The 72,089-nt window shown below is 35.6% G+C and overlaps 1 protein-coding gene across 1 annotated transcript; it reads right to left on the bottom strand.

Moving 5' to 3' along the window:
• Positions 1-17,176: 17,176 nt before the first annotated feature.
• On the bottom strand, positions 17,177-22,326 carry LOC113321462 (65-kDa microtubule-associated protein 5-like). The gene is made up of 11 exons (XM_026569372.1): positions 22,082-22,326; positions 21,696-21,899; positions 21,357-21,602; positions 21,058-21,273; positions 20,817-20,972; positions 20,554-20,713; positions 19,963-20,114; positions 19,396-19,483; positions 18,664-18,737; positions 18,514-18,588; positions 17,177-17,780 (listed from the first exon to the last, which is right to left on the bottom strand). The coding sequence occupies exons 1-11, from the start codon at positions 22,160-22,162 to the stop codon at positions 17,463-17,465; spliced, it is 1,770 nt and encodes a 589-aa protein (XP_026425157.1). The 5' UTR covers positions 22,163-22,326; the 3' UTR covers positions 17,177-17,462.
• Between the last annotated feature and the right edge of the window lie 49,763 nt (positions 22,327-72,089).

Raw genomic sequence — 72,089 nt, 5'->3', positions numbered from 1 at the left:
CTTCAACACTACTTCTCTTCCGGATATATCTCGCATGTGAACTAGCAGTGAGATAGTTTTGTTGAATGGTTATGCGCAGTAAAAATTAACTTTTCGTTGTTTGGTTCATCATCGGGTGGAATATTCCACAGTATCTGTGCTGAATGGTACAGCGCAGCCAGTCTATGCTAAATAGAAACGTGTGGCTTCTATGCACTAAATGGAAACACGCCACTAGAGTTTGACCTTTCATGTTTTCTCACACTCCCGTTACACCACCTACGGATATGCTTTAAAATTTTGAATTTCGAAATGTTCGACAACTTGTTCCACCGGTTGTTTGTTTCGAAATTTGAAAATTTACCAAACGAATTCTTTCATTACATTGCAAAACAAGGTTACAATATCTTTTGAAGACAATAAAAAGTACATTGAAATTAAAACTCTATTTCTAAACATTTAAAAGTACATTGAAATTAAAATTCTACTTCTAAATTGACTTCTAATTAAAACTATAAATGAACTTCTAAATAATTTAAATTATTACTCATAAATAATTTTAATTTATGGGACAGGATCAAAGTCATTACGAAGCAAAATATCGTTCTTCCATTTTTTGTAGAGGGGTTTCTCCCAATCCTCTACTTCATTCATATTTTGGCGTAGGATCTTCAAGTCAGCTTCTCTTTATTGGGTTTGTGCCAAGATTGTAGTGTTTTCCATGTTCTTTCTAAGGTACTCTTCCTCTGCTTTATACTTGGAAACACTTTGTGCTTGCTCTTTTTCAAGAAGTTCTATGAGCTTATCCATTTTGTTATCTGCTCTCTACGATGCTTTAGCCTAACGAGCCCTTCGTTTGGAAGAATATCTCCCTAATCCTCTAACATCATCTGTTTGGTTAAAATAACGTCTTCTACGCGATATGTTTGAGGTTTCGGAACCAGAGGTAGATGGTGAGAACCCAAACATTGTCATATCCTCCAGATTTTTATCCATACTTACTGGAATGGTAATACCAGCTTCATTGTTTTGACTAGGTTGACTGTCTTGAGTAGGTTGAGTATTCTGAGTTGGTCCATCATTATTATTCACCTCTTGGTTGTAGTCTGGTTGATAGGCCTTCAGGAGCTGGAAAAACGATTCATGTCTCCAAGGTTTCTTAACTTCTGCTTCATAATTCATTCGACCTTCGCGGCACTGGGGAAAAAATGTATCAGTATCTCGCTCTTTGGAAAAAAAATATATCAAAAATATTTCGGGTACTTACATAATCGGCTTCCCCTAATCCCGTAGGTCTGTTCCGGAAGTAGGGTCTGACGTGTGAAATATATCTCTTAACTTCTGCTCTCAACGTGTCACACCTTGATTGCAATGACTTTTTGTCCCTGTTTCCACCACTAGGCCATGTTTTAACGAACTCTTCCAAAATTCTTTACTTTTTTGATCTTTTCCTCTAATCGGATCGTTTCTTGCTATAATCCAAGCGGTAATTAGTGCATCATCCGCTTTTGGTTGAAAGTGTGACATATTTTGTATGAACAAAATTGTAAAAGAAAAAGAAGAAAAATAAAATCAATCAAGAAGAGAATCAATTGATTTTTGTGTGAGGGATGAAGGAGAAGTAGTTCTCCATTTATAGACAAATCTTAATGTTTTCCTTCTTGCATGTTGCGGAAGTAATAATAGTACCAATACTCAAGTACCATAACCATGCCACATAAATCCTTATCTTTGGTTGATCATTCATCAAGAAATTTATAGGTATTACTTAAGAAAGTTGTACCCCAATCATATTCCTCAACTCTATCTAAATCGTTCAACATTAGAACCCAACGTTTATTTACTCTTCCACAAGCGTCCGCAAGAAGAAAATGACCAAAACACCAAAGAAAGAATGTTCATGTCAATAGCTCTGCACATGCCCTATTGTCCTCGTTTTCTCTACTTTTAATGTAGTTTCTCAAGGTAACCAAGGATATTGAATTAGTCTTAGAGTTTCATGTACCATAATTTTTGAAATCTGAGAAATATATATCATCCATAGTAGCATATGTTACTCACTACCCAACTGCGGCATAGCTACTTGACGTTTACTAGGGTCACCAGTGGGAACTCCCGTTAACATGTACCAATCTAAAGGAAGGATGTCAAGCTAAAACTCCTTAAAATGAAAGCACTTAGTTTTTTTCCCACCATGGCTTCAACTAAGTCTTTATCCGCATTGGCGAAATCAAACGCAAAAACGTAAAAAAAACCACAACTATGACAGTATCGTTGTGCTGGCGGATTATTTTTCACTACTATTTTATATAACACTTCAACCTCTTTCAAGATACTTCTAAAGTTTACACTCCGAGTATCACCCACAACATCGTTACATACATGGTTATCTTTATTCTTTGCTGATATTATTTCCAAACCATCTAGAAAATCGTCCATACTCATACTACAATCAATAACGAAAGGAAAAAAATCAATCACGAGACTAAATAAAATTCATACAAATTTACCTACAAATTTCTTTCATTTTCATCACATAATCATACTAATTTCATACAAATTTACCTACAAACTAATCATACAAATTTCCTTCGTTTTCATCACAAATAATCAAATTTTCAAATCTTTTTCATTATAATTAATCAAATTAAGCCCCTAAAATTCTAAAACTCAATCTCAATCATGGATTGTAACGCATATCATCTAAACCATCTAACTCATCTACTATCAATCATCAATTTCATCAAAATATCATCAAATCAAAAATTAAAAAACTTAAAACCTAACGTTTAAATTCTTACCCCAATAGATTTTGTGGACGGAATCGAACCAAACCATCCTCAAATGATCAGAATCTTGATGATGATCAAACCTATGGAGGGATATTACGAAATGAAGAAGAAATCGAGAAGAAACCAAACAAGCAGTTGGGAGAAAGAAATGAATAAGAAGAAGTTGAGTTTTGTTGCTGAAATGAGGATTTTGACTGCGGTTGAATGGTCAGCAGTCGCAGAATCATTACGCGTGGACAACCAATTTGACTGGTCATGTTGTTCCATGCAGCGAAAAGTAGAAAAAAATTCACGTTGAACTATTTAGCGTATCCACGCTGTTTGGTTCTGCGACTAGTATACTAGATAGCACTGTCATAAGACTTAGGGGGTTATTCTAACTGATGTGGACTATCATTCTAGATGCTAGATTGGAAAACCATAAGACTAAGCCTAACTTGGGTCTGCCTTTTTCATATTCTTCCTTTTAACAAGCAAAACCATAGGTATACCAAGTACTAACTGAGGACCTAACCATTGACCACACGCTCACTTGTGATTACTATTGATATATAGTATTATTTTAAGTCATAAAACATAACATCTCTCGATACTCTATGTTATAAACTGTCTTTCTATGTATATCATGTACGTTAAATTCTGCATACCGAATCTCTAAAATTGATTATACATGTACGTACGCCGTTCTGAATGATCCCCGAATCACGAACGTTGACCGGGATATTTTGACCGAATTAATATTTTAAGAATCCGAATAATACTCGTACATTTGTCATTCTGTATGTTTGCCGAATTCCGAATTGTTAACCATGCTGGATATTATCAGTTTTTTTTATAATAATTTCTAAAATTAAACATTCATCAAAGCAACGAGTGATAAAACATCACAAAAATATATATAAAAAAAAGGCTAAGTTATGACCAATTACGACTTCCCAATTATGGATTAAGATGATTAATGAGTGACCCTCAAAGATATTTGTTATGTATATTTAATAGCAATGATTAATTGAATAAAAGATTTTTTTTTATTGTTAAAACTTATGCAATTAAGTTATATCCAATTAGACCACCAAATTGCAAATAGAAGAATACCCAATGAAAAGACGAGGGTACCCAAATACACCACAATCTTTTAAATATCAACCTATAAATCTGGTTTCTTAAGTGATCATTTATGGACTGGGTCGAGAGAATACAACTTAAGTCTTATACCTTGTGTGATCGTTTATGGACGAGGTTGAAACAATACGACAACAAGATATTTACTTGACAATAGTTATGGTAATAATCGACTGACTATTAGGATCAAAGTCAAGTAATTTGGATTAACGTACGTGTGTAATTTACTTAAATATAATAACAATTATAATTCGGAAAACAAAGTAAATGACACATCAAGATTTTGTTAACGAGGAAACCGTAAATGCAGAAAAACTCCGGGACCTAGTCCAGTTTTGAATACTCTCAGAATTAAGCCGCTATAAAAAATCTAATACCAACTTCGTATAGTTGAGACCAAGTAGACTACCCCTATCTACTTAGTTTCATCAGTATCCCTGCGCCTTCGACTTCTAGAGTCACGCACGTGAATCACCAATCCTTTTGATCGTATTCCAAACAGTAAAGGATAAATTTGTTTGGTAACTACTCTGTTCAATCTTGCTAATAAGATATTATTTGAGTTGTTATCAAACGCTCTTCCGTTTAAACTAATAAACTCCTTTGTCTGGTTAAATCAATCTAAACTTTGTGAAATAACCAAATTCTGTTGGAACAATTGCCGTTTTCACACCTGCAAAACAGAGATTAAGACACAAAACAAAGTGACGGTTGAGTCATGACCAAGTCGCTCTCTTTAGGACGTTTCGTGGCTCTGCCTTGAATTTTGTGCAAGCAGTTCTTTTCCGTCACAACGCCCTCAGGATAAAACAGCCGAGAAAAAATCTCTTTCGATCTCTCAAGCACACAATGAGAAATCGATCACTTTTATTCTCTCTATTCTTGCTCAGTATTTTTGGTCTCTTGATTCTCAGAAAAACAATAGTGTAAAAACTTGTTTTTTTTCTTTCTGTTCTCAAAACTGTTTTTATAACCAGGCAGTCAATGCAGATTAATGGAGAATAAATTGGATTAATTGCTACGATTAAAATTCCATTCGAAACAGTCAAAAAACGGGCAAATAAATCATGCCATAATTAGCACAATTAAAACATAATTAAGTGCAGTAAAAAAACGGTTTGAAAAAATCTTTTAAAAACAGCAAAAATATTTTCCAAATTCAAGAGACCTCCCAAGACCCCCAAGGCCCCGCTCCCGGACTAATGTTATATATATATATATATATATATAATATATATGCACAATCAGTAGGGGAGGGGATTCGATCCTGAGACTTAACCCTCCAGGCCCAAAATGCTTAACCACTGGGCCAAGCTCGAATTGTTGATATAAATGTATAAAATAATTATTTTAAAACATATATCCCAACAATCCCCCACTTATATTTTTAAAACCATTGAGCAAGATTCGTATAGTTATGTGCATAAGCAAAGGTATGTTTCGATTTTGAACCTTTACATGGTATTAAATTCTTAAATTCTCTGAACTCTGTCACATAGTGAACACATGTATTTGAACTCTATGGAGGGAACAAATTACTTAACACACACACAACTATACTAATAGTAAAGTCTTAAATGCCAGCACATTACGGCCCTGTGCTTATCCCAGTTTCAATGAATGTTCTAGAGAACTGCCCATGTTCTTATAGAAAGTGGCCACACTTTCTCATTCACATAGGTGAGTCTATCAAAGGTACTCCTGTAGCTTGGTACCCCATTCTATACAGAGCTATAAACTTCACTAAGAGTTAAAAAAAAAAACTCAACCTTAACCCGCTTCAGGATATTATGCCATGGGAAAGGTGCATGATTCTATCTCCATATCATTTGTGAATCGTTATTCCCTTTGAACCTATTTATAGGTGGGTATCCATCACAAAATGACTGAACTTCTAGTGGGAAAAAGTTCAATGCCTTTAGAGGTATATAATACCTTTTCCCTAGCTAATCCTTTCGTCAAAGAATCAGCTAAGTTCTTTTCCTACCTAACATGATCCACACGTACAACACTAGTTGTGAGAAACTCTCTAACTGTGTTGTGCTTTCGACGCATTTGTCGATTCTTACTGGTTATAAAAACAGTTCTGTACTTTTGCAATAGCCGCGGTACTATCACAATGGATCATAATAGCTGGTATCGGTCTATCCCATACAGGAATTTGAAAAAGAAGCATCCTGCTTCTTCACTAGATGCTGCTAGTGCTATGAATTCAGACTCCATCGTAGATTGAGCCAGAATTGTCTGTTTCTTTGACTTCCAAGACACAGCGCCACCAGCAATATTAAACAAATATCCACCAGTGGCCTTGGAGTCATCTGAAAGAGAGTTCCAATCAGCATCGCAGTATCCTTCAAGGACTGCAGGAAATCTCTTATAGTGTAATCCTAGGTTAACGGTGTTTTTAAGATACTGCATAACCCTCTCAACTGCATTCCAGTGTTCCAAACCAGGACAACTGGTAAAACTGCATAAAACTCCCACGGCATATGCAATGTCTGGTCTGGTACAATCAGTTGCATAACGAAGACTACCAATTATACTAGCATATTCAGATTGTCTAATGCTATCACCAGTATTCTTAAACAGTTTAACACTAGCATCAACATGAGTACTCACAGGTTTACAATCAAAATAATTGTACTTCTTTAAAATCTTTTCAATATAATGAGACTGATCCAAAGAAATACCATCATTATTTCTAGTAATATTAATTCCCAGAATTACACTAGCTTCACCCAAATCTTTCATTTCAAAGTTAGACTTAAGCATATTCTTAGTTTCTTCAACCACAGACAAGTTTGAACCAAAAATAAGCAAATCATCCACATATAAACAAATCATGATGCATGTATTGTTTTCAAACTTATAATATATGCATTTGTCACTTTCATTAATTCTGAAACCATGTGAAATCATCAAATTATCAAATTTTTCATGCCATTGCTTAGGAGCTTGTTTCAAACCATACAATGACTTATCTAACTTACACACTTTATGTTCTTGACCAGGAACAACAAAACCTTAAGGTTGTTCCATGTAAATTTCTTCTTCTAATTCACCATTTAAGAAAGTTGTTTTAACATCCATTTGATGAACAACAAGATTATGCACAGCAGCAACAACAATCAAAACACGAATAGAAGTCAATCTTGTAACGGGAGAGTAAGTATCAAAGAAATCTACATCTTCTCTTTGTCTAAATCCTTTAGCTACCAACCTAGCTTTGTGTTTGTCTACTGAACCATCAGGATTCAACTTCCTTTTAAGTACCCATTTACAACCTATTGCTTTGCAACCAGGGGGTAAATCTGCTAGGTACCAAGTTCCATTAAGATTATGGGAGTCCATTTCATTATCTATGGCTTCTTGCCAAAAACCGGATTCAGGAAAATTAAGTGCCTCTTGAAGACTAGAAGGGTCTTCCTCTAGGGTATAAACTTCAAAACCAGAACCATAGTATGTCACAATCCTAGCCCTTTTACTACGTCTGGGTTCAATTTCAGCGTCTCTAGTCTCTGCAGTTGTAGGTTCTTCTATTCTAAGTTCAGAACTTGTACTAGGTAGAGAACCCCCACTATTTCTAGATTTAAAAGGAAATTTATCTTCAAAGAAATCAGCATCAATAGATTCAATAATAACTTTATTATTTAGATCGAAAAATCTATAAGCTTTATTGTTTTGAGCATACCCAACAAAAACACATTCATAAGCTTTACTAGCTATATTTGATCTTTTAGGATCAGGAATACGAACATAAGCCAAACAACCCCATACTTATACATTTGGTTTTCTGTTTTTCCAAAGTTCATATGGTGAAATTTTAGTTTTTGAATTTGTCACACGATTCAAAACATAGCAAACAGTCAGCAAAATTTCTCCCCACCAATGAGGGGAAGCACCAGAACTCAGCAAACATGCAGTCACAAGAGTAGTAAATGTACGATTCTTTCTTTCAGCTTTTCCATTCATTTCAGGGTTATACGGAGCAGTTTTTTCATGTATAATTCCAGAAGATTCATAAATTTCAGTGAATGGTTTAGAATCATATTCAGTTCCTCTATCACTATGAAATCTCTTAATGTTCCTACCAAATTGATTTTCAACTTCAGCAATAAAAACCTTAAATTTTTCAATAGCTTCATTCTTATGACTTAGCAAGTAAACATAGGTATAATTAGAATAATCATCAATAAAAGTCATGACATATCTCTTTCCATTTCTAGTTAATATACCTTCATATTCACACAAATCAGAATGCACTAACTCAAATGGTTCATATTCTCTAATAACAGATTTATGGGAACTCTTGGTTATCTTAGCTTGACTACAAGATTCACATTTTTCAAAATCATGCATGGATAATTTTGGAATAAGACCTTTCTTGCTCATGGTATCTATTGATCTACTGTTCACATGACAAAGTCTAGCATGCCAAACATTAAAAGTACACACCATATAAGAACTAGATGCAATTTTATTCATTTCAACATTAAGCTTAAACATTCCATGCATAACCTTTTCTTACAAACACTCTGTTTTTAGTAATTGTGTAAACATCATATCCAATAGTTTGATACAGCCCAGCCTTGTTGAGAAGATAGCCGGAAACAATATTCTTTCTCATTTCTGGAGTTTGGAGGACATCTTTCATTATAATTGTCTTCCCAGAGGTAAACTTCAGTTCTATCGTACCAGAACCTTTCACAATAGTGGTATGGGAGTCTCCCAACAACACTTTCTTATCCTTGATTTCTGCATAGCTCTTAAATAGGGACCTATCAAAACAACAATGGCGCGAAGCACCACTGTCTATCCACCACCCATCAGTTCCACCAACCATGTGAATCTCTGGATCAGAAACCATGGGAATTATAACGCTTTCAGCAGCATTAGCTTGTGCGTTATTCTTTCCTTTGTTATTCCTGCAATCCCTAGCCATGTGGTTTGGTTTACCGCAAGTATAACAAAGGAACTCAGAATCAGAATTCTGAAATTTCATTGATGGGTGTGGGTTCTTGTTTTGATTAGGTTTTCCTTTCCTTTGGTTCTGGTCAGGTTTCATCGGTTTTTTCTTAGGTTTCAAACTCGGTTGAGTCTGATTCTTATTATTGGAAACGATAAGAATCTCTTCCTTTTTGTCTTGTTTCCGTGCTTCCTCTTCAACCCTGATCTTAACAACAAACTTTCAAGAGAAAATTTCGTAGTTTTATGACTCAAAGCATTACGAAAACCTTTCCAAGATGGGGGTAATTTATCAATCAATACATATACTTGAAATTGTTCATCAGTTTTCATACCTTCCGTCATAATTTCATGAGATATTTTCTGAAGTTCATGAGCCTGAGCAACGACTGATTTTTCATCCACCATTTGATATCTCAGGTAACGGCTTACAACATATTTCTTCGATCCGGCTTCTTCAGTATCATATTTCTTCTGTAAGGCATCCCACACATCTTTAGCAGTATCAAATATGGAGTAATATTCATATAGATCGTCAGACAAAGCATTCAGAATATAGTTTTTACAATCAAAGTCATTATCAATCCATTTTTCATAGGCTTTTTGTTTTTCTTCAGCAGTTTGGGTCACAACAGGTTCTTCAGTTGGTTAAGGAGTAGCATTTGTTGCGGCTGGAGATGCTTTTTCTGCAGCTTCTGCATCTTGTGGATCAGCTGGTTTGATGGAAGTCACCATCATGGGCAACTTCATCAGTTTGAGGTAGAAAAACAACTTTAGCTTCCATCTTCTGAAGTGAAGTCCTTCAAACTTGAACGGCTTGTTGATATCAGCAACTGTTTTCTTTTCAGATTCCATGGCAAAAAGAACCGTCCTAAAATTGTTGGAACAATTGCCAATTTCAAACCTGCAAGACAGAGATTAAGACACAAAACAAAGTGACGGCTGAGTCACGACCAGGTCGCTCTCTTTAGGACGTTTCGTGGCTCTGCCTTGAATTTTGTGCAAGCAGTTCTTTTCCGTCACAACGCCCCCAGGATAAAACAGCCGAGAAAAACTCTCTTTCGATCTCTCAAGCACACAATGAGAAATCGATCACTTTTACTCTCTCTATTCTTGCTCAGTATTTTTGGTCTCTTGATTCTCAGAAAAAGAATAGTTTAAAAACTTGTTTTTTTTCTTTCTGTTCTCAAAACTGTTTTTATAACCAGGCAGTCAATGCAGATTAATGGAGAATAAATTGGATTAATTGCTGCAATTAAAATTCCATTCGAAACAGTAAAAAAACGGGCAAATAAATCATGTCATAATTAGCGCAATTAAAACATAATTAAGTGCAGTAAAAAACCGGTTTGAAAAAATCTTTTAAAAACAGCAAAAATACTTTCCAAATTCAAGAGACCTCCCAAGACCCCCAAAGCCCCGCTCCCGGACTAATGTTATATATATATATATATATAATAAAATATATGCACAATCAGTAGGGGGAGGGATTCGATCCTGAGACCTAACCCTCCAGGCCCAAAATGCTTAATCACTGGGCCAAGCTCGAATTGTTGATATAAATGTATAAAATAATTATTTTAAAACATATATCCCAACAAATTATAGATTTGCAATCAAGCAATATAGAACTCAAAGAGCAACTATAAGGTGATGCCGATCTCACGCAACTAATCAATCAAGTATATCAAAGATAAACATTGATTCTAGTTGGATCCCAGTCGATCAAGGTTTGTGCACACAATTGACAAGATACGAAAACTAATAAGAAAAACGTCGTCAACTTCAGATCTTTGTTTGTCTTCAATAATAACCTGCACAACACAACTTGAACCCTCTTGTGATCAATCACATACAGAACGGAGTCTGTTAACAATGGATTATGACAAGATGTCTTTAGATCCGAATATGGTTCTAAAGATCCCATCTATACTTTCATCTAATCTAAGTGAGCCTTATATCAAAAGAGAAGGTTCTCAAGAATAAACAAACTAGATGCAATTAAAGTTTCAACAACTGTTAGTTAATCAAATCAATAATTGAAAAATAAAATAACAATGCAATTATCTAGTTTCCTACCAACGGTACTCATAGAGTTTCTTGATCCCACCGAAGTTTTTAAACGAGCGGTCGTAAGAGATTTCGCCTAATTAGGGTACTTTCCTCTCTGGATAAACGACTCTACCAAAAACAACAAGAATTAAATTTTGCTGGCTCTTAGGATAGTTTGCAAGAAATGCAAACTCTAGTATTTATAGACCAAGGTTGTTTGGACAACAAAGAAATTCCAAAACCTAAAATATTCTCAACATATTAACATTAGAATACCTAATTTCGGTTTTCCTATTTCCAATTAATTACCAAACCCTATATCCGAAAACTCTTTTAGAAAACTTCTATTATTAGTTTAGCGCATTAACTAATAATATTTTCTGGAGGATATTCTTTAATTACTGGCGTTAAAACATATATTATAAAAATCATAGTTAAATTCTTTTCGATTTTTCGGTATGGGATCACCTTGAGTATCAATGAATATCTTTGAACAATTAATGATAAGAGTTATGTACATGTTCAAATATGTCGACATCTATAAGTTTCTCAGAAAATCCTAATCCCAAGCTTCACACAAAAAATAAAGAGATATGTGAATATTGGAAACTCGGTTTTTCTCCTTGGGATCGGTTGTACCAAACTCACAATGTAAGTTGTGATCGGTTATACAATGTTTCCCAAACTAGGTTGTGACTGGTTACACCTTGCTTCCCAAAGGTAGCTTGTGATCGGTTACATCTTACTTCCTGAGTTAGCTTGTGATCGTTTACACCTTGGTTCCCAAAGAAAATTGTGACTGATTACAACTAACTTCTGAAATTAGCTTGTGATAGGTTACACCTTGCTTCCAAAAGGTAGCTTGTGACCGATTGCAACTAACTTCACAATGTAGCTTGTGACCAGTTACACCATGCTTCACAAAGTAGCTTGTGACCGATTACAACATGCTACACAATATAGGATATGACCGGTTATACCTCAAATCTCAACAAGTTAATATGGATTCTACCTTGTCATCTTATATTGGTCATTCAAAAGATATTCAATAAAGAACCTGGCCAATCGTGATTTCTTTTAGACTATGAAACAAGTTCATATATGTACTTACTTTAAACAAATGTTATACAAAAAATTTTCCTAGGGTGAAATCATACTTATACCTTATTCATAATCAAGTAACTAAATACAAAGATTATTTAATGTCGTATTTACGAAGTTTCAAAAGATAAGTGTGTATACTTCGTAATTCAATAAGTTCCTTGACACTTTCATCATAATAATATTACCAAGTCTAACCACCAGAGTATTATATATATACAGCTTCGCATGTTATGTTTTCAATATAATACGACTTGAAAGATACTTTAGGAATGGAAACAAGTCAAGTCAGTATTACTAACCTCAAGTGAAAGGATGATGTCCTCGTTGTAGTCGTTACTTCTTCTCATTCTTCAGGTCTTCGGAGTAATACTTGTATGTATCAACATTCCTAGACTTTCTAGTCTAACCTAAACGAAGTTGACTCTAGTATTAATCAAGCGACTCTAGATGAGTTTTGATACTAAAATATGACAACTGAACTTGACATACCAACGCTTGGTTGGTTCAACCGAGCTATGCTCTACTACCCAAATCCTCTTTATCTTATTTTTATTCTTCTTAACTGACCGTTTCCAAATATTTGATTTAATACTTTCAGAAAAGACCCATCTGCCTCTAAACCGGTCCTAAAAATAACTCTACATCTTCTCAGTTTCTGAACACAAAAATAGATGGTTTTGTATTTCGGGCCCCACGTTGCACATATGGAAAATGCTTGAATTCATCTTACCATCTCTAAGCAGACAATCTAGTATAGGTGATCCATTGTGACAGTGTCCAAATTAAAAATGAAATCTTTAAAGGAACTTTAGGATTCCAAATTTGTTTGTAAGGAAAAGTTAAGTAGCCATCTACCTCAAAAGAAGAATAACATCTACCAACAATGAAGTTTGGAGCATATTTTCATCTGCTGCAATCCTCATTAGCGTTATTATGCATTATGTTGATTAAAACTTCAAGTAATTGTAGTAGTAAAGCAATCTCATCCACTTCTAAATTATCAAAAGTCCCTTATAACCTCCAAACTCATTGATTTGAAATCATGTCTTTGATAGAAGTATTTTGAAACCTTGATAACTTATAAAAAGAATAGAATCTAGTTTTTAAAGTGAAATTTCCAGCCCATTTATCAGCCCAAAATTGGAAGCATGCCCCATTATCAAAATAAGTTTAGTGTTATATTTTATGTAAGTTCTATCTTTCAAAATCCCTCCCCACATGTTATGACCAGATGATTTAGAGAAAGTATTATGAAAAAAAGAACTAGAGTTTCCTCCAAACTTCTCTTGAATAATCTTCCTCCAAAGTGTATGGTTTTCTTTCCTATATATCCAAATCCGCTTGTAACGCAAAGACTTGTTGACAAGCCTCAGTTTTTTTATTTCAATCCGTCCTTGCACCTTTTGGAAAGTTTCCTTTGACCAAGCTACCCAAGTCATTTTCTTAGATGTTAATGAATAAACCCATATGAAGTTTCTTATTATCTTTTTTATTTTCTTAGCTATGTAAACTGACACTTGGAACATAGAAATATAGCAGATATATAGACTTGCAAGTACACTATTAATCATGATGAGTATCTGACCTTTTGAAAAAATGTTTCCTTTTCCATGTGTTTAGCTTTTGATAACGGTTTTGACTAATATTATCACAAACTGCCTTGTTCTTTGATTTGCTTCCAAGAGAAATGTCTAGATAGTTCAAAGGAACTAGCCCACAACCAAAAATGGTAGCGCAATCACTGCCATTATAATCCTCTCTCCAATACCAATTATAGCACTTTTCCTGTAGTCCACCTTCAAACCACTTATCAACCCTTTTTCCTCTTTTCAGTCTCTTTTTATTTATTTTTCTGTTTTCTTTATTGATACAACTATAGTAATCACTATTCAAATCTAAAAAAACAAAATTGGTGGTGAGTTCCGGAGGAGTATTGTAAAAAGTATTTTAAATTTCTAGAGTCATGGATTGAAAATAACATATCTACCTGGCCAAATTGAGCTTACCGGCTGTTCCTATTTTTGAATTTCCGGTTTTCACTATTACATGAGTTCTAGATTAATAATTTGTTTTTCTATGAAACTTGCTTGATTATCTGGTTCGGTACAGCCAAACCGTTGGCCGACTACAACATTGTGCAGTGCTGGAACTAGAATGTGAAGTTAGGAGGGGCTTCGGGAAAGTAAAAAAAATTGCGTACTTGTTTAAACAAGTTTGGGCAATATTTGTCTGAGTTTAACTTGAATGAGATAAATTACACTACATAGAGCAAATCCAGCGAGGTGGGGGAACGAGCAAATTTTCTCAATTCACTACACAGTGGACAGGTAAAATGACAAACCTGATGGAAAAGGGCTTAAATATGAGCAAGCCCAAATGAAGTTAACCATTTGGTAAGTGTTTTGATACAGCACGGATACCAAGGAGTTGTCATGATCCCTATAAAGTTATGACTTTTATGTTAGCAAGTATCTTTTACGACCGCTCAAAATCCGCAAAAAAAAATTAAAAATTGCTTGTTGATTTCAGTATTTGGACAACTATTATACAAATTTGAAGAAGCAGAACCGGCTTTATCATCAGCTAAGCTTGGTCAAAAATAACTTACCTGATTATGACACAAAACTACAATCTATTATAACCGTCTAAGCTTAGAACAAAAACTTAGTAGGTTTGGGTTTTAACTTAAAGCTGGAAAAAAAAGATTATGTAATTGACTAGTTTATACCCCAATCGATTGTTTAAGCATTAAATGTAATACATGGATCGGAGTATTATGGTTTACTTCATTGTCGCCCTATTTTTTCTCAACTATATCCGATGATTGCATTATTACGGGTGGTGTCCACTTCGGACTGGATGTAGGTGCAATTTGTAGAATCCAAACATATTTTGAATTGGGTGTAGGTGATGTCTTATAAAAATTCGTTGGACATCGGCATCCATTACGCCAAGGGTATATATAATTTTTTGTAAAATATAAATATAATATAGTTTTTGCATATGATCATTATACAATCATCTTATCTCTTCGGCATTTAATTTAATCGAATTTTTTTGAAGCTTGAACTTGAGAGTCAAAGATAAATTAAACCAAAGAAAAAACAGGTACAAATGCATTTTACACTTCGCAAGAAGGATTTGTCATGTTAATTATTTGTGTCATGAACCGTAACATTTATATATCAACAATCTCCATGGCACTTGTTATTTATGAAAATTCAGGTCATTTTTATTAGTTACTTTCTCTATATTTAATATATTATTGTTATGTACAAAAATTTCATTGAATCATCCGCATCCAACCCGTCCCTCCGTATATCAAACGGATGCAAACTTGTTTGATGTTGGATTCGATGCAAATATTAAACTTGGAATGCACGTGAGGTAAAAACCGGTCCAACTCGAACCCGTGCTCACCCCGCCTTATCTGATAGTTGGTCGCTTGTGTTAGGGCTGACATATTTCATTTCAAAGCATTTTTGGCCCACTGGTCTCCGATGATAGCCCAACTATGTCATGATCATGATCCAATCCGTTACCCCATTGTATGGCCAGCTAGAGGTCTATGATTATGAAAACTTGGATGGACAAAGGAAATGCAAGTGAAGTAAGCTCGGAAACGATGAACTTTAGATTCAACTAGCCGACACTATAGACACTTGTATATAATTATCACACCTTCTATGAGATCCTCAAATTCTAAAGTAGAAACTCAATCTGCTGATCTCAAGCCTCGGGGATGAGAGTCAAGCTCCTGGAAGACTGGGTCCAGTTGGTTCAGTGTTGACGGTCATCATTTTCCTATGTCATAGGTCTAACCAGTTCCACGAATTACTGCTTTACATGACACTGCCACAGCTTAACTACCTGGTTGATCGTCCTTTTGACGCGGTGAGGTTCTTGTTTTTGAAGAACACACGATGAGTCCTGCTGTCACGCATGCGTCCGCGTGACAGGTAAAATGAAATCGCACGTAGAAACCGTTCGATCTGTGCAATAGTTACGGATCCGAAAAATAATGAAAATCTGTTATTCTCATGATATTTTATTTTGTATAGCACCCCTAAACTCTAGCTATATTTTGTATTCAGTCTTCTCTTTGACGTGCAGGTGAAGAACTTTCATGGAAACCAAATATTACCACTACCACGCAAATATTTAGGGTTTTTAATCGTTGTGCTTTCAAATCCCTATTTCATTTCTAATTTTTCTGCTCATGTTCAGAATCCCTACCTACATAAAGCAATTTTCTAATCAAGAGAAACAAATCACAGTTGACAGTTACAACCCAATTAAAATCAACGAAATCATGATCAGATCACTAGTAAAACAAAATCCACACTTATAATTGCAACTCTGAACATGCTTTACAATTCTTTGGATGGGTTGAGAAGATTAGTTGTCGAATCGATACATTATTTTGAAGATTATTGAGATATTATGTGTGATTTGAAATATAATCGTGCCCGTTGTGATTAGAACATTTAAATCCAATAAATGACAGGTTATGAATAAAATTCGACTCAGTGTTCAAATTTGTGATTTCATGGAAACCTTGTATAGTTCATTTTGAACTTCATGACAGGAAAGTGGAGATATCTGTGATTCTGCATCTCAGTCTTTGGGTACTGGCCTTCAGGATTGAGTAATAATAAGTACGAGTAGTTTTTTGTTTTTTAAGTGCAAGGTCTCAATGTAATATAAACATAAAGTTCATGGGTGCTTGAATAATAAAATATATATGGTTTGACTAATTTCCGGATCACCAGCTGTGATGTACATCTAACGGCTCCAGTGTGCGAGTTCATTTAAGCTATCACGCGGATGCGCGCGTGATAGCACGACTCAACACACGATTACATATTCGAAATCACAAAAAGTTCGCCCAACACATGATCTCCATCTTTTGACCGATATTAGATTTCTGCTCTTCCTCAAGTCGGAGAACACTTTAAACTTTAATAGCGGGTAACAAGCATGTCTGAATGTTGTCTGTGTAGAAAAAGATGAAACAGCTAGAAGAAGATAAAGAACCTCCGGTCTGCTATCTAAACTTTATTACAAGTGGTGGATTGTCACTATCTGTCTGAAACTCTGAAACTAACATTTACGACAATAAAACTGATTGATAATTAAGCGAGAATTTGGAATTGAAGGGAGGGGGCTAACCATATTTGATACTCATGTTATTTAAAATGACATTCAATTGTACTCTGTACAGGTTTACACGCTTAGTCATTCGACAATGAATGTAAATATGGATTACTTATTACGACAACAGTGATTATCCTAACTGGAATGTTCAGGGTATAGGGTGAGTTCATATCCATGTCCTAATATACCAACAGAAATTCCTACTAGGTTAAGCGCAAACTCTACACAAAAGGCTTCGAGATGATCCGACCCTCCAATACATGTCTGCGTCAGTCACTAAGAAAAAAAAAGCTAACGAGAGAATTGACCAGTTTGGGAGGGAGAATCGGCTGATAAGCTACTGAGAGAAACGGGTGGGTCATCCTTTGGTAGAGCAACATAGTTTACGGGTATTGGTGCAGCAGTAGCTTTGTCTCTCCGTTCTTTAGCTGCTGAGATGCCATGCCGGGACAGAGGAGTTGTGGCATGCCTTCCTGGGGTCCCTCCCACGGTATTGGAGTTAATTTGTCCCAACGGCTTCTTTGATGTCAAAGCCCGCATTGGGCTTGGCTTTGTCCCATACAGTGTCTCTTGTTCTGCAACATGTTGCTCTTGCAAACGTTTCTTCTCCTGCACATAGCAACTCGAATCAGCGCGTAAAAAAGGTTTAGGCCTAAATGGTAAACTTTTGGGGAAAATTTCACTGCCCATCAGTGGAAAGTATGCTGCGGTCATTGAATTGTTCCCCTTGAAAGCACTGAATGTGTACCTTTACGAATTTATAAACATCTAGGATTGAAATTTATGTTGAATATGAATAAAACAGTTTCCGAATAACCCGAAATAGAGATAAGAGTAGACCATATAATACAGCCCCTTCCAAATCTCAGCAACAATAAAATTATCCCCAAACTGATCATTACAAACCATTATTGATGACTTTTCAGCTGACCAAGCCATCAGGTCTTGCACATTTGACAAGAAGCACTTTTCTAGAGTTATACAAGCAAGGTCAAGGACAAAACACAACTAATGCATCTGTTTCGCAATTCACATAAGGGTCAGTTATACTGCAAATGTCAGATTTATTCTTCTACTTCTAAAGAATTTCATATTTGGCCGTTGAGAATTTCATTCTTTCTAAAATAAATTGCACAGGTCCACAGAATGGAACTCTGAATTCTACATGAATGTAGAATGACTACCCCGTTATTCCAATGATATACTAAGAGCTCGATGAGAATATATGCCCATTTACCAAAATAAGTCCAATCACACTAGATTCACAAAAAAAAGTACATAAAAGACATAGCAACATAACAGAGATGCGTTGAAGCAAACAAGAAGACAAAAGTGAGTGTACCCTAGTTTTGCGCTTCTCCTCTTCTCGCTCTTGACGAGAGACATTATACACTCGCAACGTCTCCAACAAAGGAACCTGTAATCAAACTAACTACTCAGCAACATTTACACTTCAGATATAAAGAGAAACACCAAATATTTTTGACCTCACCTTGTCATACATGAACTGGATTCCTTTGTCTTCTTCCCAGACTATTACTTTTGCTTTCAAATTCTCTACAAGAGCTACGGGAAAGGAAAAAAAAAGATCATCTAACTAAAAGTTAAAATAAAACATATAATAGCATGTAAATGAACCTACCACAAAAGAATTTTAAGGTAAATCAGGGCGCTGGACAGGATAGTACAGGGTTGCCGTTTTAAATACTACACGATATAAAGTATGTTCAATGTTCTGTACATTTTAAATTTGCTAACAGTTTGTTCATTAATTCCGGACTTAGGATGTTGTATGAAAAGTCGGCTTAAAATAGAATGTATCGTAACTCATAATGTAGACACATTTTACCTATCCATTTGTTTGTGAAGGACATAAAACGAAAAACTCATGTGAGAACTATATGATCATCTAGTCATTTGTGAAAATTCTGTTATGACTCTCTCATCATGTCATTTAAAAAATAACTAAACACCCACCCAATCAGAAATTAGACTACTCAAACGGTAAAAAGGGATGCAAAGATTTTTACAAAGAAATAGCCATTTTGTATTATTAGACACAAAATTATGATAAAGATGCACTCAATTACAGGTCTACCAATACGATCGGCTAGCTTATTTGCTTCTACTTTCAGTGGATTAAGTGAGTAATAAACTGTAACACCAGAAATGCAGATAGCATATACACCCCGGAATTAGAAAATCATACGGTTACAGGCCTCACATGGTGTTTTGCTGACCAGTGTCCGCGCTTTTTCTGCACGCTTTAGATTTTTATGCGCTCCTCTTCCAGCACTATAACGATTTTGATCCTGAAAAAAGAAAAAGAAAAAATGCCATTTGTGTTATATACAACACATGCTCTCAGAAGTTAAGGGTGCCAAAACCATCACCAGGTTGATAAGCTACAAGCTGCTTTATATACATTCAAATCATAACAGGAAATTACATATAGATTATGCAGGGAACGATTAATTACAAATTCATTAGATAAAGTGAGATAGGATGTCTTAGACACTTGCCCCTGCTGCTCTGCTCTGTAATTTAGTTATAAGGAAATGGAGTATCAATCTTGTAAGGTTGTATTTCAGTTTAATGCAGTTAATAGCAACTAAGCTTGCGAGAATATAAGCAAAAGCTCTAGTTTCCATTTTAAACCTAATTCGAAATTGTGGCCTACTCATTCAAATTAAAGAAGTAGATGTCTCCCACTGAACACTAACTGATCACTCCAAAATGACAAAAGCATGCTCTGAACAAGTACCACCTAAACTAACAGACTTTAGCATACCCTTTCATAATCCTCAAGCCAGGCTTCCTCCTCAACTGCAAATTTCCATTTCTCCATCTTTTCCAATATATCTTTTCTGCTCAAGGCTTGCTCTTTAGCTTTAACAATCTGGTCATCCATACCAGCTAGCAGATCAGATACATCAACATTTCCTGCAACGAAATAATAAGCAACAATCGTTAGCAATCCTGTGTTTTGATTATGCTGCCATAAACAGACCTTTTCTAAAACCAAACTTTCAAATGGTATGATAGTTTGAACATGAGGTACACACATCTTCTGCACTTTTGTGATGGTGAAACAAACGTCAGCAACGAGGTAAACAAAAACTAGAGCAAAGTAGTTGTATCAGAAATCATTTTCTGGAAAAACTCTGAAATGACACTTGTAGGAAGCACAATGGTTAACGAAATTTGCACTGCTTTTTGTTGAAGTTTTTATAGTTGCTATGCATATTTTCTCTAATGCGACATATTCTCCACTAATTTTTTGTGTCTAGTCTGACAGTTCTCAGGTTCCTTGAGAAATATTATAGGTTTATAAACAAATGAGGAAACTAAACTAAGAGGAAACCAGAGGTTTAGTCAAAACCAGAATCTATAATATTGTTGAGAATCTCCCGCTCTGTATTTGAATCAACATCCACATGAACTCCCTTGTATATTTCTTCAATCTCCTTCTGCTTCTTCAAAACCAGTTCTTTCATCTTGCTTGCTTTCACAACATTCAATCGTTGTACTTCAAGCTCAGTCTAGCAACCATAAGAAAACGAGGAAAAAACATTGACTTCAACAATTGTAATCAAGTACCAACAAAGTCAGTGAACAACAAACGCAATAGAGAGAGAAGCGTACCTTCTCAATGACATCCAAAGCGAGGCAGCCTTGACTTGATATTCCATCAGTAGATGAACAAATCAAACATGTAACATGATGAAATACATTTTGCTCATCCACTGGCGTGTCCATGAGATTCCACAGTTCTACAAGTGTGCTTCCCAGATCTTGAAGCTACAGTTAAAAACAAATACCTTCAGTGTTTCATAGGACCGATTTTAAAGATAAAATAAAAATAGAGTATGTACGTAAATATAACCTTCCGCAGCCTTTGTTGTTTCTCTTGCTTTAAAGAATGAACTACTGCAGCTAGTCTAGCAAGTGTATCATTGCTAATGCTCTTCGGTTGCCCATGTGCAGAATCACTCAAGCTCGGGTAGACCTCATTAATTGTCTCAAAAAAATCAACTGACATTACAATGCACAGCTCATGGATGCAACTAATGTGGCCATTAACCTTTTGAACCCTTACTGTCTGCAAAGAAAGTGCCACTTAAGTGTTACAAAAGGAAAAAAAAAACTTTATCTCAAACTTTTCACAAAATTAACAAAGAATACCTTTTCTCTCTGAAGCTCTTGAAGTTGTGACTTGAGTTCCCCCAACTTAACCATAGTCAGATCACATTCATCAACTTGAGGATCAGAAGAATTGTCATGGTGAGCATTACCCGCTAATTGTGCCAGTAACTGAACAATCTGGGACTGAATTTTCTGAAATTCTTTGACCCTTTCATCTTTCTTGCACCTTAAATCCTCCAAGACAGGCTTTATAGCAGAAATTTGGTCTTTGAGAGTCCCCTTTACCTTTGCACCCCAGGAAACAAAAAACAAATAATGAATTAAACTTATCATAATAAAAACACAATAACGAGGTAGAAATCAGTGAGAGAAACTCACTCTTGATATCGAGGCTTGCTCACCAAGGGCTGGAACAAGATTAGCAACTTCGGAATCTGCCTCAGCCAAAGATTGATGCAAATCAGCCTTGTATTTAGAAGCCTTTTCAACTTTTCTTCTGTAAACATCTAAGCATTCTTGTTCAAGTTGCAAAAGCATCTTATCTCTTTCAGTGTCACTCTCCCCAATTTCATCCCATATTTTCTGACCCAAATCAAACAAAACCCCATTTAATAATAACCCAAATCACAAAAAAGAACAATCTTTTTGACGGACAAACACATAAATAACAAAATACACAGATTAAACAACATATATTCATAAAAAAGAGTTAATCTTGATGAAAACCATGTAGAAAATGAGAAGCCATTAGAGTAAAGAAAGACCTGTAATTCTTGGAGAAGAGAACCGCATGTAGTGGTCTTTAAAATTGGAGAAGAGAAGATCTTGTTCACAGGAACCGACATTCTCCTTCTTCTTCAGAGGAGATAAAAAAACAAAGAAACTCGAAACCCTAGAAATGTTAACGAGGAGGGAGGGAGAAGTTGTTAGGGATTTGTTTGGACAGACTAGTGTGAGCAGCGGCAGTAACGAAGTACAGAATAAGAAAGAGAGGGATCTGCGGCGGGGGAATATATGAAGTTATTATTGTGATGATGATCGGCTGTGGGAGGATTTATATTAGTAAACAAATATGAAAATAATTAATAAATAAATTAAATCATTTTGCGCTTTTGGCGCGATGTTCAAAGTTTAAACCGTATTAAACTTGGTTGACTAATGGCTAATGGCGATTATCATATATCACCCAAATGTCTTGTATGTTATATAGGCCCATCCAGTCTGATTTATGGGCCCTTTTCACCCGACGTAGATGAATTATTTAAAATAATTATTCTTAATCATGTTATAAATCAAATTTATTCACTTAGATGTCCTCGTGTCTAGTATATTATTCCTTGACGAGAACCTTCATAGAAAAGGTAAGAGTACGGAGAGAGTATAAAAGAGAAAGACAAACAAAAAATTACGGTGGCTTAATCCCGCTCTACCATTTTTCTCATTCCACGAAAAACTTCTCATGAGTTTTCAAGCTTATTGGCAACTGAGATTGACAATATCAAAAATAGACTATAATAAATAGGTAAACTAGAAAGCATATTGTTAATAAGAGTAATTTTACCTGCTCTTGATAACAATGGCTTCATCCCGCAAACTTTTTGTTAAACCTATCAATTATTTTATCCCACTTTGCTACACCGTTATACTTGTCTCCTGAAGGAAGACCTATATAAATAGTAGGAAGAATACCATTGTAGCACTCCTGTAAAGACGAGAAATCATTGATGTCACTAACATCACCAACTCCATGAATGTAACTCTTATTAAAATTAATCTTCAAACCGAAAATAAGCTCGAAACACAAAAAAAAAAAATCCTAAGAAGTTTAACCTGTTCCACATATGCATCCAGAAAAATCAAAGTATAATCTGCAAATTAAAGATGACTCACAATAATTCCATCATTATCCACTTGAAAACCACTAAAAAGAACCTTGAGATTGAGCTTTATTCATAAGTCCGGTTAAAGCTTCACCAACCACTAAAAACAAAAAAGAATACAAAGGATCAACACCCTTCTTGCTTTTGAAATAATCTTTTGAACTACCATTAATAAGCATAGAAAATCTCATATATTTCATACAACACTAAATCTATCTCCTCCATTTAACATCATAACCCATCGTAGATAAAGCTTCATCAAGAAAAGACCAACTCACATGATCAAAAGCCATTTCGAAGTCTATTTTACCGAGAAGGCCCAGTTTCCCACTCTTCAATCTAGGTACAATCAGTTCAGTGGCAATCAAAACACCATCCAAAATTTGTATTCGTTTAATAAAAGCAGATTGATAGGGACAAATAACATGAGGATGGGAAACTTTAAACCTTCCTATAAACACCTTACCAATTAATGATTATATAATCTCCATCAACAAGATTGATCAGCCTCAAGTCTTTGATATCCTCAGCTATTTCCTTCTCAGGAATCAAATATATAAAAGTATTTTTTAGACTCTAATCGAAAAAACTTTTCTCTTGTAATTCCATTATCACTGCCATAAAATCCTTCTCCAAAATATATCAACAAGACTGAAAGAAAATAACAAAAAAACCATCGGGGCTTGGAGCGCTTTATCATTTCTTAATAGCTTTATAGTTTTATAACTTGAAAAACTTCATCTTCATCGATAGATCTTTCTAGACAAGACTGGATATCTTCTAGGATATAGTTAAAGTGTAACTTTTCCATTTCTTGTATCTTATAAATTTTCTCTTGAAAAATCTGCTTGAAGAAGTTAACAACGCCATTTAACAAATCCTTGCATAAGCTAGAGTATCTCTGTGGTATATCCTTAGACAAATACCCACGGATGTGGTGAAATAAGAAATTATGTGTAATGCGACAAAATGCTTACACATAGAAGGGAATAAATGCATAATATTTGTTGTGCTCCATCTAATTCATATCTCCTTCATTTTTATACCCATAAACTTCATGGTCGCACATGGACAAACTTATATACCATTCAACAAATTCTAATTAACCCATCCATTATTAATTTTGCGAAAACTTCCACAATAAAAATCTAAACTGTTGATTGTGAGAATACAAGTCGATTTCTTTAGGATTTACTGACTCATGGCATTCGTAGGTTGGATCGAAGAAAATTAATCAAAAAGTATGTACACATTTTTTCTAAAATTTCACAAAAAAAACTCTGTAATTGATGAGTGCTAAAAAGTGCATATTTCTATATATTTTTCTTGGCATTTAACTCATCTTTTGTGCATTAATTCTACATTTTATCCCATATTCTGTATTTTCATTGTTTTCAAGAATAAATATTTTTATTAATTAATTTTGTATTTTTAGGTACCAAATAAAGCTTGGATGAATTGCAGAGCGAAAAGAGCAGAAAAGTAGTGAAAAGTCGGGAGGAATTACACAAGGAAGCCGCGAAGAATGTTCTGCGCAAGACCAAAAGGCTAGAACTAGGCTTGAAGAGGAAGAATTGTCCTTAAAGAAGATATGGGCTTGGCATACCCAAGGACCAAAACCCTCACCCAAACCCATTTCCAATATCCATAGCCCACTTCTCATGTAGCCGTCAGATTGGATCATCTCAGCATCCTATGGTCGCCTCATCGTCGCTCATCAAAATCTGAAGATCCTGCTTCACACTACAACACCTAACTCTAATCTGCGCCGTTAATTTTGATGTATTATTCATCCAACGGTCGCTACAAGCTCCCTTCTATCTCGCCGTCAGATTGATCTATCAATTCCACATCCAACGGCTGAGCTTCTCAAATCATCAAACTCGTTGTACCCGATCAACACCCAAACACCAAATTCCCTATACCCGAACCAAACACACTTTACCCAAATTTCCCATCGACTTCTTCTTCTCTTTCCCCTCACCTCCGTCTGCAACTCCATCACCACCACGCCCTGCCACTGCCACAGCCACCTTCTCCACCTGCCATAGCCACCATCACCACTCTACAACAACCCATCTCCTTTCCCATCATTTCCCTACCACTCTACCCACCTAATTCATCGATTTCCCCTCTTTTTTCTCTGAAACCCTAGATGAGAAAATCAATGAATTAGGTCGAGTTAGATACGCAATTGGAAGGCATGGAGAGGAGCAGGAGAGTCAGAAGAAGAATGGGTCGACATACAGAAGCCATTATCAAGGATTAGGTAAACTGAATTTCAATTTTCAGAAACCCTAATTTACTGTTTTGGGGGTTTTGCTTGTAAAGTGTAATTGAGTATAAATAGATGTTGTGGGTATGTGTTAGAGTTATGCCCGGAGTATCCGGTGCACCAAGTTGTAGTAGTTTATTTTCAGTATTGTGTTCATCATGTTATAATTTAATAACTAGGATTTTGATGAAACCCATAATCATATGTTAAGATAATTCATGTTCATGTTGTTGTTGTTGTTTTTGTTGTGCTTCATTGCTTTAGGAATGATAGTTAGCTAATGGATCAAATTAGCCTGTGATCAACTTTACTGTAAGAAGACAGTTGATACTAGGGGTGAGTTAGTGAAGTTGGTTGATAAGTCATCCATTTGAGACCTCTCTGGAGGAAGAAATGTGCTTAATTGATGAAGGAATGACAGTTAGCTAATTGAACCAAATGAGCCTGTGATAGGTTGTGCTGTAAGAAGACAGCTTATACTAGGGGTGAGTTAGGGAGACTAACTGATAGATCATTCATTGTAGTTTTATCTGGAAAGGAACAAGAACATAATTTGAACAGGTATTGCCTTAGCTTAGGATTATTGGGTGGATTCAAATGCCCTAGTGCTTTTAGTCACTAGAAAGATTTAGAAAACAACACCAGCTCCCTCCTTGTCCCTGTGGACTTCCCCTTATTTTCTCACTCACTATTTTAGATCCTGTATACTTGCAGGTTTAGGTTAAAACATAGTTTTAGGACTCATTCCTTGAGCTACCAAGTTTTTGGCGCCGCTGCCGGGGACTCGGTAGCGGCGCTGTGTTGTCTCTTTGTTTTTCTTGCATTCTTGCTTGCTGTCCATAACCATCATTCCCTTCTTGCACTGTCATCTTGCATATATTGCATTGTTAGCTAGTGCATCTTCTTGCATATACTGCATATTCATAGCATCATTGCATCTTGCATTCTTGGTGTAACTTAGTGTAAGCCTGTAGCTGTAACTGCATTATCATTAATTGTTGTTAGTTTGCTAGTTTATTGTACTTCATCTTAGCTTAGTTTGCATTACTGTTACCTAACTGTCATAAGCATTATTGTCATCCTCTTGTTCATTGCTCTCACTGCATAACTTGCATACTTTTCATCACTGCATCACTGCATCTTGTCCTGTTCTCCATTTCTTTTCTTGCTTACAGCAGCATCTCAGTTACAACTCAGATTGTATCATAGTGTAACGTAGCTGCACTGCACCTGAATCTTGTTCTTCATGGCTATGCAATAGTCACTTTGCACCAGTTCAAATTGGTTCCTAAGAACTGCAATTTCTGCAATTTCTATGTTCATTCACATTGTTGTGCACTGAACCATTGAATCTGTGCTATGTTGGCTATCTCTGTTGAGCCAATTTTGAGTTGTTGCAAGAACTAATTAACTTTATCTGTTGCAGGTACCTGAGGAGCTGTTAATGGACTTGAGAAGTTATTGCTAGCAGCACTGAGAACCAAAGACTGCAGCTGTTGAAGTTGCTACACAGTCAGTTCTGTGGGCTTGAGTTAAACAAAACACTGCTGGTGCCAGAACTGTTGCCTGAAGCCTGAACCTGCCTTGATGAGCTGCTGATCTGTTGAGCTGGGCTGGGCTGGTGCTGTTGGAGTAGAAGTTGTGACCCAACTGGGCCTCTGTTAAGGAGTTGAAGAAGGATGATCCAAAGCCCAACTGGGCTTTTGCAACCAAACTGAACAGCTGGGCTGTGCTTAAGCAAGTAAGCCTAAACCCATTAAGAGAACCCAACCTGTGGGCTTCCATTTTTAATTTGTGGGCTTGTAATAATTTTTTCCATTTTTCTGTTGGGTTTGTAATTAATTTCTTGTGGGCTTGTTTGTTTAATTTCTTGTGGGCTTGTGGTGTTAGATTGATTTGGGCCTGTAGTTTTAAATTAGAAAAACTGAACTTTTGAAAGCCCAACTGGGCCTCAGACCAAACAAGCAACAGTTGGGCTATTTCAAAAGCTACATTGGGCTTCAGTTTGCATACACATTGTGGGCTTGTTCACCTTCCCTTGGCAAAGCAATTTCTCCCACCAATGTGGGCTTGCTCCCAATACTAAAACCAAAATTTTTGCAAAAAAAAAAAAAGAACACCAAATTTTTCCCAAAAATCCAAACCCATTAAAAACCAAATTTTGGGCTTTGTAACATAGTTACTTAGCTTTTGAGCCCAATCATGTCTAGATCTTGGTCTACAGTTGGGGAATACAACAAATCCCTTAGAGAACTTGCTTATGGACATACTTCACGTCATGAGCCTCCCATAGACCATGATGCCAATAGTTATAGGAATTATTATGGACATTTTCAAAGTCCCGAGCTTCAATACATGAACCCTACTGACTATTCGCACATGCATCGTTCGCCACAACGTGAAAATGAACATTTTGCTAATGCCTCACTCACACAATCATCTCTTGTGGATCAATTAGAAGCTCGAATCGCAGCTTTAGAAATGCAATCACATGAGGAATCTGTCACATCTAATTTTCTTAGGCAACCTGAAATCTATGCATGTCCCGCATGTGGTAGTTTAGACCACCCTGTTGAGAATTGTCATATTTTGCATAATTTTAGGCAATCTAGAGAAACTCCAAGGTATGAAATGCCCATAAATTGTGAGAATGGTAGTCATTGGGACCATAATCAAACCTTTCAGAGTTGCGATCAATCTTTTATAAACCCTAATGACCATGCACACATGTACCATTCACCAAAATTTGAACATGAAGAATTTTGTACTCCCATGAATTTAGACTCCACCACAGAAGCTTTCAGACTCAGTGAGCAAAACTTTGATAGATCTACATCACGAATTCAGGCATGTTTAGATCAGATTTTGCTTCACCTACAAAAGGAGGAAATTCATGAGGAAATGTATGTTGTCCCTAATGAAGTGTCTAGTCCCATTCTTGTAAATGATGTTGAATATGAACCTAATTTAGAGGAACATGAATCGACTAATGACACCACCACTGTTAATGAGGACCAATATGCATGCTACCATGATGATGATTATGATGATTATGATGATATGTTAGAAGAACATGAAAATATTGTGGAACCTGTTGGTTCAAAAACATATGGCTTCTCGCCCTCGACCTTCATGAATGTTGTTTTTTCTAATACTCATTGTAATTCATATGATTTTGATATTGACATGGGATTCGTACAATTATTCTGTGAAGATGAGCATGACATAGGAATAGTTGAATCTTCTGTAGACACTAATATGCATGAAAATATATTAGATGTGTCTGATTCTCTACCTAGGTCACATTGTGATATTTCTCCTGATTTGCCGATGCATGAGAATAAATTTGTTGATGATGTTGATGATTCTGAGTGTGAACTTGCTAAACTGATTGATGATTGTGAGCATGATGTGACATGTGTAGATGATTTAGGAGATTTTGATTTGATTAATAATGACGCACCTATTCTCCTACATGAGTCACAATCTGTTGGCCTTCCACCCAACCTAGATTTGGTTTGTACCAATATTGTAAAACCAATTTTTCTGAGAATGCCCAACCTAGGTTTGGAACTGTGTGCTTCCCAAGTCCTCTTGGACTATTTTGCTTCTAAGTATAATACATTTGAGGAACCACAGTTGGAATTAGCATGTTTGCCCGTCCCTAGCACAGTTCACTTTGAGTTAGACCTTGTACATGATGAACCCCCAAAACTGCGAGATTTTGTTTCCAAAATTTTATCCGTTGAAAAATCCAGGTTTGGGGGTAGCTCATTTTGTTTCACAGTTTCACTTGTGTTTATTTCCTGTTATATTTGTGTGAAGCTGTTGAAACCTCTACACTTTGTCTTTTGGGTTGATCCTCAACTCTTTAGATTGTTAGTGTATGGTGAATTTTTTGTATATAATCCAGTAGATAAAATTTCTTAAAACCCTTTTGTTCCTTTTGTATATATTTGCTAATCCAATATGATCTCGGCTGACATATGTTGGATTCTTGCCTTGAATAACGGAGTTCTAATATTGCTTTCGCCGAAATCGGGTATTCTCTTTCCTTTTTCTCTACTCAACATGATCCTCTTCATATGTTGTATTATAATTTTGTTCATATTTTGAAACATTGAGGACAATGTTTAGTTTAGGTTTGGGGGTGAAAAGTAGATACTTTGATAATATGCCATAATTGAAAACAAGAACTTCTTTTTGAAAAAATTAAAAATTCCAAAAAAAAAAAAAAAAAAAAATCAAAAAATGGAGCTCATTTACCTTGAAATGTTGACTCTTGTGCAAATATGTAAATTTTAGGAGTCTTAGTCTAGATATTTAGGCACCCTGATTCTAGCACAATTCACATGTGATAAGAAACTTGCACGCGCACGATCTACCAATACATGTATAGCCTCGATCTTCAAGGTGTTTGATAGGAAGTTAGATTGCCAATCACTTTAGAATACTGAATGAGACTTGACTAGCTTGTTCTTTGGTTGGCTGGGATAGAAGTTGGAGGATACGTTAAGAAAAGCAACCATAGAATTTGACCGGATGCATTCGATAAGGGCCACCTCTTGCAAAATGTCATGTAATTATGTTTTTCTTTTTGTTCATGTATCAAAAGTGTCACTATGTTGTAAAGATCAAAGTTATTTCTTACAAAAAAAAATCAAAAAAAAAATCAAAAAAAAATCAAAAAAAATTATATCAAAAAAATAAAAAAAATAAAAAAAATCAAGTATTTATTCCATGTTTTGTCATGTTAAAGACAATAGTTCTCTCTTGTTCCAAAAATAAAGAGAGTAATCAATGTAAATAAGAGTCATGTAAAGAGTCATCTTTTTGTTGTAAATAGTCTTGTAATAAGCAAGGAGGGTGCAGCCATCGATGTATAACGCGGGTAAACTGAAATATCACCAACTCATTGGGTGAACATTCACAATTCTCGTAAAGCCGGACAGCTAGCTTGGCTTAGAATTCGGTTCTTAGCCTAAAAACTATCTCTTGGTGATTAGTAGTCATAACTTCAGGTCATTCTAGAAACATGTGTAGATACACTTTACACTCTTATCACGTGTCTTTAGTTGTTATCAGTGCTAGGATTGTGCCTTAGATAGCTAGATTGACATCTCCATTTTGCTGTGAGCTTCTACTGTCTTGCACATGTCACATTTGATGGAATCTGAGCTTATATTTTGTCCTAAACTTTGTAGGTACGTTCTAAGCAAACCTTCACGAGACTTCACTCGTCCACTAGGGACACTTAGTGGTTTAAAAGGCTTAGTGCATACGCTAAATGCATTCGAGAGACCAGCGACAGTGGTATATGTAGGATTTCCTTAGTTTTGTTTTACTTGAGGACAAGTAAAATTCAGGTTTGGGGGTATTTGATGAGTGCTAAAAAGTGCATATTTCTATATATTTTTCTTGGCATTTAACTCATCTTTTGTGCATTAATTCTACATTTTATCCCATATTCTGATTTTCATTGTTTTCAAGAATAAATATTTTTATTAATTAATTTTGAATTTTTAGGTACCAAATAAAGCTTGGATGAATTGCAGAGCGAAAAGAGCAGAAAAGTAGTGAAAAGTCGGGAGGAATTACACAAGGAAGCCGCGAAGAATGTTGTGCGCAAGACCAAAAGGCTAGAACTGGGCTTGAAGAGGAAGAATTGTCCTTAAAGAAGATATGGGCTTGGCATACCCAAGGCCCAAAACCCTCACCCAAACCCATTTCCAATATCCATATCCCACTTCTCCTGTAGCCGTCAGATTGGATCATCTCAGCATCCTATGGTCGCCTCATCGTCGCTCATCAAAATCTGAAGATCCTGCTTCACACTACAACACCTAACTCTAATCTGCGCCGTTAATTTTGATGTATTATTCATCCAACGGTCGCTACAAGCTCCCTTCTATCTCGCCGTCAGATTGATCTATCAATTCCACATCCAACGACTGAGCTTCTCAAATCATCAAACTCGTTGTACCCGATCAACACCCAAACACCAAATTCCCTATACCCGAACCAAACACACTTTACCCAAATTTCCCATCGACTTCTTCTTCTCTTTCCCCTCACCTCCGTCTGCAACTCCATCACCACCACGCCCTGCCACTGCCACAACCACCTTCTCCACCTGCCATAGCCACCATCACCACTCTACAACAACCCATCTCCTTTCCCATCATTTCCCTACCACTCTACCCACCTAATTCATCGATTTCCCCTCTTTTTTCTCTGAAACCCTAGATGAGAAAATCAATGAATTAGGTCGAGTTAGATACGCAATTGGAAGGCATGGAGAGGAGCAGGAGAGTCAGAAGAAGAATGGGTCGACATACATAAGCCATTATCAAGGATTAGGTAAACTGAATTTCAATTTTCAGAAACCCTAATTTACTGTTTTGGGGGTTTTGCTTGTAAAGTGTAATTGAGTATAAATAGATGTTGTGGGTATGTGTTAGAGTTATGCCCGGAGTAGCCGGTGCACCAAGTTGTAGTAGTTTATTTTCAGTATTGTGTTCATCATGTTATAATTTAATAACTGGGGTTTTGATGAAACCCATAATCATATGTTAAGATAATTCATGTTCATGTTATTGTTCTTGTTGTGCTTCATTGTTTTAGGAATGATAGTTAGCTAATGGATCAAATTAGCCTGTGATCAATTGTACTGTAAGAAGACAGTTGATACTAGGGGTGAATTAGTGAAGTTGGTTGATAAGTCATCCATTTGAGACCTCTCTGGAGGAAGAAATGTGCTTAATTGATGAAGGAATGACAGTTAGCTAATTGAACCAAATGAGCCTGTGATAGGTTGTGTTGTAAGAAGACAGCTTATACTAGGGGTGAGTTAGGGAGACTAACTGATAGATCATTCATTGTAGTTTTATCTGGAAAGGAACAAGAACATAATTTGAATAGGTATTGCCTTAGCTTAGGATTATTGGGTGGATTCAAATGCCCTAGTGCTTTTAGTCACTAGAAAGATTTAGAAAACAACACCAGCTCCCTCCTTGTCCCTGTGGACTTCCCCTTATTTGCTCACTCACTACTTTAGATCCTGTATACTTGCAGGTTTAGGTTAAAACATAGTTTTAGGCCTCATTCCTTGAGCTACCAGTAATATTGTCGATTTACATGTACAAAAGGTTTGCATGTGTTGTTAGTTTTTAAACAAAAAGGATATACATCGTGTAAAGTTCCCCAAATTCACATATATCGTTTAATCGATTTAATTGGTCGGTAGATATTCTGTCGTGTACACTTAATTTTATCCTAGTTCGTCTTTCACGTGCGAAAAATTGACTAGCTAAATAGAAAAAATTATTATTACTGATATTTTTCCATTTTAAAGTTTTTGGTACTACTACCAGTATTGGTCTTAGGTATCACTAACAATAGACATCTTATATGGGTGACATGATAAATATTTTACCAATATTATTAGTCTCTTAAAATTTCATATTTCCAATATATGATTTTTGTGTCATTGTTATATTTCAAATATAAAATATATGTGATCCATGTGATTATTTTCGTATTTCAAAATGTAAAATACTAAATGTATCTTTTATGTGCAAAACAACTTAATCTTGCACTTGAAAGAGAAGGGAAGCTTCTAAGAAAGTGGAAAACGATCAACTTGTTATTGATCTTACTTTCTTGAAAGAAGAGATACTTTCTCTCAAGAATGCTTCTTTCTTGAAGATTTAATCTCTCCAAGAGAAACTAAGAAAAATTATTCATCAAGGAAAAAGAGATTGATCTTTTCAGAATCTCGGTTACTAATAAATACAACACCTTGAAGACCTCATCTGACGATGAGATTAAAACTGTCATTGAACATGTCAAAAGGTTGGAAGATGAAAACTGTTTTCTTATGTCAAAAATCATTTGGTATCATCCCCTCAGGATAAACCTAAGGTTCTCTCAAAACCTGATAATATGATTATTTCTTCAAAAAGGAAAAATAGTGACATAGATACACCAATGAGAGGATTTTCACCTTCAAAAGAGGCTCTAGTTCCACATTCTTATATCAAAAAAAAACTAGACACATCAGAGTGTTCCAAAACATCATATGTATCATCTCAAAAGATGTTTTCATTGTGGAATTAAAGGTCATGTTCTAAGAGAATGTCAACAACTACTAATAATTCTACTAGTAGTTCAAACTCTAAGAAAACTACTTAAAAAACGGGGGCATAACAACCACACCCAATAATTCTTTTGGAAATCTATATGGAAAAAACTCCAATATAATTCTGAAGGAACAACTTAAAAGCGAAACTCAATCAAGATATATATCAAAGAGATTTATCTATTTCTCAATACACTCATCAAATCAGACAGATAGAAATCCGTGAGCCTGATTGACGTGAGAATAACTTGGGCGGTACCAAAGACCAATGCGCAAGTGTCAATTAAGTTCTATACAACAAACAAGGTCCAATTTATCAATTGTGATTGAACCACGCACAACCTGTGATATTTCAATTATATAAACAAATATAATGTGTAAAAGAATAACACAGACACCAAAAAAATTGTTAACATGGAAAACGCAAATGCAGAAAAACCCAGGGACCTAGTCCAGATTTAAACACCACACTGTATTAAGCAGCTACAAACTCTAGCCTACTACAAGTTAACTTTGGACTGGAATGTAGTTTAGCCCTAACCAAGTCTCACACTGATTAAGGGACAATGGCGTTTCTTACGCATCTAGAACCACGCCGGATTCTGTGCACTTGATTCTCTTAACTGATCTCACCCACAACTAAGAGTTGCTACGACCCAAAGTCGAAGACTTGTAAACAAATATGTCTCCCACAGATATGTCTATCATTTATTTTGTTTATTCTGTCTTTTGATACAAAGATCAAGGTGAACAAAAATCAACTAATAATCCGGTCTTATACTCCCGAAGAGTAGCCTAGAAATATTAGTCACCTCACAATAACCTAACTGATTAACATAATAAGTTATTTCGAATCACAAGAGTCTGAGATGAATCTCGAGTAAATCTGAGAGAAGATAAAACTCAATACAATATAACAAGTAAACTACAGAGAAAATAGTTGGACCTGGCTTCATGAATCCTAAATGAAGTCTTCAAGTCGTTAACCTAATAATGGTTTTGGAAAACCTAGGTTAAAGGTGAATCGACTCTAGTTTGAAACTAGGACACACGGAAATTTCGACATTAGGTTTCCCAGATGCTAGAGTTCTCCCTTATATAGTCTTTCAAATCAGGGTTGCTTACAATCAAAGCTAAGATAGCTTAGTAACAAAGCATTCAGTATTCACCGTTAGGTGAACTCCTGATTTAAGATACAAGCTAAGTCTGCTTAGAAAGTAAGCAACTAATTTCCACCGCTATATGGAATTATATTGATACAAACAAATGAAATATACTTATGTTTAGATATGGATGAACCGTACTGAAGTTAGCCATATTAACACTTATAACTTATCCATATTCATCTAACACTTCTAGATCAAATATGATGATCAATCAATCATGATATATAATCAAATGAATCTAAATGTGTTTCAAGAGAGTTGTTCAAATGTTCATCATCTTATAGGAATATGTATATGAACCATTTGAAGCAAAATTGGTTTGGTTTGTAATTGTACAAAGTACTTATATAAGAACCAAATCATGAACATAATGCCACGGTTTGTAAACCTAGTTCACATTTAGTACATTTAAATTCCAGGGACTTAGTTCTCAAACAAGTTCGCAAACGAATCCTGAGTTCATGAGTATGAAAGTCACACTTTACTGATTTTAGAACATAACCGCTTTGTTCGCAAACTGAGTACGCGAAAAAGAGTTCTGGACTTTGGCTTTGTGCAGCTGTTCGCAAACAGCTTACGCTAACATGAGTTCCAGACTTGGCCTTTTCTAGCCCGTTTGCAAACAAGGTACGCAAACACAAGTTCCGGACCTTTTCACATGTACACCAGTTCGCAAACAGAGTTCGCGAACAATAGTTCCGGGACCTGAACTAGATTTGCACAGTTAGTACACAAAATATACAACCTACTAAATCCAGACATGGTCGTTCTTAAACTCTCATTTAATCATTGAAACATCCTTCGAATACAACAATGGTAATCTTACACATACCACTAGCTTTAAGTAAATTTCAAGTGATTAATCAATCAATAAGGAACTTCCCAAGTCGACATCAAATGTTTGTCTCACACAAATCATATAATATGTTTCAAGGTATTTTTCACATGATCATCTTTTGACTTAATATTTAGTTTCCAATAAATAAATTGTCTCCAACTAAACTCGTCAAGAATACGATGAACTTAGCTAACGCAAAAAGCTTCTAACACATATTTTGAGAAAGATATAAGCGAGTTAAACTCAACTCGAAATATCAAATGTGTATAATGTAAAAGTCTATATAGTTATACGACTTAGTCTCATTAAAATATAAAATAAAATAGACTTTTGAATGATAGATAAGTTTTAGTCTCCACGTACCTTTTGTTGATGAAGTTCCTCCAAAATCTTCAGTAGATCTTCTTCTTTAATTGGTGAACGTCATGAAGTCTAAAACTCAACTACACACTTTTATCCTAATCCGAGACATATCTATAAGTAGACTAGAAATCAAGTATATAGTTTTGATCAACTAAACTTGACAAACAAGCTTGAGATAGAAACGCTTGCGAGTTCGACCGAGCAGTGCTCCAACAATCTCCCCCTTTGTAAATTTTAGTGACAAAACTATCAATACATATGGATTACAAAATAAATAAACTTTGTAGCTTCTCATCCAACATGCTTGATTTCCTTGGCTCTTCAACTTCCTTGAATTCTTCGTTACTTCAAGTTGTCCATCGATTTTGAATGTGTTTAACTCAGCATCATTGTTGTCGAAGATCCGTAGCCATAACAATATGAAAACGACGGTTCTCAAACATCATTATACAGTGTCATAGTATTATTATATAGAATCAAAGTCCAATTGCATCACAACTCTGAAATAATACTTTGGTGATATGTATCACTCCCCCTCGGTCAATACTTCCATCTTATAATTAAACCTCCCCCCCTACATAATGATCCGTAAACCATGTGTATGTAGTGTGAACTACCAAGTAATTCTCCCCTTTTTGTCAATATAAATTGGCAAAGGTACGAAAACTACGGGATCATAATGAAATTCTCGAAAATATAATTCATGACTAAAAGAGAACATATCAACTTTGTTTCGATGATTTCACATAGTCGAAACTTAGTGTATTCATTAAGGAATTTATAAAGATACAAGTTAACTCCTTCAAAATTCCACACCCGCTCTCCCCACAAAGATATGACACTTAAGAACAATTCATTTAAGAACTCTCCCCATTTGATGTCATTCCCAAGATAACAACATGAGCGACCATACTTTCACAAGAAAAGAAGGATTTATTTGGACGATAACAAATCACATGGATTTGTATCCAGTAAACTCAAATAAATTAACAACAAGAAGAAATTATAGATTAATTTAATCGGAAACACTCAACATAAGAAAAATTACAGAGCCATACCTTTCACATAAAAGTGGATCAGGGAAAGATCAACACTGCGGAATTTTCTCAAAAAGTTAATTCTATCTTTTATCAATATAAGCATAAAAACATAATAAACTTAACTTCTGAGCATATATGAGATATTAACAAAGTTCGCGAACGTAAACACACACATATCTCATAAGACTTTTGCAATATATAAAACCAATAAGATTAAATACTGCAAGATGATCTTCCAAATAACTTAAAATTTAAATAAATAAATCTAAAAACAATGCAAGATGAAAACCGTTGGAAATAGCTATGTGTAATCACAATAATTGGTATTACAAACCCTAGTTATCCTTCTTAAACATAAGAATAAATTTTCATAAGAAGTTTCCTAAACACCGTAGAGCTTTCTCAGGGCATCCACCGAGAATTCCTTTTCATTATTGAAAAATCCATTGATTATATGATCATTCAATTCTTCCAAATCTTCAGAAATGTAAGTTAACTCACTAATCTCTGTTTTCAGTTCACATAAGGTGTTATTTTCCAGAGAAAACATTTGTTCGTAGTGAGCTGTCTTTTCTAAAGATAAAATGATTTGAGATTTTAAATCATTTTGTTTTCTGATGAAATCCTTCACCATATCCCTAAAGTTATTATCATGCTGAAAAACAGACAAAAAACAGTTAGAGGAAGAACCTTCTTCATCATTTGTAGACTTCTCCTTTTTCTTTCTTGAGAATTGGATTCTTTCACATAGATACACATTGGCCGCTTTTATTGCATCCCTTTTTTTGGTACCTCTGGTTACAGGATCCATGATTTTGTATCTTTTAAAGAAAAGAGGGTGAAGGGCATTTTAATCACAAAGGAACATAAATAGAACACCGGAAACACCAAACCCTAAAGAGTTTTCAAAAGGAACTTTGAAAAAGTTCTCATGGTCCACGATCCAATTTCTATTTTTGGTAAGAATTTATTTGATCTACAAAACTTATCTAACATGTCCTTATGTACATTTCTCATCATATAAATTTATCAACATAAGTAAAAACTTATTTTTAGCTCAACAAACAAAGTTTAGAGCACAAGAAATATTATGAATATTTAGAGAGAAATCACCAAACACATCTTACTTATTATACAATCATGAGAATGCTTAAAGGAATTTCAAGAAAAAATAAAAATAAAAAACAATTATACAAGACTTGAGCAACCTTGATGCAATCCTCATATTCACAAGTTAATAATAAGGATGCAAGCATTACCACAATTAGGTAGCAATGGAGTGAGCAGAATTCTCACTTCTTGTGTCACAGGGTGACGTACCAAGGTTTATTGTATAAACAGACTTCTTACCTCGGCTGGATCTAGTTCTTCGAGTCTTCTTCTTGGCTTCTGAGGTTCCCTGTTGGTTACTCAATCCCACATTCACCCTTTGCATGTCATTCTGAAGCTTGGCAATTTTTTTGTTGTTCTTCTTGAATTTCCAACACTTACTTTGAACATGATTCGCATTACCACAAAACAAGCAATTCAGAGATAAATTTTTGTTTTGGCGATCGTCTTCCTGTTTATCACAACATTCTAAATCTATATTTTCAGAACCGGCTGGAACAAAGGAATTGTTTGTGCTCACAATCTTGCTTCTGAACCCTATACCATTTGTGTTTCCAAAAGACTTATGTTAGAGCACTGTTCGGTCGAACTCGCAAGCGTTGCTATCTCAAGCTTGTTTGTCAATGTTAGTTATCAAAACTATGATTCTTGATTTCTAGTTTACTTATAGATGTCTAGGACTAGGATAGATTGTGTAGTTGAGCATTAGAATTCACGGCGTTCATCGTTGAAGACGAAGAACTACTGAGGAGAGCTTGTGGAACTTCATCAACAAAAAGGTATGTGGAAACTAAAACTCATCTATCACTTGGAAAGTCTATTTCTACTCTATCTCCTATATTGAGACATAAGTCGTGTTACGATATAATTTTCTATTATACACATTTGAGATTCCGAGTTGAGTTTAACTCGCTTACATATTTCTCGGAATATGTGTTGGCAAGCTTTCGCTTCGTCCAAGTTCGTCTTATATTCTTGATGAAAGTCAAAAGATGATCATGTGAAAATTGCCGAGTAACATCTTACATGGTTTGTGTGACACAATCATTTGGTGTAGACTTGGAATGTTTCGCGATAATTATTTCAATAACTTGAAAATTGCTTTGATGCTAATAGTGTATGAAAACGGCTATTGTCATCCTCTAAGAAAGTTTAAATGATTGAAATAAGAGTTTATAACACTTAACCGTTATTGGATTGTGACATGTTGTGTACTCTTGCACATATGTTATCCATGTCCGGAAACCATAGTATGCGTACCTGTTGGTTTGAGAAGTCCGGGAACCTAAGTATGCGCACCCGTATGCGTACTGGCATAAGGTTCATATCCGAGATTTTCTGCTGGGATTGGAGGTATACGTACCCGTTCGCGTACTGGAGAAACCCAAACTCAATCCGGTTATTTCAAGTATGCGTACCCGTTTGCATACTTGAAGGTTAAAGTTATAAAATCGGTTATGTACATGAACTAATACATTTACATAATAAGGAATGCATTCTTTGCAAACCGTGGATATAATGTTCATGAATTGATTTGAGTGAATCAAACCGATTTTGCTTCAATTGTGTTCTTGTATACTTCTATGAGAATATATCAATTGAACAACTCTTTAACTAGTTTCATTTGAGTCATTTGAACTAGTTATGGTTAAGATGAATAAGGTTGATATGAGAGTGTTCACATAATTAACATCGGTTAACTACGGTTGAGCCAACATGGTGTACACTTTTAGGTAAGGCTACATAAACCTAAATGAAGGTACATTTTATTTGTGTGTAACAAGCTAAGTTCGATCTAATAGTTGAAAGATATTAGCTTGAATCTAATCAGGTTTCATCTAACGGTGAATATTGAATGCTTTGTTACCAAGGTAACTTAGATTGCAAACCCTGATTGGAAAACTACATAAAGGAGAACTCTAACAACTGGGAAACCTAATCCCCACACCTCCTGTGTGATACTAGTTGTATAAGCTAGAGTCGATTCTCCTTTAACCTTAGTTTTTTTTACGAAACCCTATAGGTTAACGACTTGAAGACTTCATTGGGATTGTGAAGCCAGATCCAACTATTTTCTTTGTAGTTGCGTGATCCGATCTTGTTGTTTCTATCGTATTTGAGTACTATCTTTTTTAAGATTGGATCGAGATTTACTCTCCGATAGGTAAGATAAAAAGTAGTCACAAACATCTTCGTCTCCTCGTTTGTGACTCAACAATATCTTGTTTCGCTACCATACGATTAAGATTATTGTGAGGTGACTGATAATACTAGGCTGTTCTTCGGGAATATAAGTCGGTTTATCAATTGGTTCCTGTTCACCTTGATTTATCAAAAGACGGAACAAAACTTGTAGGTATTTCTGCGGGAGACAGATTTATCTATCCAATAGACTTTTCTGTATGAGACATATTTGTTTATCAAGTCTTCGACTTTGGGTCGTAGCAACTCTTGGTTGTGGGTGAGATCAGCTAAGGGAATCAAGTGCGTAGTATCCTGCTGGAATCAGAGACGTAAGGAGCGAAACTGTACCTTGAATCAGTGTGAGATTAATTAGGGTTCAACTACAGTCCAGTCCGAAGTTCATTGGTAGTAGGCTAGTGTATGTAGTGTCTTAATACAGTGTGGTGTTCAAATATGGACTAGGTCCCTGGGGTTTTATGCATTTGCGGTTTTCCTCGTTAACAAAATTCTGGTATCGGTGTTATTTCTTTTCCGCATTATATTTTGTTATATAGTTGAAATATCACAGTTTGTGTGTTGAATCGATCAATTGGTAAATCCAACCTTTGGTTGTTGATTGAAATTGATTGATCCTTGAACATTGGTATTTGGTACCGTTCAAGTTACTTCTCTTATATTCAATCGGGCTCGCAAATTCCTATTTACTGATTGCATATTGAATTGAGAGATAAATATATAAAACTCTTTGATATACTTTTATCTAGATTGAGTCTGACTGTCTAGTTGATTCTCTTGAAAGCATATTGGAGTTTGTCTATTCAGATTTCCAAAACGAAATATTGGGTGTGGTTGTTGTACCCCCACTTTTTCAATTGGTATCAGAGCAGGCAAACACGTTAAAGACCTTATAAGTCTGTGTTTGTAGCGATCTGAGAATGGACAGAAGTGTTATCTCTGATAAACGCATCACCGAAAATAAAAGGTTTGTTTCTATGAAATCTATTAAAGAGAAAGATTTGTCAATCTCGAATATATACGAACCTAGTGTTCCAACGAAACAGACTTCCATTGACAAGTGTTACCCGGTTTACCTTACTGTCGAGTCTGACTCTGAAGTTGAAAGGGAAGCATCCAAAGAGAGTGCAGTGATTCTAAAACTTTTTAGAATCCAGGATGATGATGTCAATCAGTTGAAACACAAAGTAAATGTCCTTGTTGGTATGGTAAATGAGCGTGACTCTCTTCTAAAGGTCCTCCATGAAGAAAACGCCTCAGTCTGTTCTTCACGAACTCTGCTTGAGGATAAACTCAAAGAGGATGCTTTGGAAACTGAACTTCTTTTGAGTAAACTCTCTATTCAAGGATGTTCCAAAGAGTCCACTATACCAACTGCTTCTGATATAACTGGAAAAAATTCTATTCCAGAAGCAAAATAAAAATCCCTTTTTATTGGAAAAGATGTGTTTGTGTCTTCCTCTAAGTTGAATAGATCCAACGAGCCCAAGAGTCCTTGTAGTCAAATAAGAGTTTCGGATCTCTCGACTGACCCCAAGTGTTTTCCATCATTGCGTTCTGGAATCATGTCATATGTTTTTGGGAGGTGCTTTGGTGGGTCCTTTTCCTTTTTCTCACCGGCTTCAACTTCAGGTTGTCCTAAGCCATGTGAGGATGATCCACCTGCTGGATCAGGAGGTACAAATTTTACCCACTCAGCATCATCATTGCTCCTTGTGTCTCCCTCCGGGGAAATCTCCCGAATCATGACCTTACCACGTTCCGGATCATCTCGACTACGTCGAGGCCGAGAAGACTTAGGTTTTCCTTCATTAACAGCTTTTCCCTTTTCTTTCTTCGTTTTTGCATCTATGGACTTACGTATAAAATGAGATTTAACAAAATAAGAAAATCAGAACTGGATGGCCGGTGAACATAACGATACTGCCGGCATATGTTCCGGCATTATAATCTAAAAGGATGATATGCCGGTTTTCCGGTAACGACATTGTATGTAAATAAAATCTTATGCTGGTAATATGGGAATTGTCTACAGATAATTATGATAACAAATTCCGGCATAACATAATATATAGTTTCTACGCCGGAGATATAACAGTATTGAATTATGTTAACGATGTAAGCCGGAACTATAATTTATTTCAAATATAATCCTTGTCGCAGGAAGCATGAATGCACGTAGCACGTGCACCAAGTCTTTAAACCACTTGGTGACCCAAGTGGACGAGTTTAGTCTCGTGAGGGTTTACATAGATATGTACCGACATAACCTTACCAAAAACTACCTTAAAAACCTAACCACATACCACTAAACCTATCAATATTCTTCGGAAGAATCCGTCTTCGATTCACCCAACTGGTGGTACTCCGTGACTTTGCTTACAATGTTGTTCACGTTGGCATCAAACATGAATGCTTCTCCCTTTTCCTGTAAGTAACGCGTTTTCACGGCTTCATGCTACAAAAACAACACAAAAACTTAGTTTGTTACATAAAATTTGAAAAAGAGTGGATTGTGTCGAATTAATCATAAAGATACTTACAAGTTGTTGAGGGGACAATCTATTGCGGGTAGCGTGCTCGATCCGGTGTTTCATTTTTAGATACTCAACCACCGCATTTAGGATGATGTCGTGTCGTTGCTCGATTTGTTGAGAAGTTTTTCCTTTCGGGTTACCGTAGTTGTGAATAAATTTGTTAAAAATCTTCAACCACATGGAATCCCGCGTGCTATTATCTATAGTTGAAGGACGAGTTTCGGCGTACCATGCTTGGGTGATTGCTAAATCTTCCTCGGAGTCGAACGATGCCATTTGTTGTATGTGGGATTAGGTACTATACTTAGCTATTTGTAGATGATTATTCTATGGTTTAGGGTTTCTAAGTTAAGAGGCTCAAGGAGATATATAAGAACACACTAGTTTTGGGATTTTGGGTCCAAGTATTATCTCTCCTTTAAATAGAGAAAAACCTCAACAACTAGTTTTTTTTGAAATCACCCAAACACCGGCATAGAAGTAAATGTGACATAGGATGCCGGTACCCAGTAACGGTATAGTTTACCGTTAGATGTTCATGCCAGAACAAGTTAATTTTTTCACAGAGAAATGTGCAATAATTACCGGCATGGTTGAACAACATGGTTTAGTGCCGATACGATATACCGACATTGAATATATTATTACGAGAATGCCGGTATTTGTGAATTAAAAAAAAAACGGCTAGTTTTTTGAAAAATAAGACCGTTGGAGATTCATTTATATATAATACCCCCATTCCTTTGGAAAAATCTACACAAAGCACCCACCAAATAACAAAAATCCTTCTCTCAAGAAAGCAAGCACCAAAAAATAGATCAATCAAGCACGGTTAAAGTTCACAAGCGATGGGAGATTCATCATCAAGCTCTATTTTCAAAGTAAGTAGATTGAACATTACTAACAATATATGGACAGTTAAAATCTTCACTAGTATGACGCATAACTAATATAATCTTCTCTTACAGAATCATCATTGCAGGTTTCAAATTTGCAAGTCACCTTCTCATCTAGCCATGGACTGTCCTTTTATTTATTCAAAGTGTAGAAGTTGTCATGGGCACGCCGGCTTTGGATTGCAAAAACTGATGATGCTGAAAATGGAAGAATGTTTCTAAGGTGTTCGAATTACCCAAAGTACGATGAGTTTCAATGGTTTGACAAAGTTGTTGAACTAGCAGAATTAAGAGAAAACCACAAGGGCCAATGCAAGCTTATTGATGGGTGTTATGGGTGCTATATGAAGGGAAAGGAATATGTCGAAAGAGAAGATGAACCAACGAAGATGGTCCTTGACACCGAGATTCCAGACGATGTCTTCGATGATATTCACGAAAGGATGAAAGGTTCTGCAATTGTTGAAAAGGGATGGCTTACTAAATAGGAGATCATCTTAAACCAAAAGTGTTCCATTACCATGTTTTAGTATGTTTTAATTTAAAGTTTGAAATCTAATGTAATAGATTATCTAGGAATGAAATAAATAGAGCATTCGTAACCTATTTATAAACAATACCAGCATAGTATATTTATCAAAACCCAATGCCGGAATTATGCAAAACTATGCAAGAGTAAGAAAATCGGAATTCCGGCGTAGATTCAATAATTTTTTCAATGTCGGAACTATCCATTATCTACACAGAAACTTGGTCATTTTCATCCACTGTGCCCGGCATGGTTTTGGAGAAAATTGTTCCGTGACGGTACAAATGGCGGCATAGAATTTAAATGGATTTTAATGCCGGAACCAATATCGGTGCCGTGGAACTTAAACATTTGAATGCCGGCGCTTCTCGTGTAAAGAAAACTTACAGAGACAACATTTTACTAGAAATCTAAACATGTTCAACATAAACCAAATAACTGAATCGTTCTTAAATGTTCTTCATCAAAGTATCATAAACCAAAAGTAAACCAAACAAATAAATAGTTCAACCAAAAACACAACTATAGAGTTCAAAAAAGTTAGAAATTGTTCAAAACATAACAACCAACATCCAAATCACGAAACACAATTATAAAGTTCATCACTTGGTCTTTTGCTTCTTGGAAACGGGCACCTTCCTTGTTTCCCCAAACAAAGTTCTTTACTTGGGTCTTCAATTTTATCAAGATTTTCCACGACTTCCTTCATTTCTTCAAGGGATAGCACCTCTCCTTCCTCGTACTTGCAACCTAACATCTTCTTCAACTTGCCAAGTCGACGCCGCTAGTTTCATACATACAACACATAATTAGTATATATATGCTAATATAAAATTATGTGTACATTAAACGAGTAAGCAATTAAAAATACTTACTAGCAATCCAACGGTCTTATTAAGTTGGGTCATCGTGGGTGGTGCCTCTGTAGGAGTTGGAACGGGAGGGTTTTTCTGGGATGGAACTTCAACGTCTTCCGGGTGCACGACAAAAGGATGTGACCATTCCAAGTAATTACCAATGTATGCGGGATCGGCTTCATCAGTGTTGATTGCAAGCTCCCAATTACTAGTATCTACCAAACGACGCGGTTCTCTATCCCTCCGATATGTTGGTTCTGGAATTGGATCATACTCTACCCTCAACCTTGTGGAACTTGTCATGGACACAAAAAGGTCAAGCTGATACCTTTAAGTATAGGCTGTCATGAAGGATGGTAATTGCTTGTATCCAAGTTTCCGCATCACACTTCGAGGCTCAGCCATAACGTATCCCTTTGGGTGGAACAAATGCCCATTGTAAAATGCAACGTTATAAAACCTCAAATATTGGCGGTTTTCTCTAGCCTCCTTGTAAGGGTCGAATACAACATCTTTGGTAGTCATCGCGTCCAGATCCAATCTCATTTTTGTCAGTCGATGATTGTTACCGGGCTTCAGATGGCTTTTGAACTCGTATCTCTTGGCTCTAGGCTCCTCGGGGTCATCAACGAGATTAAACTTCAAGAAGGGGTTGTCCTTGAACAATGTTGGGAAATGTTCATAAGCCCACACCTATAAAAATGTGAAATGATACATATAAAAATCAGTAAATTTTGTTTATAAGTTCATGAAAAGGGTACCTGTGACCAATATAAATAAGAACATAAGTTTAAAAACAAAATTACTTGGAGTAGAGTGAAATTCTCGACAAATTGGTTTGTAAGCGCCTTAGACGCCCTTCTCATCTCCGTCATCAAATGTGCCATTACTACGGTGCCCCAAGAATAGCTAAAGACCTCTTCCAACGGATCCAAGTATGGAAGGTAGTTTGCACTAATCCTGTTTCCACTAGTGTCAAGGAATACCCTAGTGCCGAAGATGAAAAACAGGTACGCAGCAGTTGTATAACGAATATGTACGGGGTCCCATCCATCCTTCAAACTTCTTTGCTTTGAGTTTTGAAACTTCTCCTTAAGCAGGGTCAGCTTGATGGTCTTTGTCCTACTAAGCTTAGATACATAGAATCTTTCCACAGCAGTTTTTTAGTCCCAACCAAACAACTTTTTAGTAAGCTCGTGCAACTTCGTCCATTCTAGATTAAAAGAATGATTATCTCGTTCTGCAATTGATTTTTCGGTAACACTCAAGCCTAGAATGTTCTGAGCATCATCAGGGATCAAGGTCATCTCTCCAAACGGGAAGTGCATGGTATCTGATTCACCATGTTACCTTTCGACGAAGTAATTGACTGTCACAATATCTGGCTTCACATAATTTTCAACCAAAGGATATAGACCATAATCCTTAACTATTGCTTGAACCTCTTCATGCTCCTTAGACAAATCCCAATGAGCCGCGGCTTGGTTTCGGCAAACCCGCACAACCTTCGTATGATCCTACAATTACGAGATAATATGATTAAGAGATTATGCATAAATACAAAACAATACATATGCACGAGATAGAAATTCTTACATAGGTTAGATATATATTATGAGCCCACGAGTGCTTGTATCCAAATAGATACCCCGGATCATGAGAAGTTGCACCCCAAATTTTACCACGATCATCATCAGGTATCATGTCATCAACATGAGGAGGGTGCGAACCTTTAACTTTTACTTTGCCTTTGCCTTTCCCCTTGCCTTGTGTGGGTTGTTGACTTGGACCACCTTGTTCCACTACTCCTTGGTTTTGGTTTTCTAATTGAGTTGGATCAATCTCATTATATTCCTCCTCACTTTCCTCTTCATCTTGCTCATCTTGCTAATCTTCCTCCTCAACAGCTCCAGTAGATTCACGGATTACGATTTTACTACGATCACGACCACTCTCCCAAATTTCCCCTCTTGTATCAGCACCCAAACGCTTTTTGTTTTTCCCTAGAGGAGGCAGAGACTGAGGAATATCAAGACCATTCTTCCTTCTTTTCTTAGTGACAGCATCTTTAGCTTTTCCTTTGTTAGCCTCCTTTGCTTTAGCTTCCTTTGCTTTAGATCTATTTCAAAAGAAGCACGAAATAAATATAAGACAACTAACTTTCATTTCTAATACCGGCATAGATACACCACATTACGGCATAGAATCATCACTACCGGCATATTGAAAAAAGTATCGAACATGCCGGGAGCTAATACCGACATGGTAAATTCAAACGATTACATGCCGGGAGTAACTACCGGCATTGACAAATAAATTTCTAGGATACCGGTACACTATAGGAAATTCCAGGATAAGAAAACACCAGTACCGACAGCTACGTAAAATAAAAATAAATGCCGGAACATAGTACCGGCATTGAGAAAAAATTGTCGAGGATGCCGGTAGTAGTTCTAAAGTTTTTGGGTACCAAAACTCAAGTACCGGCATGGAATCTAACCTAAAATATACGCCGGTACAAATAACAAAATCCCAGGGTTTTCTGTTTATTATAAGCTTACTACCGGCGTACACGTAAGAGTTCAAATTAAAGTCGGTACTAGGTTCAGAAGTGGTGTTCATCCTAAATACAATGATGAAACTAAGTTCCAGTGCGGTCTTCAACCTAAATTAGATGCCAGAACTGACTACCGGTGTGGTCTTCATCCTAGATTGAATGCCGGTACTGATTTCCGGTGTGGTATTCATACGAAATTGAGTGCCGGAACTACTGAAACTCAACTGTTTCGCTTAGGGTTTCGCGATTTTGACCTAAACCCATAGCTACAAATCAATTGAAAAACTAATTAAACAGTTTTAAATGACTTACCTTCTCACAGAAGCCATATTTCTGAGTAGTTGATCGTCCAATAACTCTTGTTCTTCGTGTTCTTGCTCTTGAGCAATCAAAGCAAGCCTTTTCTCTAATTTCTGTTGAGCAATCGATTTTGATTTCGATTCGGCATCTGATTTCTTTCATGGCGACATTCTTATGGATTCGGGTAGGTTAATCGACGAAGAAATTTTTGATTTAACGATTAATCGTCGATGACGAACGATGAAGAAGATGAAGAAAAAAAAAATCGAAAACCCTAACCCTAAGAGTATGCCGGCACAAAACAGAAATGGGGGATATATGAATTTGGTTTTTAGATTTTAAGTTTTAGTTGAAAGGATATAACAGTCTTTTCATAATGTTTTTTAATTAATTTAAGGGTGTTTTAGTATTTTCGCCCCAAAAAATACCCCTTAGTAGACACCTTTGGTTGGGGAAGTAATTCTTATCCCCCAATTAGTTTCCATATCCCCCAATTGCGCGTTCATTTCTTACCTCAACATTTGTAACTTTTCTTCTTTAATACAATGCTTTATTTAGTAAAAAAAAAAAAACACTAAATGGTGACTCAGACGGAATGTGGGATTATAACAAGGGGAGGAATTTATTTTAGGGAATTTTAACAAATTGCCACACTTGCAAATCCCGATTCAAGAAACTGCCACCGTTTTTTTCAGAGTTTATTTAATGCCACAACCGTTAGCACTAACGCCTTGGACACACATGATTGGTCAAATTTTTTTGACTTTGCCAAGATTACTTACACGTGTCTTATATGGACGGCTCAAGATGTCGTGCACGAGATTATTACACGTAGAACAGGCTAAATGACTACTTTATCCTTTGTGGGATTGAAAAAAGTTTGTATCGTTTCATTTTTCTTCTAGGGTTTGAGTCAGTTTTCAGCGGGATTTTGCTTAGGTTTATTGTCTGAGTAAAGGGTTTTAGTAAAGATCGAGATTCAGAACAAGAAGGGGAAGGACAAGCAGCAGATATGGTATGATTTCAAACCCTAATTTCGTTTTTCTGGGTTGAACTAGGGTTCGAGAAGAAGGGATCCATTTCTTCCCCAATTCTTTCTCCTCTTACGCATGTCTCTCTGCTGCTGTTATAGATCGATGAAGGAGGCAGATGGGGTTGTTACAGGATTGAGTTTGAGAATAACACAACATGTTAGACACGGGGCTTGGATTAAAACACGGTTTTGAGTTCAAAAAGATAATTGAATCTGATTCTGCTGTTGAAGAAATGGAACTGAGATTCCAAGTTTACAAGGAATTGGAGAGATGGGTTATGTTGGCAGCAACAGATCATGTGTGAGAACACGGCAAAGCTTGAGTTGGCATCTGAATTTGATGAGAATATGGAGAACATGAGTCTGCTGTTGATGAATTGGCAGAATTAGGTTATGTGAAGCTCAAGGGTTCGAACTGAGTGAAAATTGGATGGATGGAGGATGAGAAATAATGGGTTTTGGCTTGGGATTGAACTGAAACAAGAGAGAATGATGAACTCAGATGAAGATTTTGTTATACATGGAAGAGGGATGGAGTATGTGCTGGTGAAGGGTGGTTGTCTTATTGAGCAGCAGGAACCGTTAGATGCATGTGTTAGGAATTATAGGGATTTGAATGAGCTAATGGGTTTATGAATTGTTGGCTGGGTGAACTGATGTTGTTGGTATGAACTGGTGAATGGTTTCGAGCTGAGTTTGTGTGGTGATGTTGGTAGAATGGATGCAACAGTACTGCAATGGAGTGTTGGTCTTGGCTTGTGTTGTCTGCTACTCAAATGGGTTTGTCTCGGACTGGGGTTTTGTTTGTGTTGCTGAGGAGATGAATCTGGAATTCAAGAAGAGCATGTTGCAGATGATGGCAGTTAGTGGAAGGCTTGAGACTGAAATAGTGCAGGTGGTACAAGTTGATACTGCATTTGGGAGACAATGTGGCTGCTGCTTTTGCCATTCTGATGTTGTGAGCTGTAAGCTGAAGGGTTTGGAGACTACTGGCGAAGCAAGGGAAGAAAGCTGGTGAAATGTTGTTGTTCCTTGAGTTCAAGATTGCAGGAGGTGGCAGCTGATGTTGGTTGTTGATGCAAAGAAAGCTAATGCAAGAGCAGAATAAGCTACAGGTTGCTGCTGTTGGAATTGGGGTTTGTTGCAGCTGGTCAGATGGAATTGAAGTGATGCTGGTGAAGAGTGACTGGTGTTGGATTGAAGACAGAGTCTAGTGAGCTGTTTGTAGGCTTGTAGTAGTGATGCAGCTGAAACTGAGGTGTTGCTATGGAGTGAGCTTGAAGCAATGATGCAGTGACTAGTGATGCAGAGAAGGGTACCAAGTGGTTGGTTCTCACGTGCACCGAGTCGCGCGTTAACTCACTACTCTATAGCCGGTTAACTCAATCCCAGTTAACTGATTAACTCAATCCCTGTTAACTGATTCAGGGGCTTCTATGTAATTTTGTACGGGTATTTAATGCCATGTATGCACTAACAGAGACTAACAGCCGTTAACCGTTATCTCAAAAAAACGGGATGAAAAAAGTCAAGAATATGGCATTTAATAAACTCTGAAAAAAAACGGTGGCATTTTCAGAAACTGCATATTGGAAGTGTGGCACTTTATTAAAATCCCCTTTATTTTATATCCCATAGATCAACGAGATGTGTAAATTGGCATGAAATAACATTAGTACTAACAAGTTTAGCTTCATCGCATACATGATTTTACACTACATGAAGTTATCTATACATTTGCATTAATATTTATCTATATTTATATCTATATCTATCTACAGTGGTACGACGTGTCAGGGAGGATTTTAGCATGAATAGAAAATCATTCATACGGATCATAGAGATTGAAATCCGGGACGTTACGGCACAGGTCATTTTTTAGTCTTACTAACATAAAGAAAAGAGTAATTGTTTGGTGAAGTCTCACTTTTGATGAAGCTTTTTTTTATTTACTATTATAACCACCAATTATTAACTTACAAAACTAAACAGACCGGTAGGGATAATAAAATGGTAATAAGCTTGAATTTGTAAAGTTAAAGTGCAGCTTAATGGTTCCCGTTTCGAATCCCGCTGAGCACCGTTTACAGTTTTTACATTTTTCATGTTCTAAATTGTTTTTCGCTCCCTTCGACATAATACTTCCAAGTTCCGTTTCGACACCTTTCATCAATCAAATTTCATACAATCAGAAAATGCAAATTTGTCAGGCTTTTGAAGAACTCTTCATTTCTTAGTTTTTCTATTACAGATATTTTAAAATCCCAATCTGGGGTTAGGATTTCCCAAGATTTTCTCTCCACTTCAAAGGGATTCACAATGCTTATTGAGTTCTGCTAGAGATTACACAGTTGGTTTGTAAATTGGTTGCAATTTTTCTTCATTAATATATTTTCAGTTCAATATTTGATTCTGTAATCAAATTAAGTTTGAAGCTTTCATTAGAGATTTTGATACGATTGTGTTACTTCTTCACAAACACTTTGTGAGCTATAACTGTATGTGAAAATGTCAAGAACCTTTTTATTTGGTTTCAATAGATTAAAAAGGAATTTGGGTATCTTTGTTAACATTCAAACATGATTAAGGAATAAGGTCTCAGAAGTATGTAGCAGAAATGGAAAAACGTATCAAAGATCATAGATGCTATTCATGTTGATATGCTTATACTATTCCCTTTTTTTGCTTCACTCTCTAAAATAGAAGGAAATGCAGAAATCCGCAGAAGGAATGAGAAGTGCTCTCCAAAATTCAGCTGTAACGGTTGTTGTTAGCGGGGGTGGGGTGGTGATGGATTATATTATCTCAGAGAACATTAAACAATCTATTGAGGGATATACAAATTGCTTAATCTATTCGAGGTGATCAATATTGATTGTTAAGTATGCATTTTGGACTGAATATGAACGATAAAATTTACAGGTCTTGAAACGGAGCGATACTTCATTCTTATTGTGTGGTTCAGTTATTTTACTAAAAGGCATGTTTACAGGTATCTTAATTAAAGTGTGTTTGTTATTTCTAGCACTACATATTTGGTTGAGCTTAAAGAACTTAAAATGAGCTTCTGAGTCAAGTTCTTTATATTCACCTGATAGATTTCAACCTCACCTTTTAAGTAGTTCCAATATGAAGATCACTGTTGATATTTCTCAAAACCTATATAAAACAATAACACTACCGGGAAATTTTGTTGTATTAAGAAACCGTCTGTTAGTACTACCACTGTTGATATTTTTCACTTTATGTAGATGCGACAAACATTCGTATTCATTTTGACTGCTACAATGTTTGATTATAAATTTTCTTTTTAATGAAAAGAGCGTCCAGTTGAGGTTCTAATACGCATTCATGTAATATGTAGATACATACATGAGGTAGACTTGACTGATTGCAAATTTAATGTTTCAGTTTAAGGTACATTTGGAGTGCGAAATGGAGGTTAGTTGGTAGTACTTTAGTGCATAGGTATATACTAAGCTGCTTTGGGAGACATACTTTTCCAGAAAAGAATTTTAGTTTGTTACTCCTATATGTTAAAGCTTTTGCTACGTAACAATAGATTGGCAGGTGCATCGCACATATTTACTCATACGGGAACGAACGTGCCGGCAGGCGCATAGCGCATGCGTGATATATACTAGTAAAATATAAAGAAACAAGTCTGTTAGAGGGGAGACATGGTTTATTAGAGGGGCAGCATTGTAATAGGACAAAAAGGGTCATTACATGATAATTCAAGTGCCCCTTATCTATAAAAAAACTGGAAATGACAAATTAACCCTTAGATAGTTTAGTGTTGATAATCTAGTTTAGTGTTAATGATTAAGTTTCAATTCAATCAACTCTAAATCAAAACAAAATCAGATTTTAGAGTTTAAAAAAAAATCCATTTTTTTTAAATTTTCAGAGTTAATTACGGTTGGAATTTTGCTCGTAGCCAACCGTAAATCTTAGTTACGGTTCATAAAAGATGAACTACCAACCGTATCTGGTTAAATTTGAAGAAAACCCAATCGTAAAACCAGTTACGGTTGGTAACTAAATGCTCGATACCAACCGTAACTTAGTTACGGTTCGTAAACTAAAATGGTTACCAACCGTAACTGAAGAAAATTCTCAGATATAAGAACATACAGTTGGTAGTTGAACTATTACCAACCGTAACAACATTAAAATCTCCGGTTACGGTTCGTAATAGAGTTGAAATCAACCGTAACTCACATAAACCCAGAAACTTCAATTTCAATTTTCATCTAAAACCCTAATTTTTGATAGAAATTAAACTTAGATCGAATAAAATAAACTAAACCCTAATTAGGTTTTTCAAAACGTACTTCATATAAGTCATTACACTACACTTGATTAATTTTCGAATCGTCGATTAATCGAAGACGATGAAATTTTGAGTTTTAATGGAGGTTACGATTGATGGGAGGAGGAGAAGAGAAGAAGAAAGAAAACAAATTTTCAATTTAGTTTTGATTTAGGTTAAAAAATGGGGAGGGTAATCTAGTCAATTTACATCCCCTTTAGGACATCCCCTAACCAACTAAAGGGACATTACTATCACACTGCCGCCCTTCTAATAAAACATGCCGCCCTATAACAAGCTTGTAAAGAAAAGACCCAATTGTTTGGTGAAGCTTTTTTTTGTGAAGCTTTTTCAGGTCACAAAAATACCCCACCGGATTTTAAATTTTTCTTCCCAAAGTCACGTAAAAAAATAAATATAAAGAGGATAGATCTGTAAACGTGGACACGATGACTCAGAGTTCGAATCCCGCCGTCCCCAGTTTAGCTTTTGTTTTTTCCTTTCCATTTTTTCCATCTTTTTTTCCTTTCGTATCTAAAAAAGAAATACTTCTTCTTCTTCAGTCAGACATAGGGTAGCAGTTCATCCATGAAAAAAGAATTTTTTAATGGAAATTGTAGTAGAGAAGAAATAGGTTATTCACAGATTCATAATTTTTGGGTTTTGAAGAAAATCAAATTCCAGCAGAGCTTCAAATGTTGTGACACCAACACCTCTGCACGCTTATTTCCTTAAATATGCTTTCCTTGTTTAGTTTGTTCTTAACTAAGTAGTTATAGTTATTGATAGAAGTCGACTTATGCCTTAATATTCTTGCTTAGGAAGTTACAACGACTATTTATATATGAGTTCTGTAAACATTCAAACTAAGCAATACAATTATCCTTTTAATCTTTTTCGTCTGACTTCTTCTTTTCTCTTCTAAATCTTCTTATTCTCTTGCTTTCTCATTTTTTTCAAGTTGTTTTTCATCCAAATTCTAAGTTCAAATCCCTTTCAAGGTATAGGATCATAACATATGGTATCAGAGCAGGTTAGATCTTTCTCAAAAAACCCTAAAAAAATTTCTTAGCTTCCGCTTACAATCATGACTCTCACTGATGAAGTTAACCAGCTTACAGCCATGATGAGAACATTGGATAAACAGTTAATGGCTTTATGGAAACTGTTATTGAAAACAATGAACATGAAGAACAATCTAGAGCAGCTGTTATTGATGCAATTATGAAAAGAACGCAAACTTTGCATAATACAAGTTTGCAATCTATTTTAGAGAATCATAGACGAGAGATGAATATTGTGATGCAACAGAACAAACAAGATACCACAACACTTGCTGATACTATCACTGGTAACATGGCATCACTCCTACTCGCGCGTTTTCCTCTAAATACATCTCCTCCTGGGTTTGATGGATCGACTGGCAACAATGATACCAATAGTAGTAATGGTACGCATGGAAATAATGACCTTAATGGAAATGGTATTCTAGGAACTCCAGATGCTCTTTCAGGTATTCGTGCAGCACCAATCAATTTTAAATTTCCCAACTTTGAAGAAAAGGATCCGGCAGGGTGGATTTTCCAGGCAGATCAATATTTTCGTCTTCACTACGTTGTTGAAGGACTTAAAATTTCAATTGCTACAACTCACTTCAAGGGAGAAGCTAATGCTTGGTGTAGGTGGGTTCAAAATAAGGTAAATAATCCAACTTGGCTACACTTTTGCTCTCTTCTTCGTGATCGATTTGCTTTTAAAAATATGCAAATCCGCGTCTGGCGTTGTCTACAATTTCTCAAAAGGGCTCAGTACGTGAGCATATTACTGAATTTGAGCATATCCTAAACTTTGTTACTGATTTACCAGAAGAGGATATCATTGATCTCTTTATCCTATCCTTAAAAGGGATTTGAACTTAGAATTTGGATGAAAAACAACTTGAAAAGATGAGAAAGCAAGAGAATAAGAAGATTTATAAGAGAAAATAAGAAGTCAGACGAAAAAGATTAAGAAGATAATTGTATTGCTTAGTTTGAATGTTTACAGAACTCATATATAAATAGTCGTTGTAACTTCCTAAGCAAGTATACTAAGGCATAAGCCGACTTCTATCAATAACTATAACTACTTAGTTAAGAACAAACTAAATAAGGAAACCATATTTAAGGAAATAAGTGTGCAGAGGTGTTGGTGTCACAACATCCCACCCTGCCTAAAAAATGGCTTGTCCTCAAGCCTGAAAATCTGGAAAACACATCAGTATTTCATCCGCGTCTTCCCATGTCGCTTCTTCAGATGTATGATCCTTCTACTTGACCAGCCATTTTATCCCAGCAACAGTCCCCTTTTTAAACATTTTACGGTCTAAGATAGTATTCGGTTCCCATTTTTCATAGTCGACTGTCACAGGTAAGTCAGTATGAAGAATTTCAAATGATCCAAGTTTCAATTTCAACTGTGAGACGTGAAACACAGGATGAATTCGACTTGTAACTGGTACCTCCAAGCGATAAGCAACAGTCCCAATTTTCTCAATGACCTTAAATGGTCCATAGAACTTAGGTGACAACTTAGAGAATGAAGAAGTAGCTGCAGTAGTTTGACGATAAGGTTGTAATCTTAAGAAAACCCAATCATTGACTGAAAAACTTCGTTCAGTCATATGCGCATCAGTATGAGTCTTCATTTTGTCTTGTGCATCATGTAAATTTTATTTAAGGATCTTCAGAATATGATCTCTGGCTTGTAAACCTACATCAACATCATGGACAGTAGTGGAGCCTGGCAGGTATGTAGAAATTGTTGGAGGGGTTTTATTGTAAAGAGCTTGGTATGGGCTCATTTTAATGGATGTGTTATAGCTAGTGTTATACCACCATTCTGCCCATGGTAGCCACTTAACCCAATCCTTTTGTTTAATTCCAGCAAAGCAACGTAAATAACACTCCAAGGTTCTGTTGGTAACTTTTGTTTGTCCATCAGATTGAGGATGATAGGCAGAGCTGCGACAAAGCTGAGTGTGTTGCAAGGAAAAAATGCCTCCCAGAAATTGCTCATAAAAATTGGGTCACGATCACTAGTGATGCTCTTAGGCATTCATGTAAACGTACTATTTCTCGTATGAAAATATCAGCCACAGTAGCAGCTGAATAAGGATGAGAAAGAGCCACAAAATGTGCGTACTTTGTCAGACGATCAACCACCACCAATATACTTGTCTTTCGATTAGATGCAGGAAACCCATACACAAAATCCATAGAGATATCGATCCACATGTCAGTAGATATAGATAAAGGCTGTAGTAATCCTGGAGGAGATATGGATTCAACTTTGTTTCGTTGACAAGTATCACGACAAGCAATATAGTGCTTAACTGCTTGTTTCATCCCTAGCCAATAAAAATTCTGCTGAAGACGCTTGTAAGTGCGTAAATAACCAGAATTTCCTCCTGTTGGAGAAGAATGAAACTCATCGAGAAGCTTAGTGCACCATAAAGAAGTAGATACTACTGCAATTCTGTTCTTGTAACGTAGAATGTTATTTGTGTAAGACCATGGAGGTTTACAATCTGGTTGAGCACGTAATTTAGTAATAATTTCACTGAACTCAATGTCATTATGACATTCTGCAATAATGTCAGTAATGCTAGAAAATATTGGAGAAGTAATTGCCATAAGTTGTGAATAATTCATATGAGATAATGCATCAGCCGCCATATTTGTTGCACCTGACCTATAAATGATCTCGTAATCATAACCAAGAAGTTTGGACAACCATTTTTGCTGCTCCATTGAAGAAATTATTTGCTCTAAGAAATACTTCAGACTACGATGGTCTGTGTAGATCTTAAAATGTCGACCCATTAAATATGATCGCCATTTGATAACTGCATTAACAATGGCTAACATCTCTTTGTCATAAACTGAGAGAGTTAAGTTTTTACCTGAAATTGGCTTACTATAGCATGCAAGAGGCCTGTTTTGTTGGATAAGCACAACTCCCAATCCGTTACCCGAAGCGTCACATTCAATGCAAAATTCTTTGGAAAAATCTGGGACTGCTAGCACTTGTGTGCTAGTTAAGGATGTCTTGAGCTTATTAAATGCATCTGTAGCAGCTGAAGTCCACTGGAACGCATCTTGTTTCAATAACTGAGTCAGTGGAGCACTAATCTTACCATAATCTCTGACAAACTTACGGTAATAACATGCTAAGCCCAAAAAACCAAGCAAGCCTTTGGCAATAGATGGAATAGGCCAGTTCACAACACAAGAAATTCTATCAGCTTCAACCGAAACACCAGTAGAAGATACTAAGTGTCCTAGGTAACTGATTGTAGGTTTAGCAAATTCACACTTAGAATTCTTCAGATATAGTGTATGTGTGTGCAGAACTTCAAAATCAATCTTCAAGTGTGAAAAATGTTCAGTTAGAGTTTTGTTGTAGACCAGAATGTCGTCAAAGAAAACCAACACAAACTTGCGAAGATAGGGTCTAAAGATATCGTTCATTAGACTCTGGAAAGTTGCAGGGGCATTTGATAATCCAAATGGCATTACCAAGAACTCATAGTGGCCATCATGAGTTCTAAAGGTGGTTTTATGCACATCACCTTTATGCACATGTAGTTGGTGATAAGCAAATCGCATATCCACTTTAGAAAACACCGTTGCTCCATGAAGTTCGTCAAGAAACTCATCTACTACCGGAATAGGAAATCTATCCTTAACTGTAACCTTGTTTAATGCCCTATAATCAATACACATTCTCCACGATCCATCTTTCTTACGAACTAATAAGACTGGAGAAGAAAAAGGACTAGAACCGGGCCAAATAAAACCTGCTGCCTTCAACTCAGAAACAATCTTTTCTATTTCAGCTTTCTGAAAATATGGATGTCGATAGGGTCTCACATTTACAGGTGCAGTATTTGGTAGTAAGGAAATACGATGGTCTTGTTCTCGCGAAGGTGGCAAAGATGAAGGAGACGCAAACAAATCAGAAAAACTTGAGAGTAATTGGGAGGCTTCAGTAGATACCTGAGGTTGTTCTTGTGCTGAAGGAGAAGTTGCAATCAGTTGGATGAAAAAACCATGGGAAGTATGATCAAATTTTTTTTGCATTGGTGTGCTGTCTAGTATCATCACAGATGTTGAACCATTCCCAATCAAACGATGCTCATGCTCACCAGATTTGATGAGTAATCTGTTACCGCTCTCTTTTATTCATCTTAAGAAGAAGTTTGTAATGGAAATTGCAGTAGAGAAGAAGTAGCCGTACACAATATCAAACACTCCACACCGATCTACAATTGAAATTCCGAAATTTGGGAACTCAAATTCCGAGATAGGATCAGAGTCAGGTAAGTGCGATCTAATTACGTATTTAGATTTTTTTTTTTTTTTTTGGAATCAACGTATTTAGATAAGTAAATGACAACATCATGATGCATGGATAGCAATCAGTATACCCAGTTTTGGATTTACAAATTTTTTCATGGATTGTCAATTTTGTTTTATGAAATTTAGGGTTCTAAACAAGTAATTCCATCTGCCGTAGAAACCACTGAGTAATTTTGTCATGGAATGTCAATGTACATTGAGTAATTTTATACATAACTAAAATGCCTACTATTTGATGAAGAAACCATTGGTCTGTGCTATGAGAAGAGAAACTGATTTCCTTGATGTTATCCAATCATGTCAGTTGAGAAGTCAGGGATATTGATGCTTTAATCACTTTGTCCGTTATTTGCAATAATTGTTGTAGGAACTTTGTATGTTAACGATCCGTTCGAACTTCAATTAAACAGATCAGCTTAATCGTCCTTTCGCAAAAGATTATTTGCTGTGAAAATGAATCCCAACTACTTATACACCACGTGCAAAGAAAATCAAATTCTGATACATGAAACATATCTTCATTGGACCCACGCTATTTCTATTTCTTTTACCAAAGAGAGATTTCATTTAGGGGTGAATTCCATTGATACGTAAACTTTCATTCATCCAGGCTAGCGGCTATCCCAGTTGGCCATGAACAAAAAATACATTTTAGCTCACCCAGTTGTGCTGAACTTGGGACAACACCTATTATTCATTTTATCTACCAGAGAGTTGAACTCTCATTTTGTGCAACCTTTTATTGCTTCATACTTAAAGGTTTGCCATGCCGCCTGAAAGAATTTTTTGATAGCATGTTGCCAGTAGTTGTTTCTTACAGCTGTATGATTTACTAGAATCAATTAAAGCCAGGAAACTCTCTGTTGTTTTTTTCATCAAGGAAAAACTTGAATCTCTGGCCTAGATTTAGTAACTCCAGTTTGTTCTTTGGCTGGATTCAAAAAGAAATTTAATTTGTGAACTTTAGTTATTTATGTGAATTTGAAACAAGATATCAGCTTCTGATTTTATTTTAGTTTGGTTTTCTCTTTAACCAGTTATTTTTAATTTCGACCTCCTAATTCCTTGCCGCAATTATTAACCAGGTCAAGCGTACCATTTTCCTGGAACTCATGTGATTGTCTCCAGTGTTCTCATATCGATGGCGCACCCATTTACCGCCAGGTATTAATGTTCCTTCTTCTTCTCTTATATCGTTGTTGTATTGTGTTGAAATAGTAATCTTGGGAGTGTCCTGTGGCATTTTGCATTCAACTTCTCTTTTGCTTTGGCGTATAAGTTTGGGTTGCCAAGTTTCGACATTTTTAAGACTTTCGGTAATTTTGGAAACACGGTACTATTAGATGAGTGTGAGGTTACTACTATTTGTGTTTTTTTTTTTTTATCTCTTTTTCGTTTGATGCTGTATGTACACAATAATTATTGTCAGTTTATGGAACTTCTTTGTATTATAGACCTGGATAAGTTTAATGTTTGTTTTGATCAAATGATTTTCAGCTTAGTGGGATACACATACTGCTTTATTCGGATACATATTTGCTTTCTGTGTGGCTATGGTTATGATGCCAAATTATGCATGACAATGAGTCTCTTTATTGGGTAGAAGGCTGCATGCATCACACATGCATGTGGATAACTACGTTGCTTATCGGTTTTCTTCTGCTGGAAAAATGCATCTTGCATATGCCTGGAGCTAAGTGAGGGTATCACTCCATATAGAAACCATTGTTACTGATGAACGTTTGTTACTTAGGTATCTGCGATGTTTTTCTACCAACTTATAACATATGCTAACCAACATGTTTATGTAGCTGAAGAGTGACGAGGCTCGAAGTAGATAAGTAATGACACAAAGACAAGATTAGTATCCCGTTCATCTGTGAAACTGCATTCAATTAGAAAATGATGGCAGACATATTTTAGGGTAGCTTGATTATTATACGGAGGCCAATAAACCTGTACTAAAATATCATCATTGTTCTTTTTTAAGATGGCATATGTATTTTTGCTTTTGGAATTTTGGTGCAGAACCGCAGGGTTCAAGCGGAAGGCGCATAGGAAAATATATCATGTTAAAAATTGCACATGAGAGCACAGTTTTTGTGTAAATGGATAAATTTGATAATGAAGTGTTTAATTTGTTTAGGAACAAATGGCAGGCGCATTGCGCATGCGTGTTATACTAGAATTTATAAAGAAAACACCGAATGAACAGTGACGACGACAAACTCAAAACCCGGACCGTTACGATACGGGTCATGCCTTAGTCTTTGATAAAGAATTCTCTATGTAATTATTTCTCGGTTCCCAATAAATTCTCTATATAAAAATAGAGTTTTTTCGGGATAAATTTTTGATGTGGGCGTTCTTTGATGGGGGCATGAGGGACAAATCAGGAGTTGACATGTGTTTTTCATATTAATTGATTCCAACAAATTTTGTTTCCAAAAAAACAAGACAAGTTTATTTTTTGAGAAAATATTGGTTATCTTAATTGCTTATATTTTATCTTTGATATTTTTGGAAGCAAAATTAGTTGAATCAATTAATATGAAAAACACATGTCAACTCCTGATTTGTCCCTCATGCCCCCATCAAAGAGCGCCCACATCAAAAAATTATCCGTTTTTTCGAGCGCTGTGGTTAATCGGAGCTCCTGTTGATTCTGGCCCCATCATGTTTTATTTTTTTGGTAATTTTATAGTATTTTAGCCAATAATATTTAAAGATAATATATTTTCCCACAATATATCTTATAGCCAATCACATTGAAAAAAATAAATTAGCTAAAATAACTAAATCTATAAAATCTTATAACATTCCAAAGATATACTATTTAATCCTAACATTATATGGAAACAATTTAGGGAAAAAAACACATCATGATTTCATCAGAAATTCATCACAAAATTAAATCGATCTGATAATAATAATTCTTTATATAAAAACAGAGTTTTTTCGAGCGACGTGGTTAACCGGAACTTCTGGTTGATTCTGGCCCCACCATTCTAAATTTCAGCCAATCTTTTGGCCCCCACGAAATATTATTAGCCAATCACATTTTTTTAAAATAATTACCTAAAATTACTAAATCTTATTAATCTAGGAAACGTGACAAAAAAAATATAAACAACTTCAACATTATTAAAAGAAAAACGATTTCATCAAGATAAAATTGAATAGTATATTTAGCCATAAATAAATTCATTACTAAATTTAAACATTACAAAAGAAAATACACCGGCTAAAATTAAAAAATAAATTTAACAAAATCATATCGAAATATCTATTGTTTCATCATGATTTCATCATAAACTTAAACTGATCATAAAAGAATTAAAAGTAAATAACATCCAATGTCCAGTTATAGTTTTTCTAACAATAATAACCCTAATTACAACTCCAATCTACTAATACTTAAAGAAACCTTACTTAGGAATTACAATTACACTTCAATATGAGATCAAATTAATAATTATCTTTTATCAAAATTAAATCAATAACTAAAATTATATTTAAAGTAAAAATACATGTAGTTGTGAATGGTCGCTACCGAATCAACGTGCATTTATCAATCCTGTCATACAACGAAACTAAAAATTGTTAAAACAAATCTTAGGTAGCATATCACAGACATCGATATTAAGCAAAAGAGAAAAAATATTGTGGATAAAACAAAAAAATTATTTAGACAAAGATTTCTTTTTTGAGGTTTTAGTCAAACTTTTCTTAATATTATTCATTCCATATATAAATCAAAGTAATATTCTGTACCAAATAAAATCATTTAGAAAAGGATGCTCAATATTTTTTATACTATACCAGTACCAATATATTATAACGAGAAAACATGGTAATCCAAAAATCTAATATTGGCGCATATTATTTCCTTAAGACAATTTTTCATTTATTATTTCCTTTAAGACAATTTTCATTTTTATAGAATTTCTAAATAAACAAATTTCTATTAAAACGTGTAAAATTTGCTATATATTTTTTATGCAAATATATTGCAACGAGAAAATGTGTCTATCCTAATATCTAAGTTGGTAGATATTGTTTCCTAAGATAATCTTTTATTCTTATGGAATTTTTTGGATTTAACGAAATCTATATAAAGGCTTGAATAGAAGCAAAATCGCAGGTTGGTTACGTCATTCGTTTGTTTTTTTTTTTTTTTTTCGTTCTTGCAATTTAGGTTAGTCTAACTTAGGGTTTTGTTGTTTGATCTATTTTTGTATCCTCGAAGGTTGGCCCTAGGCTGTGCAGCGGGAGCGCATGAATGGCTGTCTCCTTAGGAGCTTATGATTTTTGATACAGGTTATTTTGGAGCTTCATGATAAGATATAAAACTCACACAAGGTATATAATAGCAAAATCTTTCTTATTGGTATTTTTTAGTTTTTTTCATTGTTCTGTTTTGTAGATATTGTTGGTGCTTCTTGGCGATGCTTCATGGGATGATATGAGCATTTTCTATGGGTTTCTTTGATTTTAACGGTTCTTACTTCCGTTTTATGTCTCCCTTTTATTTGTCGATCTATGAAATCAATCGATATACGAGCTTAATACCTGAATGAGGTGATCAAATCATTTTTCACTTTTCCTCTGGCCTTCTTTTTGAATTTGACTAATCTTCCAATTTATTTTATACCCATATTTTTATTTCTTTCTTTGTTCATCGTATATGTTGTGATCTACTTATTGTTCTTTCTCCTACTATTGTTCTGTTGATTTTATTTTGCAGGTACGCTTTTAGCTAGAAGAAATTCTCACATCGTAAATATCCTTTTTTATTTCGGTTATTCCATTCCCTGTTTTTGTATTTTTTCACTCTAAATTGATGAGCCCTAACTCTTTTTATTGTTGTAATAATATAGTTCTGACGACTTGTGGATTTTCTGTGAATTGTTCCTGCTATCCATAATTTCTCATGTTATCTGCAAAACAAAAAGAACAAATATAAGATGTGACCTTGAAAATAAAAATAGGAGAGCTACATGTAGTTGCTTGCTTGTGCTTGAATGTAGAGCATTTTTCAAATGATATTTTTGTTTTTATGAAAGGAAATATTATATAGTCCTAAGGGAAAGACATTGTTTTGATTATATAGAATATATATATATCCATGCATCTTTTCTAAATTTCCCCCAACCTCTAGAATCGATATGCACATCAGTATATCTATAGGAACTTAGTCATATTATCTGTTAGACTATTACATGGTGTCCGAATGTAAATAAAGAAAGAACTAAATGAAAGATTTTTTTATTAAATAATACTGTGGAATCAAGTCCAGTACTTATAAATAATTTGATGGATATTGTTTCCTAAGATAATTTTTTATTCTTATGGAATATTCTGGATTTAACAGAATCTATATAAAGGCTTGAATAGAAGCAAAATTGCAGGTTGGTTTTCTCATTCACTTTTTTTTTTTTTTATTCTTTTAGGTTCGTGTAATTTAGGATTTTGTTGTTTGATCTATTTTTATATTATATCCTCGAAGGTCGTTGCTAGGATGTGACGGGAGCGCATGAATGGCCGCCGCCGTAGGAGCTTATGATTTTTGATATAAGATACAAAACTCACACAAGGTACATAATAGAAAAATCGTCCTTATTGGTATTTTTAAGTTTTTTTCTTTGTTCTATCTCTATCCTAATATCTACATTGATGGGTACTGTTTCTTAAGATAATTTTTTATTCTTATGGAATTTTATGGATTTAACGAAATTTATATATAAGCTTGAAGCAAAATCCATAGAAAAGCTTATTGTCTAATACCTCTTAAATTCAATTAAGTGCTCAACGAATCACAGTAAGAGGCGCTTCCATTTTTGTGTTCTATCTTTATAGCTTAGAAATAACTCGGGGTTAGTATAGATTTTGGTGGTTTGTAATGTGATTATTAATTTACAACATGCATAAAAACATAAGCAATCGAAGGGGTAAGATGCTTCTTTATCATGTTTATGACATATAATGTCTATGGGCCTATGGCTTCTTCCATGGCAATTTGACATTTAATTTATCATATCCATTTCCAATCGACAATAATAACAAGATGTTCTTTTATCATGTTTATGACGTGCATATTTTTTATATTGTTATGTCTTACATTACCATGGAAGAGGAAGAAGTATCAAGCAGAAATTTGAGTTTCCCAACATTGCACCAACATACAACATGCCATTGTGATTGATCTGCACCATAAAACTGTTGATTTGGCATATGCTTGGGCCTCGAATATTCCGGGAACCTGAATGTACCATACTACCAATGTTCAAAATTATTATAAGATGCTTTTTAAAAAGTGTCTTGGCAGTTAGATTGTTCTGAGATATTTAGGTTGAAGCTGACAAAGACCTGCAATTAAGTCTTTTTCTTGCTTAATGAACCACATAGACCTTGCACTTTTTTTATCCACCTCATTGGCCAATTTGTTACATAACAGAATCCTAAGATTTGAGTTTATGAATTGAGTACAAGATAGGAACTCACCCCATTTCAAAATAATTGCTGGAAATTGCAAATACTTGCATGTTATAAAAGGAATACAAGATGGCAGCGCACAGAGTTCGACATTTATCCATAGATCCATAAGTTTGTCTGCAGGGATGCGGCGATGTTCACCGTGTGTATTATAAAAAAAAATGTTCAACACGGGGCGGTGAACCAATAATATCGCTTAAATATATTTATATTTAGAACAACCCATACGGCCATGTCCATGATTTCACGGTTTCAAAGTTTGTACAATTGTTTTTGATCAATATGATTTCACATTTGCAGAAAGGAAAAATAAAATAAAATGGAATACGATGTCGAAAGATATAAAAATAACAAAAAGAAAAAAAGAATCTTCACCTAAATGAGAAAAAAAATCAAAATATCGCTTAATACTGTTTAATTCCATAATTAAAAAAATTACAAAAAATAATATATTTTATTTTAATTCCATAATTATTTTTTGTTTTTTCCCATGAAAAGAAAAGTATAAAAATAATATTTTTTGGAAAAAGTTTTGTATATATCCTACGTGGAAACCTAAAAATTAGGTATTTAGTTGACATTTTGTATATTCAAAATCCTGTTTTAATAAGCATCTCCAATGGTAGTTGTATCTATATCTATTTTAATACAATTGTCATTTAGTTATAGGTTAGTTAATTTAAAATGTGGGCCAAAATAATTTTAAATAGAAAAATTTATGACGTGGGTGTGGATGGGAGTATCTAAATTTAGATATTCTCATCCAAACTCAAACTGCCAACTCATACTAATTTTTGACCATCCAACAGCCATTGAAGAGGATTTTTTATATTTGAGTATCTAAAATCTTATGTGGCACCAATTTATTTAGAGATCCAAACTCTATGGGAGATGCTCTTATGAGAGAGTTATAATATGCCTTTTTACCTTTATTGAAAAGAAAATCGATAAACTCAATTAATAAGCATATAATAAGTGACAAAGTGTTTTCGGATTGTATTGGTTGCTGGTAAAACTTAACTAAGCGAGTGCTGAAAAAACTGTTCAATTTTAGTTTGGATTCTACGCCTCATTGGATGTACTTAAACGTAAAAATATCAAACTATTTTTAAAGAATTTCGGGTATATGTCTCGCTTATTTTTAAGAATACCAAGCTATTGTCAATTGTTTCCAACTTGATACAACCAATAACAAGGTAATCTATTTTTGTATCTCACGCATTTTTGAATCGTTAAGTTTGTATCGAGTTCTATTAACAATCCGGGAAAAACACTATAAATTACTTAGGTTGGTTGAAGGAAAGCATTGGTATTACATGAACTGATGCAAATGTAACGGGAAAATCGTACGCATGGATGATCATATTGTGTTGGATGCAAATGTTCGGGGACGTCAACCAATCCATTGTACGTATACGTTTAGAAAAATAATATGAGTTGCAATTTACCAAAACAAACAGAAAATGGAACTTGCTCTACATCCAAGAAAACGACCATTTCTTATCAGAAAATACAAATGACCAGGATAAAGAGGATGTGGAAAAATTCTAATAATTTCTTTTTCATTTCGTTGTCTCCCTTGGAACTTATATTTGCTTTAGCCATTTTATGTTCATTTTATTTTCTTGCGCACCGGTGTGGCTACGATGTGGTCGGACCAGATCGTATCCGCACCGACTAAAGTATTACCTTATTTTGTTGGTAAGAAAAGTATTATAATTATTGATTTATGATGGGTGTCGTAGGCTCAACAAATTAATAATCTTATTTCCACACAATTAGCTGGTAATATAATGGAAGCAAGGATCGTTCCCACGAAGAGCAGGGAGTTTAGTTGTCAAAAATGTCACAAATGGGGGTTTTTGTTTTAGATTCAAAAGCTAAATAAATAATAAAGCAATGAGGAGTAATTAAGATTGCAAGCAAAATGGAGTGAGATGATCGAGGAATCCTTCTTCGTAACTAAATATTCATCAAAGTAGTATATTCATCCATTCATCATTAATCATATATTATTACTAACCGTAGGATAACAAGTACGCTTAGCTATCTCCAAAATCCCTTAAGCCACTAGACAACAGGTACGCTTAGTCGCCAGAGTCTATCCGTCTGAACCACCTTGAGGTATGCTTACAAGATGTAATTCAGTCGAATGCTTTATGGTCTGTGAATTTAGGTTTAATCCTAGTAGTTAGACTCAGTACGCTCGGTCTACTTTCTAGTGTTGTGTTTACACGCGATTGCTTTGCGGAATCCCTCCGCAAGGTCTCACGTTCTCTACTTGTGTAAGAAATTATTCAATAATTACGGATATCCTAACCCTTATTAGCATTAGATTGAGTTAACAAATATATTCAGTTGGCCATCTAAACAATCTATCAATCAATCATATTCATTTTTAATAATAAACACAAACAATAATCATATGAAGAAATCAGAACAGATTCATATACTAAATCAAATCATATATAGTACTTAGAATTCATCCTCAATCAAATAAGTTAATTAGCTAGACATAATGGAGTTTATAGAAAGCAAACTGTAGTTGTAGAAGAACTCTAGCTACTGCGGCTTCTGTTGCAGGAAATCAGCCACTGTCGCCTTGTTGCAAGAAAACTTTAGCTACTACTGCCTCTGTTGCAAAAGATCAGCCGCTGTCTCCCTGTTGCTATAACCTTTCTGCTACTAGTGCATATGTGAAGTCTTTATGCTTCTGTTCTTCTCTGGAGAATTTTATCGAGCAGTTTGTGGGCGTGAAAGTGAGGGTGAGGAGATATCTTTTTGTGGTGATTCGAGCCTCTATTTATAGGCATTTATTCCTCAAATTTCGAATCTGATAATCACAAACATTCCTTATCCGACTCCAACCCTAAAATTGTCTTAAATCCTCACCGTTCATCTTGAAATTCAACGGTAAAAGCATCACTCGGTGGCTGTTTTGCAGCTGCAGTATCAATCCAAAACCCTTCTCTGACTGAATTGTCTCTCAAGTCTTGACTTCCAAAGATTATCCAACCTCCACAAACGTGTATCGATGATTCCTTGTTTATCTTGGACGCGTAAATATCCTACAGAGTCCACAATAATCACGGAAGCAGCATCAGTTCCATCTTGTATTCTTGGTCGAATATCTTGCTAACAGCATATCAAACTCCTCAGGTCCGTGCTTATCTGTTCCTTGTCCAGCTAGATCTCTCCTATTGATCTATTTCTTCTCTGTTATAACAACAACATACATCTTACTCGAACTGCACCTTGAATAGCAGCAACCATTATCACCATGTCCGACCAACAACCACCACCACTGCGTCATCACTATCACAGCTCCAATCACGTCCCTGACCTTGCATTATCATCACCATTATCAGCTGCATCTCAAGTTCTTCTCACGCTTCATCATCAATGCTCATCACCGATGACAGCAAACATCAGTCACCTCTTCTTTTCTTCATAGTTGAGACAGAACTGAAGCCCATCACTAATGACTACAGACTCGAGCTCGTCGCCAACAATGGCAGCAACGTTCACTGCCAGCTTGAGGTCTTCTTCTCTACTCGTATTCCATCAATTACCGATGCCATCATGCAGTCACCATCAGTCAACATCGAACATCATTCTCCATCAATCACCACTGCCAATGAATGGCAGCAGCATCAACGATTCAGCTAGCACTCCTCCGTTTTATTATCAGTAGCTACCAAAACCATGATCATCGTGATCATCATCACAGCCCTTTCTCATCTATCCATCTTCATGATCATTACTGCTAATGGCAGAAGCTCGAGCAACACTGCACAGATCTCCATGCAGAAGAAACTGCACGCGGGATTTTCAGTTTTGTATAAGATTACCCCTTGTAAAATATGTGACCGTGTTTAGCAGTTCCTTTGAGAGCTGACTGCCCCTTAACACTTGATGAGGTGTTAATATTAGTTTCCCAGAAATTGACCATTTTGCCCTTTTGTCTTCTGAGTTTTTGTTTTGCTCATAACTTCTTCATGCGAACTCGGAATTACTTCATCCTTTCGCCGTTGGCTTCATATTTTCGTCCTCTTCAAGATGTAAAGTAGAAATCTTGTACTTGAACAAGTTCCATTGGGTCTTTGGCCCTTCTACACTTGTAGCTAGCTTATTTTATTGCAAAATTAAGTGTCAATTCACTTCTTTTGGATGATTCACCTAATAAAACATAAAATAAGAGAAAACAAGCGTAATGTACAATAATTTGCAAGAATATAAACAATTACTAGCATGGAATTAACACTAAATATATGTAAAATATGCATTTATCAAATTCCCCCACACTTGGCTTTTGCTAGTCCTCGAGCAAACTACCGAACTTAAAACAAAATACAACAACTCCATTTCGCCGAGGATACGGTTACACTTAGCAAGTGCAACAAGCCTTTAAACTCCTAGGTGTCCCTAGTGGACGAGTTATAGTCTCGTGAGGGCTTACGAGAGGTATACCCACAAAACCTACTCCAACTTCAAAGCGTTCCATCTTCCCAAGCATCCAAAGAGCTATGAGGACATAGAGTTTCTGCATGCTAGTAATAAGAAGTTAGAAACATCAAAGAACATATTCATTCTTAAATCTTGAGTGAGAAATAACCACACCATAATGAGAGAACGCGTGTTTGAGAGCGATCAATAAGCATTTCACCTCGACTTCTGCCTCATTTAAAAGGATTTTATGATAATTGCACTCAATAAGACAACTTTTTTATGGGTCTCACCTGTGTGAAGGTAGGTATGAAGAGAGAATTATACACACGTTGAATGGTGGGAAGGAAACCTTCCGAATTATTTCTGGAGACCCCACAAGATCGAGGGAAATAAAAATATTTTCTGATGATCTCTAAGAAAGGAAATCAACCACTATAGCAAGGATGGGAGTACTTACCACCTTCACATCCGATCGGCAGTGACGAAAGCACCACTCTCACAGCATCCAATAGAAATGTAGTCTTCAGCTCGTCTTCTTCATCTTCTCGGTCTTCATTCTTCAACGATTGATGATAAACTCTTGAACTTTGTAGAACTTTGACAATTTCTAACTCTTTTCCTCAATTTCCTTGTTGCTTGAAACTTCTTTATATATTTTTCTTCCTCATGACCTTATTGAACAAATAACAACCTAAATGCAAATCTCTTTGTATTATTATTATTTTCTTTTCTTTCTTTTTTTTTTCTTTTTTTTTCATATTTATATATATATATATATATATATATATATATATATATATATATTTTTTGAAGAGAGATTGCAACTAAAACAATAAATATGAACTAAAATTAACATGGCCATGTGAGAAGTATGTTACCACTTTGATCTTCACAACTTGTAATGTCTTCGTATCATAAACTTCAATAATTCTCATCTTTTGATTTTCTTTGCTCTTGTAATAAGTCTTCAACATGTATATAAAAATCCGCTCATTATATGTTGCTTTTACTTGGATATGAAATTTTTTCTCTTCCTTGAATTGTTGCTTGTAAACCTCAAACGTCTTCAACTTCCCTTGTAGATTCTGATGTCACTCCACTTGTTGATGATGATGGTGTGTTTCTATGGAGCTGTTGTTGGCGAGAGAGAGAATGGTGCTAACTGCAAATCAAACTACAAGAAGGTGGTTTTCATCTATAGACGTCACCCTCATGATTGACAAAATTAGCACTCAAGAGATCAAAAGTAGTGCTTCTATTGGTGGGGGTTGGGTAGCTCACCATTCTACCCGGAATTAACGTGCGGTGACACACACTCAAAAGAAAGCTATTTAGTCATTTATAAAAAAAAGAAATCTGGTCTGGTGCCTCGGTTGATATGAAAATGGGTAGTCTCCACTAATGATTGATCAGCAACTCTAATAATGCGTTTCTCCCTGCACCTCATTTGCATCACCGGCATGATTAAATCCATTATTTAACACTCCAATTCGTAAGAAATCCGAAAGTAGTTCCCTAACACTTCCAAATTCAGTTATGTCGGTCAGAATCTCTATGTAAACATACCTAGAAGTATGCTAGTGACTCTAAAATCTCTACAAGTTGAAAGTTTTATGCAAAAAAAAAATATGAAAAATCTATATTCAAAATACTCCCCCACACTTAAACTTCACATTGTCCTCAATGTGTAAAACCGAAAGTTCTGAATTCTGACATAACAACAGATAAAACGCAAAAACTGTGCAAATTGGTGAGGAATTTGGAAAAACTCTGTTTCACAAAAGTTGTTCATCTAAGTGTTTTCTACATAGTGTCAAAATGGAACAGTATTTCGATAAACATTCTGATAGTTATGGTCTCTGGACTGAACTATGCGCAGTCTGAATATTTCTGACGAAAAGGTATTCGTCATAATTCTCTTCTAAGATAGATTCCGGATTCAATGAAATTAAACATGGGTATGAAAATATTATATGAAAATAATAAAAACAAAAATAAAAGGGTTTAAGATACAAAACCTATGGGTTGCCTCCCATTAGCGCTTGGTTTAAAGTCGTCAGCCCGACTGGGCAGTCTCCTTACTACTCCTCCAGAGGGAGTAAATCTTGAAGTCTAATTGCGTCCACCTTCTAAGTAGAGAAGTTTTCGTAATATGGCTTCAATATATGGCCGTTGACCTTGGATGTTATCCTGGTTTTACTACTAGTAATCTCAACTGCACCATGAGGAAAAACATTACTAACAACAAAAGGTCCAATCCATCGGGACCTTAGCTTACCAGGAAATAAACGAATACGAGAATTAAATAAAAGAACTTTTTGTCCCACAACAAAATTCTTTCGAGAAATCATCTTGTCATGGAAAAGCTTAGTCTTTTCCTTGTATATACGA

This window comes from Papaver somniferum, chromosome 11 (genome assembly GCF_003573695.1).
Source record: "Papaver somniferum cultivar HN1 chromosome 11, ASM357369v1, whole genome shotgun sequence".
Lineage (NCBI taxonomy): Eukaryota > Viridiplantae > Streptophyta > Magnoliopsida > Ranunculales > Papaveraceae > Papaver > Papaver somniferum.
This window is presented reverse-complemented; position numbering and strand designations above follow the sequence as displayed.

Excerpts from the sequence above, each read along its gene's own strand:
- LOC113321462 (XM_026569372.1), bottom strand. The coding sequence starts at position 22,162 with ATGTCGGTTCCTGTGAACAAGATCTTCTCTTCTCCAATTTTAAAGACC. Across the intron at positions 21,603-21,695 it reads AGCAAGCCTCGATATCAAGA|GTAAAGGGGACTCTCAAAGA; the intron begins GTGAGTTTCTCT and ends TGGGGTGCAAAG. Across the intron at positions 21,274-21,356 it reads AAGAGCTTCAGAGAGAAAAG|ACAGTAAGGGTTCAAAAGGT; the intron begins GTATTCTTTGTT and ends CTTTCTTTGCAG.